This window comes from Lygodium microphyllum, chromosome 28, assembly GCF_053477565.2.
Source record: "Lygodium microphyllum isolate KBCC chromosome 28, Lygodium_microphyllum_v1.1.10, whole genome shotgun sequence".
NCBI classification, from domain to species: domain Eukaryota; kingdom Viridiplantae; phylum Streptophyta; class Polypodiopsida; order Schizaeales; family Lygodiaceae; genus Lygodium; species Lygodium microphyllum.
The window spans coordinates 57,811,742-57,883,830 of NC_141162.1; the positions used below are offsets into that span (position 1 = coordinate 57,811,742).

The window sequence follows — 72,089 nt, forward strand, 5'->3', positions numbered from 1 at the left end:
CCAGCTACTCATCTCATCAAAAACAACATCTCTGCTCACTGTAAAATTACGAGTAGAAGGGTTATAGCATCTATACCCTTTTGCTCTGCAGAGAGTAATCAATAAAGATGCACTTCTCAGCTTTTGGATCCAACTTGGATCTCAACTCATCTGGCACATGAACATATGCAATGCAACCAAAATTTTTCAAATGAAAAATATCTGGTTTTCTACTAGTATACCTCTCCTCTGGAGTCATGCCATGTATTGCTGCAGTGGGAGCCCTGTTCATTATGTAGACAGCTGTAGCAACTGCCTCAGCCCAGTAAAAATCTGGCATGTCTTTTTCATTGAGCATGGCACGAGATACCTCTCCAATATGCCTGTTTTTCCTTTCTGCAATTCCATTTTGTTGTGGGGTATGACTACATGAATATTGCTGCTTTATGCCATGCTCCTGCAAGAACCTTGCAAACTTATTTGAAAGGTACTCTCCCTCTCCATCTGACCTTAGTCATTTTATTTGCAGGCCTGTTTCTTTTTCAATCATAGCTTTAAGAGTTTTGAAATGCCCAAAAACTTCACTTTTCTTTTTCATAAAATACACCCAAAATTTTCTGCTATAGTCATCAATAAAAGTGACAAAATAGTGACAGCCTCCAAGAGATGGAGCTTTAGTAGTCCACACATCAGAGTGGATTAATTCCAATGGCTTCTTACTCTCTTGAACATGTCTAGGAAATGGTTTTCTTGCCTGTTTTCCAAACTGACAGGCTTCACATACCTTATGCATTTCTGTAACCTTGAATTTAGGCAATCCTGCAACATTATTTTGGGCTTGCATTGATTTAAGTCGTTGTACATTAACATGACCAATGCGTTTATGCCAGATATCAATATCTGCAACTACACATGTCCCATGTGCAAACATTGCTGCACTCAATTCAGGCATGTCTGCATCCAACATAAGCATTCTGCCCTTCTTCTTTCCTTTTGCTATCAAGTGACCTTTATTTTTCATATCCTCAACAAAGCATCCATGAGAATTAAATCTGACCTGCAAGCCCTGCTCAACCATTTGACCAACAGAAACTAGGTTCTTGGTGATATTCGGGACATGAAATACATCCGACAGGTATTTCTTTTTCCCATTCTGCATAGACAAAGGAATTTTTCCAATCTACACAATAGGATGTGCAGTATCATCACCACTCTCCACAAATCCTGGTTTTTTCATTTTCCTTGCATTCTGCATCCATTCTGCATGACCTATCATGTGGTTTGATGCACCTGAGTCAACATACCACACATCATTGCTTTCTTCTGCACTTGTCACAGAATTGGTCATGTGCTGCACCATAAACAAATGCTCATTTCTGTCATCATCCTGTCTACTAGAAGATGCATAATTCCCTTGTTGCAATTTTCCATTCAGGATGTCATTTTGCTTTTTATAGCAGTCTTTAGCCATATGACCCATTTTACCACAGTAGTAGCATTCAACATTGATGTTTGCATTTTGGCCTCTTTGCCATCCACCACGACCTCTTTGGCTCCCCCTGCCTCTAGAGTTACCACGTCCTCCTCCATAGGACTGGTTTTCTTGAGTTTGCTGCATATTCTGATTTCTACCACCGCCTCCAGATCGGCCTCCTCTACCTCTGCCTCTACCTCTTCCAGTGTTTGAGTAGAAGACAGCTTCTTTTGAAGTTCCTCCTGAAGAAGATGCACCACCATTTCTTTGCTCCTCAGAAATTAGAAGAGCAATCAACTCCTCAAAATCAGAAAATCTTTCACGGACGGAAATGGATGTTCAGAACTGTGCATAATCCTTTCCTAGACCATTCAAGGTCACAGAAACTAAATCATCATCTTCCACTGGCGACCCAATAGAAGCAAGTGCATCTGCAATCTTCTTCACCTTCATGTAGTAGCCATTGATGCTCATACTTTCTCTTTGCACATTGTGCAAATCTTGCTTGAGCTGCATTTTCCTGGCTTGCGTATTTGTGCTTTACATTTTTGGCAAAGTATCTCATGCCTCCTTTGGCGTACTTGCATCTTGAATATGCACAATCATAGAGTCTGAAATGTCGATAGACAGCCAGTACATAACTTTCCTGGCTCTCTCATGCCATGCTTTAAATGCCTGCATTTTCTGTTGATTGGAAACATCAGGAAGAACTGGTTCTTCTTCATTTCCTGCAATGAATTCCCAATATCCTTTTCCCATAAGGAAATTCGTCATTCTGAACTTCCATGCTTGGAAGTTGTTCTTGTCAAGCTTTTCAGTGACAATCTGTGAAAGAGAATCAGACGCCATTACAGAACACTGCAAAAAATTCTGTCACTGCAAAGAACACAGCTTCAGCCTCACAAGGGCAAATCTGCAAAACTGACGAAAGTGGTATTTGACCACACAGTCACTTTCTAGTGACGATTTTGCATCAACAAGCAACAGGGATGATTCTGTAACTCCCAATGTCTCTGTGCATAGGCATACGATGCAATTTCTACATTAACTTTTCACCGACCTGTAGAACAGTGGTCGCACAGCATAAAACAGGGCCTTTTCCTGAGTGCATGCAGAAAACTTCCGCCTCCAAAACAGGCCCTGAAATGGCCTCAAATAAAAAAAACACAGCAACCAAGGGCTAAAGCCCCATCCCGCAGCATATACTACCCTCTTGCTACACCGCAAAGGGCATCTCAATCTGAGACAATGCACTCTTGCACTTTCCGGATGTGCTACCTGCTGCAGAGACTTGCTCCCAAGACAGAAAAATGAAAGCAACACTGGTCCTCTTACCAGAACACCGCGAACTTGGCTTGCTTTCTTGAGCTCCTTACCACGAACAAGGCTCTGATACCATGTCAAGATTGTGGGAGAGAAGGAAGGAGTCTCACTTGTAGCTTTCTTCTTGCACAATGGGGGAATACACACACAGGTGGAGGCTGAAAAACAGTTTTCCTCTTCTTAGTTGTGTAAGCCAAAAAGAACTCAGGTACATAGAAATAGAAGAACCCTATATATGGGTCTCAAACCAAACTCGACTAACTAAGGTGGCATACTAACTAAGCCACGAACTAAAGTAGATAAGGATAGCTATCATCTAGCTATTATTCATGGGCGGTGTACCAACCGCATCTGCAACAACTGACAAGTCGGTGACATAAATGCACAACGGTCACCCTGGCATATCACGAGTGGAGCTCGATATCTCAACAGGAGTAACACCAGAGAGTACAAAATGACAAAAGTGGGACACTCAATCAAGATTCATCCTCATTTCTTAGTTACTTTATTCTTAGTTTAATATAGCATAGCAAGTTTTAAAGAGCCACAATAGGAGAGCACTTAATTAGATATATTATGTATTTTAGTATTATAGACCAGGGAAGTTTGCCTAAAAGTAATACATCCAAACAATATAGACATGAACATGAGGGTGGTACAATGGCCAAAAACACATTTGTGTAATCTAAGAAATAATGATAGAAAAAGAAGAATGTGCGAGGGTAACACGATGCAACCATTCCTAGTATTTGAAGGTAGGCAAGAGTTCAGAATTTCAACTTGCCAAAAGAATAGAGACGGCTAAGCTAGACAAGCACAAGGTAGTAGCAAATAGCCATCATTGTCTATGAAGTAAAGTAGAGATAATGTTGCAATAAAGCAAAAAGAAATTGTTAGTAGTAATAGTAATTGATAGAGACTTCAATTAGGCATTAAAAATCATGAAAGAGCAGGTAACATAAAGTCAAACATTAACAACAACTACAAATAGCAGTGTACATCTAGGTGAAGGAAAAAACACAACAACCTATAGATAATAAGTTGTGTGAGGAAGCATTCGTGAAAGAGGGTGAGAGGGAACTTATTGAAAAGTAAGGTAAAACCCTATCAAGCATCATTACATAGTTGAGATTGCATAACTGGGAGGCTATGCTTATAGGTGCGAAAAAAAAGGGGGGGAGAGAAAGGGGTATCCCAAAAAGGGCCCAAAGCTCAATCCTCACCTATTTTTTGCTTTTAAAGGGTCAGAGCTCATTCCATTCCAACAACTTTTCTAAAATGGAGGAAAAATGCTAGCATTCAAGAATGATTCAAGGCAAGGGATTTAGAATGTATCAGCCACTTCACCAAGAGAGTGTGTTTTTGCCTAGAGAAAATGAACAAGAGGGCGTGTTGCATTAGTTCTAGATGATTGTAATGCCTCTGTGTTTATACAATGGACACTCTAGTTTTCTTTTTACAATATCTCATATGGCTATGTGTGAACTAATATGTGTGAAAAGCAATGATCTTTTGAAGCATCCAGTTTGCTAAGTGTATTCATTTATCATTGCATAAGACAAGCTACACACCTATTTGTGACACCGTTCAAGCCATATGACCCTTTCCAAACTTCATTCCATGTAGAGAATGACATGTAGTATACAAGGATAATGGAGCAAATTTCCACATGTCAACAACTAGAAACCATCAATAGATTCTATCTCTTCTCAAAAGATACTATTGCAAACTTCCAATTCAAGATATTTTCCCATCATGCAAGTCTACATTGTCTAGAATTACTATCGTCTAAAGAAAGTGGAGCACCATTGATGATAAATATATTCTTGCAGTTGTTTCTATTTCCTCCCTAAAGTTCAACCTTGTTCAAGTACATCTCAATGACCCTCTTTGTCCTTTTTAATTTAGCTATGTTTCCCATAGAATCGTTAGTGAGTGATTGGTGTCCATGAGCGTTCTAGCTCATAAAGTGGGCCCAAAAGTAGGAGACTAACAAAAAAAGATCAATCGAGACAAAACTAACAAAAGTGACCAACTATGGACAAAGCTCCTAATGCTAATGACGATTCCAACTTCTACATGGAAACAAAGGTGCTTGCATGTGCACAAGGCTACGAGGCTATGATCATTTTAGGTCAAATATTCAATGGATTGAAATGATGTAAAAATGGTTTGCTTGAAACATTAGTAACATTAAATCTAATGGAATTTTACTTACTCGTTCGCAACACATGCAACACAACCTATTCTTATTTTACACAACTTGCCTAACCAAGCATTTTAGCCATCCAGTTATTGTGATAAAAATTAACATTATTTCATAATCTTCCCATATGGATTTATATTGTGTATATCATCAAAATACTATTTTGCATGTTGGAAATCCTCACAATAGACATAGCTTGCAATTATTGCACTCCAATTGATCACATTTGTTCTACACACCCCTACCAAACACATCTATTCTAACAAACCACTGAATATTCAGCTACTTCCTCAAAGATACCACATTTAGAATACATATCAACAATTCATTGATCTCATGGACTGCGCTAAATAATGCTCATCATTCCACAGGTCCAATATAATTTTCCTAAAAGCTTTGCACAATGAGTTCTCCCAAAGCCAATAATAGCACAATCATATGAAGAGCCATCTTCCTCAACAAGGTGCATATGTCATTTTACTTCTGTAAAGAATAAGTGTACACATCGCAGCATAGAGCATGTATAAAGAAAAAGGTTATTCTTTGCACACATCGCAGCATAGAGCATGTATAAAGAAAAAAGTTTTAACATTGGCTAGAACATAGACCTATTGACACCCATCTATATGATCTACCTGCGAACCAGTTTGCCTTGCTTTATAGCTCCTACTATGGTATTGTAGGACCATCAATTTTCTTACACTAGATTACTTTGTTTGGATTCTGAAAATACTCTAAAGCTAGAAGGTCACCTCCATCTTGTGCATTCCCCTTCAAACTACCATATGATTTTATATCCCATATAATATTGATTACAACAATATTTGATTATATCTCAATCTTCATGATATTATTATGGACGAGTATTCATTGTTCAATGTTTAATGTCATGCTTTTGATGGAGCAACATAGTGATTGTTACTAAATATCAAACCCTATAAATGCATTCTATTTGAAGAGCCATCTCCCAACACTACAAAGTACTTCAAAAAAGCAACAATGATCTCCAAAAAAACCTCCCCCCTCATCCTTCATATTAAGCAAAAAGGAGAAGGGGCTAGGTATGATGCACGAAAAAAATGACAAGAGCAGCAAGGAAGCAAAGAAAAGGGATATCGAGATATGGGAGAGATGGGAAGGAAGCAATCCAGTGCACGTCACCTTGTTTGAAAGAGAGTGAGTAAGTGAGAGTGACTCTTGGAGAGTTTTGCCTCACCTTAGCACTATTCTATCTCATGGTCTTGAGGCCTAAGCTATGCAAACACAAACACAAAGAAAGCCACAAAGGGAAGAAGAAGAAGAAACACTTGTTCAATTATTTTCTTTTAGAGTGGAAAAGGTACAAATGTCGTTATCCCCAAGAACTAAACAACTGCAAATGTTACATTTGTTTTGCCATTAAAAATTTGAAATATTATTTTTCCTATTTTAGGTGTTAAGGAAATTTGTCTATCAAATTTATTAATATGGGCATGGGCCAAGCCCAAAAATATATGGACTCATGTTTATAAGTCCATTTTTGAACATCAATACTAATGGATATTACCAAATCAAGGTGTGTACAACTTTTGTGAGTTTTTTTTTTTTAAAGTTGTTCTATTGCTCGTGTTCAAGGGATTAATATGAACCGATGATTATATTTGATAATCCCATGACAAAGCTACATATAGGGTTCATCCTCATTAATCCAATAGGCAATTGTGATTACACATCGATACATTTTTATTTCTTATGAGGATCCTTTTAAGGAGAAACGAGGATTATGATAGCCTTTGCTCTTGGCAAGCCATAAATGGATGACTTGCATATTGATTTTAAAATATTGTGGTAAGTGTGGTAAGTGCCAAAAGGTAAAATATTGTGTTTATTTACACCAATATATCAATTTTGGGGGAAAGAGGATCATGTTGTAACATCACATATTTTCTACTTCATCAAAGACAATTTTGTTAGATAACTCTGGCATTCCAAAACAAAAACTAAGAAATGTCAAATTAGTTACATAATTACTTTGAAGGCTGATGACATACAAAAATGGTGTTGCATATTTTGATTTTAAAGACTAGTAGATACATATGTATATGTCAATTGTTTAGAGATGACTTTGGAAGTTGGGAGGTGAAAACTTACATGTCATTCATAATGTGGAACTTGAGAGCCAAGGATCATTCAATAACATCAAAGTAATCATTCATCATAGACATTCTAGCTAATTGTAATCATTGAATCACTCGATACACAACCTTAAGAGTTAGAAGATAAGCCTTAGTAAAATCAAATGCTCTCATAGTAGGTTGAGAATGTAAATGACATTGAATCCAAAAAATCTTAATATGTAATCAACTCAAAGATCTCCAAAAATAACAATCGCAATAATACAGCATGTTCCGCTCATCAACTTTTGCAAGTCAACCTCTTCAATCTTCTCTCATAGCTCACAATGAATTGCATAAGATGATTCAATGACTTCAAAATATATGACCACTTGGTCTCTCTCTCCAATAATCACACAAACGTGGAGTGGAAAAGTATTGGACAAGGTTTGCACAACATTCTCCTCGTCTAAAAAGACTTGAAATGTTTCACCATTTTCACCCATCTAAGATCCCCAATGAAACTCAGATGTTGCTATGACATATAAGTGATCTATTATATTGATATTCTTCTACAACCAAGTTCCAATAATCCAAAGTCTTGTGTACATATGAAGCATCACACATTGAGAGTAACTCCCACTAACCATATTTCTGAGGAATTTTTCAACAAGTTCACTGAACTCTCTATAACCTACAAAAGTCCACCCAAGTAGATAGTTACTAGTTGTTGTACCCAAACTATCAAGGGTAGTTATTGTAAACATCAAACAGCCCCAAGATATGAAATAATTAGCTTTATTTGCTCAAAGAATTCATATCTCATCTATATCCCAAAGCCAAAATGTAGAAAGAGAATCTCGTTTGACTTACGAGCATGAGTAAAACCAACAGTTCAACAAGCCAACAAAAAATATCAATATCAAATTGTTGTGCCCAATTACCTAAGAGTGCTACATATGCAATGAGAACTTTACCATTGACTAAAATGTTCAAAGATAACACATAAACTAAGTAGATATATATACATATGAACAACGTGATGTAATTACAATGACATGCCAATATCATAGTAAGTTCAAGACTTGATGATCTAGACATATAAAAATAGTAAGACACCAATGTTAAAACATTGCTAGAATGTTTCTATTGCATACTCTAGGTGCTACTAGCGTATACATGCCTTGATCTATTTTGAGCATAATGTGTACTTTAAACAACAAATACTACCTTGGCACAAAGCGTCCAAATAAGGCCAACCAAATTAAACACTTAGTGCTAAAACCTAAGTCCCAACAATTGCTCCGCTGACTTATAGCTAGTTAGGCCAAGCAAATAAACATGCATATATCAAGCCCTCACTCTCCCTTATATATTGAGTGTTTTTATAAGCTAGAAAGGAGGAGAGTTTGATCTTCCTCACTGTGAACATTATTTGAATGTAAAAAATGTCACGTATGATAAATGTCTGTGCATGTAAAAGAGGCAAACGATTTTGTCAAAGTGCTTGTACATATAGTCATTTTTGAGACATTCATAAAACTCTTATGCAACTGCTTTCATCTTTATGATAATATATGTAGGGTAAGGGCACCAATAATGTGCCATCAAAAATGATGTGCTATGTGCAGCATTGTTTCTTGAACATTCCATGTGATTTATAGCTTGTTGAATTCAGCATGTGATTTGTAGCTTGTTGGTTTCAGTGGGCAAAGGCGAAGTTCTGGCTATTAAGAAATCCATCAATTGCCACCCACATGATCTCAAACACAAGCTCTGAAGCCTGCCACATTACATGTTTATGGGAGCCTAAATAGGGATGCACAGGAACAAAGCTACAAAATCACTTAACACCCAATGGAGTGGCATTCAAAGTCATGCCAGCATGTTCTTGAATATTGACACGTTAGCTCTTTCAACCACTTCAGCCACACAAATCAGTTGATAAGGGAGTGCAGATAACACTCAGTTTAGACTCACTGTAACACAAAAAGATGGCACTCGTTTGGGTCCTTCACTTTATCAGCCCCCATACCCTAGGATGAAGAAAACAAACATTATGATGTTCAAAATGTGTACACTTATTAAGAGCAGATGTGCCAGTAAGAAGGCACTTGCCACTAAAGATAGCAGTTGGAGGATCTTCATGCTGCCACCAGTTAATTAAATTTCCCTCTCTTGGAATTTGGCAGAGTAAAATGGATGACTGTACCCTATTTGTGGAAGACTAATCTTGGAAGGGAATGCTGCATAATTGTGACCATACAAAAGACAACACATGACATTATTTTGGCAAATGCAAGAAGACAAAATTCCTGAACACAAGAACCTTTTCAGTCCAGTCTGTCCTTTCGTAGATCAAGTTACAGATTCTCTTTTTTGGAAAGGAAGACACGGAAGCCCCTTCACCATGAGGATTCCAGGCACATATTGCCAGGCATAATTAGATAGGTGACAGCAATATTATTGTTTCACCACCTAGACTATGTTATTTGAGCTTTGAGGACCCAACCGTACTTTTCTAATCTCTCCTGCTAAGTTAAGCTCCAAAAAAATGCCTGCACATTGCTCATCTTCGAGGAACCCAAAATTTGTCCAGCATCCAATTTTTAGTATACAAACTGGAGAAGCATGGTATAGCATGATCATAGCAAAGCTCTTCTTGGGTCCTTCAAGATACCAGCCAACATATCCAGAAACCGACCTGCAATTTATTTGATGTGACTTGGATTAAAATTGATTCTCTCTTGTATCAGTATGAAACAGAACAAAGGGTCCTCTTACCTCCAATCTCAGCATCTATAACTCTATTGTCAGCAGATAAGGTAAAAGTTAACTTCGTAGCAGCTCGAGGCTTTCCATGTCCTGGATTAAAGTTTTCGTAGAACATATGTAAAGATACTTCAGATTAATCAGGACCTTATGGGAACAGAAATAAGATGGGTGTTTTCTGTTTCTTTTCATGCAAGTTACTCACCACTTGCATCTTCTTCCCATAAGACTACTGGTTCACCCCGGCCAACAGCAAGAATACATGCCTGATCAAAATTATGCCATAAGCAAACATCTACATGGGACATTTAGTTATAAAAAACTTGGCTAAGAACTATGAAAGAGAGAACCTGTGGAGGGTTGATGATGGCACAAAACCAATCTACAGGGAACATCCCCAGATTCGAAATGCTACATGACAGGTCTATTTATCAATAAGAGAAACAACTAAAACTTCCATGCTATTAAAATAAAAGGTTGTTGCTGCAGCAAATCACAGACACATGCTGCATGTTGCTGCATGTGTACCTGAAAGTGCCTCCTTGAAACTCATGAGGTAAAAGCTTCCCATCCCGTGCTCGTCCTGCTAGTTGCTTCACCTGCATGCACAAAAGTTATTGCAAACAAACAATTGCATGCATCTAAAGACTACCCCACTGTCCTCCCAACTCTTGCAACATTTTGTCCTAGAAACATAATTAACAACAGACAGGATCTTCTTCCAGGAAGAATCAGAGTATTGGGTAGCCATCCAGATGTGTCCTATTATCTGCTGACCAGTGAACTCAGTCGTTCCATGCCTTCATCCTGAAGCTTCAGCTTGAGTCATGGTGAAAAAGCCCATTTCTGATAATCCACCTGACAAGCTCCTGGCTATACCAGTGCAAGCTACTAGCCTGGCCTTGCCTGCTATTGCAGATGTCTCATCAAGCTTCATATGTTTGCTTCTAACGAGCATAGGTCTCTTCACTCAGACTAAGCTTGACTTCACCAGTCGATCATCCTCAAGTGTTTCATATTTCACTGCTAAACAGTTCATTTTTTAATGAAACATTTCAGTATGTCAAAAGGGTAGAAGTAAATGAGGGAAAAGATTGTTCATACATGTTTTGAGAAGATACTCATCGACTCTCCAGGTGTTCAATATCACCTCATATTTACATACAGGATTGTATAGACATACTACAGAACAGGAAATATATCACAGATACGGCAAACAATTAGGCTTTACAGCCTGTGGCTTTTCTTTTTCTTTTTCTTTTTTTTTAAAAACTCCAGGACCCAAACTCAGAAGAAACCTTTTAACTGGCTAAGGGGACAGATCAGTATCATTTCACATTGCCTATTCCAGTCTCACTGAAACCACCTCTAGATACAGTGTGATTGGTGACCAAACATGAATATGAAAGCTTGTTATCTTACTGGTCTTAAATGCAGACATCACGGTTCAGCACATGAAGCACTTGTTTCAGATTATGAATAGACCATTATTTGAGAAGTTTGACTGGTCATCTTTCATGTGCAAGGCACTTTCCGGAGTGCCAATAACTTGCTTTTTGGGATCTAGTTACCTTAGGTGTGGAATATCATAACTTCCTCAAGCACAACATAAGGTGCATTTTGATTTCTTTCCAAAGTTATACATGTTAGAAAACTGAGACCAACAAAAATTCTTGTCAAACGGCTTTGACTTCAGCTCTTAAGCACCCAAATAAGAATTAACCTCTGAGGAGATGTCTAGAAGTGACTTCTGATCTGCATTGCGTAGAATTGGAGTCATCAGTCCCTGCAATTTTATCCAACATGAGGTTTAGGCAAACATCTTTCCTTAACAGAAAACCTAGATAGCCACCACCCTAAAAAACAGAAGGGTTTTTGGGAGGTGCTTTGTCAGGCAGTGGCAAGCCAAGGGAGGACCTTGTCAGTTGCCACAGCAATTGAAATGTCAATAGAAGTGCCTAGCACAATCTCCCCGATCTTCTCATCCCAATGACCTGCCATCACTGAAAGACTAAGCCATACAACTGTGATTTCCAGCCAAGAGCAAGACTTTTACAGGTCATTGCATTACCATTGGCTTCTGGTACGGATTTCAATGCCGAAGCAACTGCTTTGATAACAAAATCATTCACCGAGACATGCATCCCGTATTTCTCTGAGAAAGCACAAACTAATTAGAGATCCACAGAAAGTATCCAGCAATGTATGAAAAGATCATACTAAGCTGGTAATAGAACATCTATCTCAAGAAGTCAAAATAACCTTATTGAGAACCTAAGCTCATGAGAAAAATTTATACAGGAAACAGTGTTACTTTCAGCATACCTTTCAGCTCTTTCCGTAGAGCTAACGTAACATCTAGTGTGGTATCTGAAACATAGTGCACACTCAGCAATTAAGAATCTTGTTTTCCCAAACGTATTTAAGCTCATCTTGAAATTACTTGGTGAGAAGATTAAACTAACCCACGGATAAATATAGGTGTGGAATTCCAGTTTTTGATTCCAATAATCGTTTAGCAATCACCTGAGATAAATCAACATTTGTGAGAGCATTTGTAGAGATACTTTGGAAAACTATTCCTGAACAGAAGCATATGAAAATGTCATATAAACATCCAACCTTCTCTACAAACACTAGTGAAAACTATTCCTAAATAGAAACATTACTGCAGTGATGTATAAACATCCAACCTTGCGTATCTGGCTTGTAGGTAAATCAAGATAACTAACTGCAGACAAAGGAGGTCCTGCTTGCGACTTCAGTGGTACAGGAGCCAGAGATCCCATAGAATTTTGCCCATTGTGTGTGTCTGTAGCCTTTGCTTCTGGTTCAGACTTTGACTTCATAGCAGCCAGAACATCACCTTTTACAATAGCACCTCTTGGCCCTGTTCCCTTGATTGATGCTATGTTCAGACCACTTTCCACCAATAACTTTCTTACAGATGGGCCTAATCTTTGCCATGACGGATGGGAATCTTGAAAGCTTGAACTTACAACTGGTTTCTCTGCCTTTTCATGACTCTTGCCTGTAGCTGACACTGAAAAGCATTTAACATCTTCCTCAATTTCAACCTGCCTTTACATCAAGAAAAAGATAGATCACACAACTATGACTTCAAGCATTCTCCTCCTCAGCAAAAAGAGAATCCACTGCAGTGTAAAATAGTTGCAGATATAGCATCTCAATACAGATAAATAAACCTAAAAACTTGCAGCTCCTTCACACACATGTAAGCACACCTTCAGCATCTGCACTCTGTGTTGTTGATTGGTCATAATAGAGCTCATAAGTGAGCAGGGCCTGTAAACCAAAAAGTTGAATCGTGTGTCAGACTTCCAACATTCCAACACTGAATCCAAATCTCTGCTAAAGATGCCATAGTTTCATTGTTTATCAAATATCTCAAACCAAAGCAGAAAACATTTGCTTTTAGAAGCAAGAGATGTGCCATGCTTTACTTGGAGAATGATCTGACATGGTAAACACCGTAGCTACACCAGATAACCATTCCTACCATAAAAAAGATTGAATGGCCAAATAACACCCATAGAAAAACCAAAAACATAGGGGGGCATACATGTAGACAAAAATAATAGCAAAACCTGTCACAAGTGTCCTCTAGGACTTTGGCAACAATGACATAATTGTATCTCATATTTCAGCTTTTTTCTTCTTTTAGATAAAAAAGGCTGAGTATATTACTCAAACTCAAACAAAGAAGTACAGTACTCATCATTAAAGCTAGAGCAGAAAATGTCCATATCACATCTATACAAGGCCTCAACGGGAGGTCTAGGAGGAATTGGTGAAAGAAGCCAAGGGCAAAAGAAGGGTGCTGCCAGGGGGTAGGTAGTAGCGTCAACGAGCTAGCATGCTTCTATTTAGGAATAGTGTTTTGCAAACTGCAGTAATGTTTCTATTTAGGAATAGTTTTCAATAGAAACCTTCTCCTTGGAGCTGCAGCAAAGCAAATGAATAATAGAATCCCAAAGCTTTGCAAGATTGGTGTATATTGAAGGGTGTTGAGAAACCCTTCACCCGCAGTTTGCATTTTTGCATTTCTGCATTTTGCGTTTAGGGTTTGCAGCCCCAAAATGGGGCACCATCCTAGACTAACTATGCCTATTTATAAGCCACTCTCTCATTCATTCATCACGGCTGATTCATTCAGTCCGTCACCTCTTCTCCCCAACCTCTCCACTACCCTCACACCCCTTCAGGAGGACATTGCGGTTCGTGGTTCGTAACTGTCTTCATCATCTTCCTTGTGCTACAGCACCCTTGTTCCCTTGTATCACATTCACTCCATGATTCAGAACTTCATCATTATATTCATCAGAGTTTCTTCTCTCTTCTCTTCTCTTCTCCATGTTTGCCGAGTTCACTCCGCGTTCCTCCCCGCAAACCCTACTGCCTCATTGGTATGTCATCTTCTGACATGGTATCAAAGCTAGATTTGCTCAAACAATGGCAAAGATCCTCCACTCCAGTGAAGGCAAAGACAGGTGGCGGGTTCGGCATCCACTTCTCTTCTTCTTCCGCTACATCAAAATCTCGTTCTTGCAGATTTCAGGTATTTCAGCTTGCTGCCCACACCCTGGACGCGGAGGACATCGCGGTCCAAGCTAGCCATTGCTGTCTACAATAGTCTAGCACTTGTTTCCAACCTATCACACACTGTTCAAAGCTGATTTCAGTATATTGACTGTTGCTGCTGTTTTTTCCTACGTTTTTAGTCTCTCTCTCTCCTCATCTACATTTTTCTACTTGTTGCAACCTCTTACTGCTGTTGTCGCATCCTCCTCCCACTGGCAGCTCACTTCCAACCCCTTCACTGCCCTCCCACCCCTTGAGGTGGACATTGCGGTTCAAGCTTCACACTGCCCTCACACCCCTTGAGGCGGACATTGTGGTTCGTGGTTCATGGTGGCTGAACTCTTCCTTCTTCAACAAGGCACACCAGTATCCATGGCTTCTTTACCAACAGATGACCAGACTACTGGGTGCTCCTGCTATGGCATCACTAGACACACCACTAATGCTTGCTGACTTCAACCTTTGCTCCCCACCCCCCCAGAATATATGCGTCTTCCACCAAACACTCCTTGTGCCACCCCTCCTTTCTGGGCCACAAAGAATGTTCTACACCAGCTATCAGAGTACTATGCTCAAGGCAATAAGCCGCATCCGATGCGCACTAAGTCCTTTCGATTTTTTGTTTTGTTTTGTTTTGTGAGTCGGGTGTGCACCTTCATGCCATGCTCACCAAGTGAGTATAGTACGTTGGTACACGCGCTATCACAGGGCCAAACCCTTTCGCCTCCGGCTTCGACAAACGCATCCGCTTTCCTCCGCTCCCTTCGGTTGATAGCTCCGGGGAGACTAGCCCCTTGGCTAGTGAGGATAGGCACCAAGACCCCCATATGGAAGCCCAGGTAGTCCGGGACTTGAGAAAGGATTGCCCTAACTCTCACCCGGTAAAACGCCCCATCCCAACGGGTTCCCGCAGAGGGAGTGCCATGCCCAGCTTGGACGTCGGCTCGTAGGAGGAGTCCGTTCCCGCAGGTTACCTTAAGACCCCATTGCTACAGGTAACCAGTTTTGGTGAAACCAACCGTTTGGTGATATCGCAAGAGTACAGCTCAGTGACACATGTATTTCATGTCTTCGGGGTATCATCGTCATTTCCCAAGGGATCGGAATTTATGAGCTATATAGTTCTCGCAGGTATCGCGGTATAGCTTCACCAAGGAATGCAACGACTGAAACATGTCCAGCCACTACACCCCTCGAGTGCGGTTTCGGGGCCACCCAGTTGGGTAACCTCTTCCCACAAGCCTCCCCTCCAAGGAGGATCACGACAACTTCCTCATCGATGTCGTCGAGGCCTAGAATCTCTCGACTCTCTCGAATGAGGTTGCCAAGAGTACGGTCCCGGAGGTCCGTAAATGCGTCACACTGGAGCATTATGTGACAAAGTGAAGACCTGGCCTCTGGCTGACTGCAGCAAGGGCACTGTTGTGATCTTCTTAGGTGAATCTTGTCCCGAAGGACCAATCCTCCAACGCATGCCAAGAGTAGATAGTGTTCTGCTCCATGTTTCACCCCTCTCCTGAGATTACTTCGGAATAAGTACCCTGTGGAGTCTACAAACTTGTGTTGTAGATACGGCTTGAGGGACGAGCAGTCGTGTTGTTTGTCCCACTTGGCCCACACGTGTGGGCGTACCGCGTTCAGCGGGGCGTCAGGCACGTATCGTTTCTTCCAATGTCGTGTTTGCATTTTCCACGTCCACTTACCTCTCGCACCTTTGGGGGCTAGATTCCGAGTCATCTCTCGCGCCCAGGTCTTGAGGTGTGGGTACTTGGCAAGAGCTCGGGTTCTTTGGCCTCCGCAGTATGCGGCCACAGGGGGAATGTGTAGTTCGTGGTGCAAAGTGGCGCCCCCCACCGTAGTCGAGTTGCTACTCTTTCCCACAATCCATCGCATTCCAGTTGCCACCATCCTCTCCAGCGAGCGCAACTTCCCCTGGTTTTGGGCACCCATAAGCTCCGCCCCGTAAGTTAATACGGATACGCAAGATTTGAAGGAGGACAGACGGGTCCAAATTGGCACAGATCGTGAGGTGAGGAAGTGTTGGTGGGCATATAGTGCCTTCCTTCTCGACCCCAACCTCTCTTTCGTGATCTTTTCAATGGAGAGATGTTCATCCAGAGTCACGCCAAGATACTTGTACTCAGCACAGTGCTCAACATCCTCTCCGCCAATATGGAATTGTCTCGCCTTGAAGGCTGTCCTCTCCGCATCGCTACCAAAGAACATGGTAACTTTGCACTTGCTAATTCCGAATCTCATTTCCCATTTCTTCGCCCATTCAGCAATCCTATCTAAACTCCTCTGCAAGTCTTTTGGGTTGTTCGCTAGGAGAATCACGTCATCTGCAAATAACAGAGCTTGTAGTTTCTCCTTCAACCCAGGGATACTACAGCCTAGGTTGTCACCCTCCCGTATGATGTCATTAATGAAGATGTTGAATAGGGTGGGTGACATGGGGCACCCTTGTCTCACGCCCCTCTCTACGGGGATGGGGTCGGATAACGAATCTCCCACCGTGACCCGAACTGTGGACCGGTGATATAGTGCTTTGATAAATCTCAAAGTCTTGCCCTCCACGCCTGCCGCTTGCAATTTCATGAAGAGTGCTTCATGAGGTACTGTGTCGTATGCTTTCTGAAAATCAATGTACGCCGCGTAGATTGGCTTACCCACGTTATGACGGCGTCGGATCCCTTCATCCAGCGTCACGACTTGGGCAATGCATTCCTCCATTGGCCTAAATCCTGCTTGTCCTCGGAGGAAGAACTTTCTCTTCTCGAGGTTGTCTGACAAGCGTTGCGCCACAATGGAGGAGAGGACCTTGAGTACCACTGCGATGAGGGAGATACCCAAATAGTTGTCCATTGACGTCGGGTCCCCCTTCTTGGGTATGGGGACAACTGCTGAAGTATCAATGTGTTCGGGAATCTCTCCCGAGTCGAAGATAGCTTTCAACAAGTGGAGAGTTGCTTCCCCCATCTCAGTGCGTGGTATCCCAGGGTTATCTTTACCTCCCTTGTCTCTCGCCAATAGCTTGAAGACTTCGGGAGGAATCCCGTCAATTTCGGGAGCCTTGTGTCGCTTGAGTTTTCGACACACGAAGAGGACTTCCTGCCACTCGATGGGGTTCTCCACCTCCCGCATTCGAGGCCATAGTCTTAGGTCGTCGCCCCTATCTTTCCAGAAGTCCGCGTCCTTACTGTGTCCTTCTCCTGCCTCAAAAATCTTCTGGTAATGTCTAAACCAGAGGTTCCTCAGGACCTCCGGATCAGTTTGCAAGTTCCCAGACGGGTCCTTGATGGATTGCGACTCAATGCCGCTACTCCTACACTCGCCTGTCAACTTCTTATGGTGAGTCCAGAACTTCTTGAGGTTCCTTTCTCGCAGAAGCTCCGCGCCCTTCTCTATGAATTTGTCAAATGAGTCTTTGGAGTTTTTCCGGCACTCTCCGATGGCTATCATCTTTAGGTTCCGATACCGGGACCAAGCCTTTCGTCCTTCTTGCGAGTTGGGTATCAACTTCCTAGCCACTCGCCAGGCCTTACGTCTTTGGTTGATCGCCCTCCTCGCCTTTGGGGAGAGGCGGAAGCTGCACCTCGGTTGAGGTGGGGGTTTGACGGTCATCACGCCGGATTCTTGCGCGATCGACTTCACCGTGCGCTCATACTCCTCGCACAGAACACACACGTTGTCGCCTCCCTCCCCTGGGAGGTCTCTCAAGATATTCCACCTGTTATTTGATAGGAATGAGTGAGCCACCAGCTCCACTCTAGAAGCATCAATGCGCGGAGGTTGTGGGCACTCCTCTTGCACCCTCGTATCCGCCATGGCCCTCACTGAGCATGAGATAGGCCAGTGATCTGACATATCCACATTGCGTTCAACCTTCGCATGCGCTAGCAAGGATGCCGCTTGTTGATTGACTATGAAGTAGTCAATATCTGATTTCCCTTTCCCTCTCGGAGAGTGGTATGTTAGTGCCGAGCCTCGAATCGTAAGGATTGAGAACTCGGGGCACTCCTTCCTTAACCACCTCATGCAGGCTTTCCGCTTGTAGTTCCAATCACCTCCAACGATGATCGGAAGGCCCTTGCGTATGAGTATGTTGAGGGCCGCTGCCAGCTTGTTGAGTGCGCTTTTCCTTGCCTCCTTGAGTTGTTTCTGTGGGATATATATGTTCCCGTGGATCCATGGCTCCTTCCCTACGGGTAGGAGTTGAATGAATAACATGATAGGGGAGGTTCGGCCAAGCTCGAAAGCCCGATATTTCGTTGCTGCAAGTGTAACCAGGCCTCTCTCTCCGGGTTCCGAGCAACCCAAGGCCTGGAAGGCGGTGTAGCCTGGGAGTCGCATAAGCCAACTGCCTTGGAAGATTCGGGTCTCCTGCGGGCCAATCACTCCCCATGCCAGTCTATGAGCGAGGTAGTCAACCTCACCCCGCTTGCTGCGCAAGCCGTTTATGTTGAGAGATACAATCTTGGGTCTCACGTTACGCTTTCGCTCACGAGTCTCGTTGCGTAACGCATGGCGTGAGTGATAAGGCACGGACAATCTAATGTGCCACCGACTAAACCTGCTTTCCGACTTCAATCTTTCCAATAGTGCATTAGCCTCGTTTCGATGTACTAGGATGTCGAAACTGTGAGAGTGCGCAGCGAAAGAAGAACACGAACACAGAGGAGAGGAGAGATGAAGCAGAGAATGAAGAAAGAAAATCTGCACTGACTGAGATGAATGCTGAATACACTGGAATGGACAGAACAGTCCCTGCACGCAGCCCGGAGCGTCAGTGAGGGAACCAGGACAGACTGGAAGCAAAGGCAGCACCAATGCCGGAGACGGAGACGGAGGGAGCAGTGCTGAACCTGCAGAGCATGAAAGAGATGAATACTGGACTGACTGGGGGGGCAGCTATAAATAGCCCCCAGCCAGAAAACTGGCCGACCAGCTAAACTGGCCGACCTGGCCAGATCTGGTCCGACTGGCCAGATCTGGTCCGACTGGCCAGTTCTGGTCCGACTGACCAGAACTGGTCCGACTGCCCAAAATAATGGGCAGTCACCCCAAAAACAGCCCAGAACTGGGCTGTAAAATGCCCAGGGCTGCATACATACTAAGGCAGCCTGAAAACACACTGACAGAGCTCCTCTGTCTCCTGTCAGACTCTGACAGGAGCTCACAACCAGGAGATGACAGACTGAGACTAAATAAGAGCAGGCTAACACCCCCTCTCAACTCCTGGGAGAGACTGAAGACCCAAGAACCACATGTGATGAAGCAAAGAAGCCTGAGGCAAAGGCTTCGTAAAGAGATCAGCTGCATTGGCCGCCGTAGGACAATAGACCACCACCAGCTCCGAATCCACGATCCGCTCTCGAACATAGTGATACTGAACCTCAATGTGCTTCGTACGAGCATGAAACACCGGGTTCTTGGCCAGAGCAAGAGCACTCTGGTTATCCACGCGCAGCTCCGTAGGTCCGGTCTGGGAAAAGCCAATCTCCGCGAGTAAGCGACGGAGCCAAACTGCCTCCATAGCGGTCGAACATAGGGCCCGATACTCAGCCTCTGTAGAAGAAAGTGCCACAGTAGGCTGCTTCTTGCTGCTCCAAGAGACAGCACCAGATCCAAGGGTGAAAGCATAACCTGTAGTGGATCGTCGCGAATCCACATCACCTGCCCAATCAGAATCACTCCATCCAGAAAGGGTAATCCCATCTCCATACATGATCCCAAAGGATCGAGTCCCCTGCAAATAGCGAAGAACCCGCAGGGCCGCCTGCCAGTGATCCTGGGTAGGAGTCTGCATAAAGGAAGACAATAAAGCCACCACAAAGGAGATATCCGGCCGAGTGTGAAGCAGCCAGATAAGAGAGCCGACAAGGCACCTGTAACGGGTGGGATCGGTAAGAGGAACTCCAGCTGTCAAAAGCTTGGACTCAGGGTCCATAGGGCATGAGATAGGCCGACAATCAGCCATATCAAACTCCGAAAGAAGCTCGGAGATGTACCTGTGCTGCGAAATAAAAATGCCCTGTGCCATCTGATAGATCTCCAGACCTAGAAAGAAGTGAAGGATCCCTAGATCCGTCATGTCAAACTCCTGCTGTAGAATGGACCGTGTATGCTCCACCTGCTGAGTGTCGCTCCCTGTAATAATAAGATCATCCACATACAAGATGAGAAACACCGAAAGAGAATCCACAACCCGTAAGTAGAGGTTGGGATCATAAGCGGAGCGTGCAAAGCCACTCTGTAGAAAGAAGCGGTCAATCCGCTGGTACCAAGCACGAGGGGCCTGCTTTAGGCCATAAAGAGCCTTCCGCAGCCTGTAGACATGATCCTCCTTCCCCTGCACAAGAAAACCAGGAGGCTGTGAAACATAAATCTCCTCCTCAAGAACGCCATTCAGAAAAGCAGACTTGACGTCCATCTGATAGACAGGCCAACGGTGATGTGCAGCAAGAGCCAAAAGCACTCGGATGGTGGACATCCTAGCTGTAGGAGCAAAAGTCTCAAAGTAATCCAACCCTGCACGCTGGGCAAAACCCTTGGCAACAAGCCTAGCTTTATGCTTGTCCAAGGAGCCATCTGCAAGATATTTGGTCTTAAAGACCCATTTCACACCAATCACCTTCCGTTTCACGGGACGCGGTACAAGCTCCCACGTATGGTTTCGCTCGATGGAGTCGAGCTCGGCCTGCATAGCCTGTCTCCAAATATCCTGTGCAAGAGCCTCCTCCACTGTGGAAGGCTCAGAATCCTGAAGAATCTGTGACATAAGAGCATAGTTCACACATAGTGAACTGTCCCGCTGGGCCTGTAAACGGGCTGATCGACGAGGACCTGTAGAAGAAGCAGGAAAGTGAGTAACACTTGAATCCTGCATGAGCCGGCGATACCATAAAGGAATCCTGAGAGACTCCTTCTGTGAGGGAGACCGGGGGGTCTCCGGAACCTGTAAAGCACCCGAATCGGAGAGGGACTCCCCCTCACCGAGTGAAGGTAAATCCTCCGCATCTGAAGAAGGCTGTGTATCCCGTGAAGATCCCGAAGAGGCGGTAGAAGAGCTCGTAGAAGACGAAGGCACATCCACCAAAGGGGTAAGGGAAGCCGAAGGAGGAGGAGGAATAGGGGGGGTGCTAAGGATGATCCTGGAAGGAAGTGAAGGGAGAGACGGTGGGGGGGGGTCCGTCGATGACGAAGTAACATCGGAAATAGAACCATCAATTGGATCCTCAGAGACCGAAGCCTCATCAAAGATCACATCCCTGCTCACCTCAACCTGCCGCGTCGTCGGGTCGTAGAGCCGATATCCCTTCGTGGTCATACTATAACCAACGAAGATAAGCTTTCTCGACTTAGAGTCGAACTTCGTCTTCCTCTTCTTCTTGTCCACATGGACAAAAGCATCGCACCCAAAGATGCGAAAATGGGACACGGAAGGCTTCTTTCCAAAGAAAGCCTCATATGGAGTCATGTCCTGTAACGCCGAAGTCGGAGAGCGGTTGCGTATATGCACCGCTGTAGCCACCGCCTCACCCCAAAGGAAATGAGGAAGACTCCTATGCTCCAGCATAGATCGGGCCATCTCAATCATGGTCCGATTTGCACGCTCCACCACACCATTCTCTGATGGTGTGTTCGGATGGGAATACTCCACCCGAATACCATGATCCCTGCAAAACTGAGAGAAAAGGTGAGAAGTGAACTCTCCACCATGATCAGCTCGAACACCACGGACTTTGGAAGTTGTTTGGGTCTCCACAAACACCTGCCACTCACAGAAACGGGAGTACGCCTCGCTCTTGTACTCCAAGAAATAAGGCCACACATAACGACTAAAGTCGTCCACAATCAGCATCAAATACTTGGCCTTCCCAAGGGAGGCCGTGCCCATAGGTCCGCAAAGGTCGGTATGAACCAACTCAAGCGGTGAAGTAGCCCTCCTAGAAGCAACCTGCGGGTGAGGCTGCCTGTGCTGCTTGCCCCTCAAGCAGCTAGGGCACACAGTGTGAAGAGGAGGGAAATCAGGAAGTCCCTCCACCATCTTCCTCCTAGAAGCCCGGCGAAGAGAATCAAGGTTCAAATGACCATACCGAGCATGCCAGAGTAGCCCAAGCTCATGGGAAGTCCGCGCAGCCAAGGCTGTGAGCGTATAAAGCCCACCCTCCTGTGTACCTGTCCAAAGGGCATCACCTGTAGAAGCATCCTCCACTGTGACTGCATCCTGAGTAAAAATAACGCGGGTACCTAACTGAGTAAGACCATGCACAGATAATAGGTTAAAACCCAAATCAGGCACATAGAGCACTTTGGCGGAGGAAGACCGCCTGTCGGAAAACATAGGTAAAGTCCCCACTCCATGAACAGGAACTGTAGAATTGTCACCAATGGTGACTGTACCCCCTCTGGAACGAAGATCCTGAAGCCAATCCTGACGGAAGGTCATATGTGAAGATGCGCCACTGTCGACGAGCCAAGGCTTCTCCGGAGTGGTAGAAGCTAGGGCAGTGTCTTCCTCAACAAAGAGATGCACAAACGCAGATTCTGTTGTGGCTGGGGCCGCCTTCGAGTCCTTCTCCTTAGGCTTCAAATGGGGATACTTCTGCCAACACTTCTCCTCGGGATGAGTGCCCTTCCCACAATGGGGACACTTGGGCTTCTTCTCCTTCGCATCCTTCTTATCTTCCTCCTTCTTGTCCTTGGACTTCTCCTTCTTTTGTTTCTTCTTCTTGCCACCACCTGTGGCAGCCGTAAATGCCTTGGTGGAGCCACTGGCTCCCACCTCTTTGAGTCGCTCGTCATGCTCCAAGACAAGCGGGGAAAGCTCCTCCCATAGGAGAGTCTCACGGGTTCTCGTAGTGATGAGGCTGGTGTAGAAGACATCATAGCAGGGTGATGGCAGCTGAGTCAACAGAATCATCGCCATATCCTCAGACGATATCAGACGACCAAGAGAGGCAAGCTCGCCTCGCATATCCTCCATCTTCGTGATGTGCTCCTTCATGGAAGAAGAACCATCAAGACTGAGCATCCGCAACTTCTTCTCCAGGGAAATCTTGTGGGCAAAGGTCTTGTGCTGATACAAAGACGCAAGCTTTGTCCAGACTTCCGCCACGGTCTTTAACCTGTGAACATGTACAAGAACAGAATCATGGAGACTCATAAAAAGAAAGGAACGGGCTCGAGAGTTGAGCCGATCCCATAAGGCTGCACGGTCCATAGAGGTGCCATCGGACGAATCCACGGGGGGTCGGTCGATGGGCGAAGAAACAAGATCCCACAGATCAAAGGTATCAAGGATGCAAGCCACCTTGCATGACCATAGGGAATAGTTGGAACCATCCAACTTGTCTTCCTTCGGAAAGGAAGGGAGAATCGGCACCTGGATAGAGGGAATCAAGGAAGGCATCCGCACAGTAGATGCAGTCTTCACTGAAGAAACCTTCGCAGTAGATGGAACCCTCTGAGATGCATGGACTGAAGAAGGACGAGTGCGAGGAGGGTCATCCCGTTGTCGAACTTCACGATAGTCCCGCCTCCGCTCAGAGGAATGATGAGAAAGAAGCTCATCCTCTGAGTCTTCAAAGCCTGAAAACTGGTAAGACATCTTCCAATCTGCAAAATACCAAAGAAAATTGTGCCGCTGACGAAATAGGACCAACAGTGTGGTCACCAACCACCAAGATGCAGGCAGAAAATGCCTACAGCCACCTGGATCTGCAAAACGCAAATAGATCTGATGGCGAACACCAGAATCGAGACCACCAGCACCGGGAACTTGCCCAGACAGAGGTCGCCTACAGGATAGGAGCAGCCAGGGTAGAAGCGACCTGCAAAACAGCAAAACGCAGGCTGTAGGAGGGTCGCCCTGCAGCAGAGGAGGTCGCCTGGCAGCAAACGCAAGGTTGCTGCGTCACTGAATGACGTGGCAGCCCCTGTGTACAGCAAACGCAGGCTGTACAGCCTTCTGATGCAGTCGCCTGGCTGGTGTAGACCTGTTGGCAGCCTCCTGAAGGAATCGCCTGGCTGTTGTGGGACTGTGAACAGCAGCAGTAAGGTATTTCTCGCGTCCTCCGTGCTCTCAATCAGGCGATGATACCATGTGAGAGTGCGCAGCGAAAGAAGAACACGAACACAGAGGAGAGGAGAGATGAAGCAGAGAATGAAGAAAGAAAATCTGCACTGACTGAGATGAATGCTGAATACACTGGAATGGACAGAACAGTCCCTGCACGCAGCCCGGAGCGTCAGTGAGGGAACCAGGACAGACTGGAAGCAAAGGCAGCACCAATGCCGGAGACGGAGACGGAGGGAGCAGTGCTGAACCTGCAGAGCATGAAAGAGATGAATACTGGACTGACTGGGGGGGCAGCTATAAATAGCCCCCAGCCAGAAAACTGGCCGACCAGCTAAACTGGCCGACCTGGCCAGATCTGGTCCGACTGGCCAGATCTGGTCCGACTGGCCAGTTCTGGTCCGACTGACCAGAACTGGTCCGACTGCCCAAAATAATGGGCAGTCACCCCAAAAACAGCCCAGAACTGGGCTGTAAAATGCCCAGGGCTGCATACATACTAAGGCAGCCTGAAAACACACTGACAGAGCTCCTCTGTCTCCTGTCAGACTCTGACAGGAGCTCACAACCAGGAGATGACAGACTGAGACTAAATAAGAGCAGGCTAACAGAAACGGCTGCACCCAGACCTGAGGCTCTGGACTCTGTCCCACTTCAAAATGTGGCGCCATAAGTCCCCTGAGGCTCGTCTGAGGAGCTGCCCAAAGGGGCGCTCCGACAAGTTCTCAGCGCCCCAAACGCATAACTTCTCAATTTCCCCGCTTGCCGTCGCTTGTCTAAGCGAAGTGTTGGTTACCGCCGCTCTTTCTATGTTCGATCCTACCGAAGCTAACCCTGCTGTTGTGGGGTGGCTTGGCTCCACCCTCTCTACACTGGCAGTGATACGGTCCCTCGTTGGAGTAGGAAGATTGCCTTCCCCACTCCCGCTCCTCGTGCTGGAGCGAGTGACCACTTCGGCAAATGATGCTTACGCCTGTCTTCTCCCACAATAGAAACTATTCGAATGGGCTGCACGGCGGGATCCGACAACATCACTGACGGGAATATATTCGGGACCGAGCTAGCTCCCTTGAGAAGTCTCGTTGCTTTGCCCCGCACTCGGAGGGTGTGCGACCTCAATGGGGTGGATCCCATTGTCTTGCCTTGGCGATACCACCCTTGATGAGTTATGTGTGCCTCCATTCCCGGCACTGGTCGAGCATTGCCCCACTAAAAGAGATACTATCCCCCCATGAGGCCGTGGGAGGATAGGAGCACTGGTAACTCCCCTCGGGCCCCGGCTTAAGCCCGGTGATACACTCACTAGTCCCCCAGGTCCCCATGCATCACCAAAGGGTCTGACGATCGGCCCGCTTACATTACCCAGACGCTGCCACGGTACCGGAATAACAGCGCTGGGGTGGCCCCTAGCGTCGCGGAGCTCCCGAGGCCACCCAGAGGAAGGCCCCATGAAGAGCGTATATCATTATGTGAACAATCCATTTTTAGTAAAAAAAAAGGGACCACCCAGATCTTGGTCGTTTATCCGGACAAGGAGTCTCTTACGGCCGGTGACCTTGACATACTGAAGGATCAAGTTGAGGTGCATGCTCAACGTCCATCTCTTGGGAGGTCAGGGCCTGGTGGGAGCGCCTACGCTTCATCCTCCCAGTTCTGCCCCTACTCTTCGAAGACAAACGGTGCTACGCAGGTCCTGCTATCCTGCCTTTGGCCTTCCATCTTCTGTGGCGTTCCACTCACTTGAGTAACATAGTCTCTTGTGGGAGACCCAACGGCATCGAAGAGGTTAGCCACCTCAAGGGGACAGTCTTTCCCCTTAGGGTCCCATAGGGGTGCAGGGTGAGGACTGAAGTGGTCTTGCCTGTTACATTCCCGCGGGCATTCCAAATCCGCTGCGTGGTCCCTTCCAGGACCTTCCCGAACTGTCCACATGCTGCGTTCCTTCCGTATCGATACAAGCCGCACTTCGTTCCCAGTCGCGAGCTGGTCTCATTGGGAGAGTGAGGATCCTACAACCACTTGGCGTACCAAGTTTGTTGCACAACTCCTTCACTTGTTGTCACTCATCTCCCCTTAGGGCCTTGGACTCCTCACGACGAGATGCTTCCGCAGAAGGGTCCGAAGTCATTTGTAGTCCCACTAAGGGGGGGAAGAAAGTCCTTTCGATCATATGGAGGATCGATTGGCACTACGACCTCCTGGAGATCGTCGCAATGCCAACAACAGTCTTCTCCCACCTATTTTCAGGTACAGTGGCTACCAAGGCCCGCGGTTCTACAATCCGCTCCATCAAGAGACAATGATTGTTTGATACCGTCTCCTAGTCAATCCGCTCCTTCGAGAGACAGTGGCTGCTCGACTCCTTCCTCTTCTTCGGCTACCCAGTCTGCTCCATTGAGAGACAGTGACTATTGCCCACCTCTTGCTCATTCTGAGTCCCACCCTTCCCCACCCTCGACTACTCAGGTTCGAGAGACTACCTCTGGAAGCTCTTCAGCATCCCAGATACCTTCTTCGGCACATCCGACGACACTTCCTTCATCATCAGACATTTTGGAGTCCATGATCCATGAGTTTTTGGATTCCCTATGTACTTCAAAGGGGGATGTTATTTCTTTGCCCTCAGATCATCCGAAAAGATCAGCTAAGCATCGGCATCTACTTCTTCTTCGACTTCAACAGGGGGCCCTTTACCTCCAACCTCAATGGGGAAACCTACTCTCCATGACGTTCCTCACCCATCCTCTACTTTCTTGGGGTGGCTATCTTCGACCAGTCATCTCTTCTATCGATACCCACGATCTTCAGGTACCACCTAGATCAGGACCTCGGAGGTTCAACCGCAACTTGGTGATGAGACCTTCGTATTCCTTCCAACATGGATGCACGGAGCTAGTAGCTTCTCTTCCAAGGTTGAGTTTCGGATTCTCCAGTTCACTCTATCTACTGTTCTTTACTACAGGTTCCCTTTGCGGTGGAAATCTTGGATCTTAAGGATCCTCTACATCTTCTTACCTTGGTCACTTGGTCAGTATGGAGCCACCTCCCCAGCTTAAGTACGGACATATCCTTATGGTTCTCGGCACCACACAAAGTCTGACATTCCTCCTATGCATTGCATGTTTTCATCATCTTTGTACTAGGGCACTTGGGTAAGTGAACAATTTCCCCATGAGAGACACTGTCCAAGTGGTACTTGCTGCATGAACATTCTTCAACATGTAGCATTGCATCTCCACCTCACTATTCTCTTGTTCCTCTTTTTGGGCCTGAGAGGGGATGTTGAGAAACCCTTCACCCACAGTTTGCGTTTCTTCGTTTTGCTTTTAAAGTAGACAGCCCCAAAAAGGGGCACCATCCTGGACTAACTATGTTTATTTATAGGCCACTCTCTCATTCATTCTCCACGGCTGATTCATTCAGTCTATCACCTCTTCTCCCCAACCTCTCCACTACTCTCACACCCCTTCAGAAGAACATTGTGGTTCGTGGTTTGTGGTTCGTGGTTGTCTTCATCATCTTCCTTGTGCTACGATACCCTTGTTCCCTTGTATCACATTCACTCCATGATTCAAAACTTCATCATTCCATTCATCAGAGTTTCTTCTCTCTTCTCTTCCCTTCTCCATGTTTGCCAAGTTCACTCCGTGTTCCTCCCTGCAAACCCTACTATCTCGCCGGTACGTCATCTTTTGACAAAGGACTCTCCTGTTGAAGATCCAATGACATCAGGCCTTCCACATATGCCATCATGCAAGGCAGATATCACATCTCCAATCTCCCCGCCAGAGACTTTTAACAAGTCCCAATAATGGAGAAACATAAACTAAAGTGTACAACAACACAAACTCAAAAGAACACAGCTAGGGTTAGGGTAACTCAGAGACAATGAACACAATGAATCTGAATGAATGATAGAATACTCAATATACAATGCTCATACAGCAAACAAGCAGTGCAAGGCTGAAAAACTATACCCCAAACTCTTGTGTCTCAAGGACTAAGGGAGAGGTGCTAAGCAAGAGAGTGTGTCATACTCTTGACAGATCCCGAAACACAGCAAAGGCAGCCTCTGACAGTCAAACACCAAAAAACAGTCAAAAAGGCCAGATTTGATGTAGACTAGTAGGAGAGAGAATATGCAGCAAATGGAAATACCTATGAAGTGTAGGCAGCCTAGGCAACAACAACACGGGCCAAATGCAGCAATATGGGGTGTGAAAAGTGCTCAACAACATCTGGAAGATCCAAATGGAAGTGTAGGAGTAGTCCCTAGGCAGTTTACTGTAATAAACGCATAAAAACAAGCTGCCAACCTTATGCGCAACCACCAAGAGGGTAGGAAACAGCAGGTGACAACTGATAGGGGTGTAAACTACAAAGAGAAGATTGGAAACAGAAACCAATCTGATGTGGACAGAAAAGGGCAACTTCAACTAAGATGTCCTCCACGAACGGGGTGTGGGCAGCCAAGCTAGAGGGCCTAAAACCTGCAAAAATCAGATTGAGGCTGAATGGAGGGCAATCGGCCTACTTATAGAAAGTTTCAGGACCTGGTACCACACACTGTTGTGGGGATGAAGGCCTGGTTTAACCCCCCGTATATAATATACGCACATTGTACATGTGAATGCACCCTTACGTGCCCTAAGTATAAATATATTTTACTCTTTGTGTACAAACACATTGTCGGTACACTCTTATCGAATCGTACTTGACTCTGCTCTCTCTCTCTCTCCAGCTGACACACTCATGCTCACTCCTCGAACTTCCATCTCTCTCAGCTGAGCTCCCCAACAATCGGTATCAAAGCGTCAGGTTTCGCACGCTTCCCAAGATCTAACTGGATCAACTGACATGCTGACGAACAGCAACAGACAGTTCGAGCCCCTGGCGTCTGGTGTGTCGGACAACTGATGCACTGACGAACAACAACAAACAATTCGAGCCCCTGGCATCCAATGTGTCGAACAACTGATGTGGCAGGTAGACAGTGTTCACATGACAGGCGACAAGGCAGGCACAGTGGTCGCATGTCGAGCGACAAGGTAGCAACGGGCATAGATCAAGACCAGAGGTGGCGACGGTTGCACGTGCAGACCAGGACCAGAGGTGGCAACCAGCGTGACGCATGCAACGGGAGGCGAGGCACCGACAGTCAACCAAACGCGATGTGGACTGTCAGTTTGTCAAACTCTGCTTATGCCCGTCAGTGATTTTGAAGTCAGGAATTGCAGACATTGCGTGTGGTGACCTCAATTAATTTGGGGATTTTGCCAAATTAGTCAAAATTTTGCTTCTTTGAGCAAAATTTCTTATAGCATTGAATCCCAAAAATTTGGGGCTTTTCATGTATTGGCAAAGTTTTGCTCAACTAGGTCAAATTGGCTTACATTTATGCAATTTTGGACTTGAAATTTTAGGGATTTGCACACAATTTGGTAAATTTCGACATTTTTACCCATGTGGTGGCTAGTTCTTGTACAAACAGCAAAGATTTATTTCTAGACTAAGAAAGAATGGCAGTGTACTTTGCTCGTTCAGCTTGTGCTTCTACAGTTTAGTGCATTTACTCTTGTGTTCGTGATAAAATGGCTACAACTTCTTCCAGTTAAGACATCAAGAGTTTGATGGAGATGAAACGGTTTGATGGTCATGGCTTTGACCTTTGGAAATACCATATGCAAGGCATTTTGTTTCTAAAGGATTGTGAGGATGCTTTGCAAGAAGATAAACCTGCACTAATGTTTGATGCAGATTGGGCCAGAGTAAATAAAAAGGTTGTGCCTAACATAAAGATGGGTGTCACCGATAACATCTTGACAGACATTAAAGATTTAGATACAAGTTATGCAATATGGGAGAAGCTGAAAACTACATATGAGATCACCACACCTATTAATCGGGTGCATTTATTGAAGTTGGTGAATATGCGACTGGATGAGTCAAAGCCTGCAACTGAGCACTTAGTGCATTCACGGGGATTCTAAATCAACTCAAAGATGCAAATTTGGACTTTGATGATAAGTTGAGGGTGATCTTTTTTATCATGACATTGTCTGATTCTTGGGGGACCTTGGTGGTTTCACTTAGCAATAACCCCAATCTCTCATATGATGGGGTGAGGGGTTCTATCTTGAATGAAGAAATTAGACATATGTCTAGTGGAGAAGGCAACAACTCAGCTTATAATGTAAGAGGCAGGGCTGAAAAGAAAAATGCAAATGCAGGACAGAGAAACAGGAGCAAGAGCAAAAAAAGGAAAAGAGTGACTTTACTTGCTATCACTATGGTCGAAAGGGCCACAAGAAACCTAATTGCAGGTATTACAAGAAGGAACAAGAGAGAAATAAAAATGTAGGAGATAAAAAAAAGATAAGACAGATGCATCTGAGGCAACCAAAGGCAAAGAAAAGGCCAATGTGGCCTCTAGTGTGGTCATAGAGGAGCTTTCAGATATAGAGGCTGATGTATTATGTGTAGTTGATTATGATGCCCTTGTATGTCACATACAAGATATGCAAATTACCAAGGCTGATGTGATTGATGCACTCTTGTCAGCTGATGATGGTGTCACTCAGACTTGGATTGTAGACTCTGGTGCCTCTTTCCTTGCTTGGAGTGTTTTGCTATGTTCAATGCAAGTAGTTATGGAAAGGTGTATCTTGGAAATAACCATGCTTGCAGCATTGATGGGATTGGCACTCTACACTTGTCTTTAGACAATGTTCAAGAGCTTGTGTTGAAAGATGTCAAATATGTGTCTAGCATTAAAAAGAGTTTACTATCTCTTGGTCAGCTTGACTTGCATGGCTACACCACACTGTTTAGTGGTGGTTTGTGGAAAGTGAAAAATGGTTCCCTGCTGATTGCAAAAGAAACCAAGAAGGGCACTTTATATTGTTTGCACTGTAAAGCCTTGAATGGCAAGTTTCTTACAGTTGCTGAAATTTGTAGCCACTTGGAGTTATGACATAAGAGATTAAGCCATATGAGCCAAAAAGGACTTGATGTCCTTACCTCTCTGAAGAGGGTTGATGGAAAAGGCTTTAAACTTGACTTTTGTAATGAGTGACGGTTTGGAAAGCAAATAAAAAATTCATTTTACTCAAGTGTCTCTCGTAAGTCCAATGTCTTGGACTTAGTGCATTCTGATGTATGTAGTATGCCCGTGAAATCATTGGGTGGTGCTGCATATTTTGTCTCCTTTATTGATGACTGTTCCAAGAAGATTTGGATATACTTGCTATAAAAAAAAAGCGAAGTATTTGCTGTTTTTAAAACTTTTCATGCATTTGTGACCATTCAGACAGGTAGAAAGCTGAAATGCTTGAGAATTGATAATGGGAGTGAGTTCACATCGACTGAATTCAAGTCCTTTTGTGACTAGCATGGTATTGTTCCTCCTGGTCCAAGACCATAGGAACCAACTCTTCCCACCAAAGAGTCGACTCCCGCCCTGAAGCAATAAGAGCGGAATAAAAAGTATCGAATCGCGGCGGCAAGTAGGATAGTAAAGTGATCGCCATGTCTTCGAAGAAAATAGGCTTCCCCCCATTTTCAACCTCCATTTGAAGCTGCTGAAGCTTGTTGATGTGTTCCCGAAGCGAAGAAGATTTATTCACGAACAAAGTCCGCATCTACACCTCGAAAGAAACCCTCTTCATCAGGCTCATCCGGTTGTACATCTGATCAAGCTCCAGCCATATCTCACAAGCCACCGTCAAGTGCTCAATGTAAGCTATCACGGCTGTGGTGTAAGACAGAAACAGAAAAAATCAAATCCTGGCATTCAGTTTATCCCAATGAGACTGGGCCTTGGTCAACTCCGCACGAGCATTGGAAGAGAGTTTGGACTCATCCCTCACTGAGGGCCTGTTAATCTCCTCCATCACCAGTTCCGTCAAATTATAGAACTCCAAAATGGCCAACATCATCACCCGCCAGATGCGATAATTGTCGCCATCAAGCTTTTGATCCGATGGAAGAGCTAGTAGGACAGGCACTTTCTTGTCCATGATCGCTTGGAACTCCAAATCAGTCTCTGTAGACATGTTAACCTGCAATACCTGCACAAACACAAAATCAGCCCCCTCTGACTGTGAAAACGCAGCCTTCTAGGGCTGGTTTCTCCGCTGCCCAAACCATCTTCACCCGCCGGAGGCGATGAAAATGTAAAATCTGCAATGGAAGTCCTCAAACGCAACCTTCCTCCCCATCGAACAACAATAACCTGCAGCAAATTCACCGATTAGACTCCTTTCCTGCACGCCCATGCTCGCTTTAGCCTTGATCCGATGCGCAGCCCTCTCGCTTGCCCTTAAATCCTGGAAACACAGCCTTGTGTCGCGCTGAAATCTCCTCTTCATATAGGTTCAATCCTCAATCAGTCCATCTTTACTGCTCTGATACCATGTCAGAGTGCAACGATGCGGAAGCATAGGACAAAGACTGAGAGAGAGTGAACATAGAGAGAAGAGAGAGAGAGAAAAGGAGACAGTGTAAACACAGAAAATCTGCGGTGTAGTATGCTATATAAGAGTGAAGAAATACACAAGGAGGAGGCAGAGGAAATATCTGCATATGTATCCGACTTAATGACCTCGATCTCTGTCGGCTCGAGCCTGTCTCAACCAACAGATCTCAAGATCAGAATCTGAAATAATGAATGCTTGAGTGTGCCACAAAACCGGCTATAAATAGCCGAAAAATAGGAAATAACTGCAGCATGTGCAGTAAAAACTATTCGATTGCAAGTACTAACGTGGCACTGCAGTCCTCTCTATCCAGGAAATGACCTCCTAACAAAATCCATAGACTCTGCCTCAAAGAGGATGTCCAAGATAGGGTGCTAGGCTAGCCAACTATGCCTTGGGCAATGCCTACTAGCCTACGACATTGGTAGTTGCCTAGACACATACAAGGATAGCCTTGTATACTATACCCTCGTACTATTTTAGTACCATGGGAGCCATGAACAACAGAGAATGGCAAAGCTTTATGGCCAATGCTCTTTATGGCACCCGACTTCCATCGAATCAAACAACACAAAACACCTAACATAGTTTAGGTCTAAAGTCCTACATCCTCCATTATTAGGTGTTCAAAAGGAGCAACCACCACAAGTCATTAATACTCCAAAGTCATCCTTTAAAAGGAATTTGTCATGGGTTCTCAATAGCTTGTAATTGCGAATGAATCCATGTTTTTCATTTCACTAGTGACATGTACATTTCATTTTGCTATGACTAGCAGCTCAGAACTGTTGGGTAAATCTAATCTCATTGCCTACTTTGGATAAGGTCAATATGGTGTTGTTTGAGTAATGTCTGCCATTTACATACAATATTGTTGAAAAAGAGCAGCAAATCTATTTGCTCGTGATGTTCCCCGTTACCTCAAAGCTGCACTTCTGCTCATTACAGCTAGACTGAGGTCACAGTTGACCCCGGCTATGTTTTGTCTAAAAGGTCGGCATTCTGGCACATCCGACCAAGTCCACCAAACAAGTCCACATATTGTCTTCTCACATAATGTATTTAATAGCTGTAAGTCCTGAGCAGCATTTGACCAGCATTAAGCATTCGTTCCATCGGTGGCGTGAGGTCAGAGGAGTTTGCCTTCTCGCCTCCAACCTTGTCACATAGCCTGGTTTCCCAATCATAATAAAGCAAATAATCTTCTCCGGGCCTTCAGTGCTAGCACTCCTGATTTCAGTATGTATGATGTGCTAAGCCATAGTTACACACAAATGGCTAGTTGACACATTGTTCCACTTTACTTGCTGTCAAGAACCTTGTTATCTACGAAATTTTGAACCATGATAGTGACTGAAATAAGACAAATATGCGTTACTAAAATAAGACAAATATGCGTTACTATACTTTTGTCATACCTTGGTCTTGTCAGAAGAGAGGAGCCTTCCCGCCGTCCATTTCCAAATCTGGAAAAGGAAAAAAAGGAAAAACAAGATCAACGATGATGATGAATCAGCCACTCCGGAAAATTCAAAAACCATCTAGAACAGCCAGAGAAGCAAAATCTTGTAGGCACTGCAGAGATCAAATGCGATTGTTGCAAAAGAATTTGGTGACCCGAGAACGAATACTGACAAAGAAAGATGCCTAGACGTCAAATACTGGACTTGCCGGCGCAGGTGCGGTGCGGCGCACGGCCCGCGCAAAAGGAAGGCCATGATCGGTTTTAAACCGCTGGAAAATCAAGTGCAGTTCTGAATCGCGGGATTTGTTAGGCGCTATGGCAGAAACGTGGTGAGAGCAGAGAGAAAGCTAGATCATAGGGTCAACAACTGTAACCCTTGCTGCTTCTCTTGCATGGCCGATCAGTAGGACGATGTTATGCACGACACAGAAGAAGGGTCTTTCATGGTAAGACGACGTCGTAGACCATAGAGAGGGAACGTTCAAGGGTCTTTCATTCATTCGTATTTTCTTTGTTTTCAGAAGTGCGACCGGGCCACACGTCTTCCTTGTGTGAAGACTCATATGAAATGGCACGCCAACTTTTTGGCCTCCCCTTAGGGTCCGGGGACGAGGTACAATTTCCACTATTTTTCAAATCCTTTCATATGTAGTGCCCAACAATATACCTTAGGTTTATGCTAGAAGTTTGTTTTGATTAAGGTTTTCAAGTGGCTCGGGCTCCTAGCTTATCACAGTTTGATTCTGATTCCATGGTGATATCTAAAGCAATACATCATGCAATGCAAGATAGATGTGCTAAAGTTTCATATGAAGCACTCCCTTGGATCAAATATTTCCATCACATTAAACAAATATGTATCACATTAGATTGGAATGTCTCAGTCATCATCAGCAAGATGAAAAGGCTTATTTTGTCACAACATTTCCCACTGAAGTAGTGCTTAAAAATTAGTTCTTTTGTTAGTTTTCACAATTGTACCTAACCCATGAACATTTAGCTTGTCCATTTAGGAAATGCCCATTTCTAAACTTTGGCTTGCGGGGCTTTTCTTTTTTGTCCTACCTTGTGCCATAGTAAAAAGTTTGAGGAACGTTTTTGGTCTACCTCTCCCATCAGAGGCCTTAGCGTTCCTATCAATCGAGGTTGAAGATTGCCCAATTAGAAAATTAATATTGAAAAACTCAATAAAATAGTAATATATCTTGGCAGCATATCTTGAGACTCATGCATTGTTTGTTTTTACACCTCATGACTCTCTCTCTCTCTCTCTCTCTCTCTCTCTCTCTCTCTCTCTCTCTCTCTCTCTCTCTCTCTCTCTCTCTCTCTCTCTCTCTCTCTCTCTCTCTCTCTCTCTCTCTCTCTCTCTCTCTCTCTCTCTCTCTCTCTCTCTCTCTCTCTCTCTCTCTCTCTCTCTCTCTCTCTCTCTCTCTCTCTCTCTCATTAAAGAAACGTCCTAATTACAATGAAAATTGGGTGAAGACTATGGACAACATGCTGTCTACTATAAGCTTGCTGAGGTAAAAATGCCATAACTTTTGATCGACTACTACAAATGAGGCATGCCACATGTCTAAACAAAGCTTATGACGAGCACTTTCAGCCCATGTAAGAAGCACGTGGTTGTAATTGAGGTAGGTACAAAATTATTCTAAAACAGTGTGCAATTAGCAAACAATGTGGGTCAAAAAAGGCCACATCCAACTAGTATTCAATCTATTGGGCCGCTTGGAGATGAGGAAACTCATTCACAATGGGAGCTAGGCACCACGAGACTTCTTCAAGAGGTAGGCCTTGCCATTTGATGAGGTATTCATTGATGGATCAAGATCTCAAGTGATTATATTGCTGCCTAATGATTGCCTTAGGGATATATAGAATTATATCTTCTTCGTATATGGGAGGTAGCCTCTCCCACATAGTCCACTGAGGTGCGAATGAAAGGCTTCAACTAGCTAACAAGAAACACATTGAGAATCTTGGTGGGGGGAAGGGGGGGCTCTAATTAGTAAGCTAAGTCACCAACTCTCTTGAAGATTCAATAGGGGTCATAGAAATGGTGGGCTAGCTTGTTACTCTTGCCCTCCTTGAGAGTGGAGTAACGGAACTTAGGCGCTTTCAAGAGGACAAGCTCTTTCTCTCGGAATTCCAAATGCCTTCTTTTCTCATCAGTGTAAAGCTTCATGTGGTCTTGTGCCTTCTAAAGGACCTTGAATTTGTATAATGTCTCAAAAGGAGAAACCCCAATGCTAGACCATAGGGAGGGGAACCTTATACCTGTACATCATGGAGAAAGTGTAGTTGGTAGGTCTCAAGCCATTTATTTACCTTTTCAGTTTGACCATCAGTCTATTTGTGGTATGTAGTGGATGGAGCAAGCTTGGTGCCCATAGATGTGAAAACCGTTTGCCAAAAGTTGCTCATAAACTTGGCATCCCGATCATGCACTATGCCTTGCGGTAGCCAACCAACTTAAATACATACTTCATAAACTGAGTGGCCACCTGAGACACACAGTATTGGGTCTTAGTTGGGATAAAGTGGATAGCCTTAGTGAGGTAGTCGACTACCATATTAATACTATTCCATCCTTTCTTGACAACGGGAAGGCTAATAATGAAATCCATAGTGATATGTGTCCATTTCCCATTGGGAATAAACAAAGGCTACAAGAGACCAGTGGGTCTAAGCATGTTGTCCTTGTTCTATTAGCATGGAACACAACTAGCCACAAAATCCTTGACATCCCTCCGTAGGTCCTTCCAATTAAAGCTCTTAGCAATTCTATTATATGTTTTGAAAACACCCAAATGACCAGTAGTGGGGCAAGAATGCATATTTTCCATGATCTTCCATGTGAAGGGAGAAGTGTGGGGGATGATAATCTTGCCATGGGACCTTAAAAGACCATGTTTAAGCTAATATTGGGAGTTTTCATCCATTTCCCCATGTTGTAACTTCTAAGATACGTGGTTGAAGTCCTCATCCAACAAATAGGATTCTTGAAGTTCCTTAATCCAATCACTATGCAACTCTAAAATTGAAGCCACTTCACCTGCCGCCCACATTAGTGCACTATGTTATCTTTGCCCCTACTGTGAGAGATGTCAAAATCATAATTCGTAAAGTTGCTACCCACCTCTTTTTCTTAAAATGAGAGAAACTACTGTTTGACTCAATGGTCGCTCGTCATTCTAAATTGGCTGCCACATAGATAATGGTGCCATTTCTTAATAGCATGGAGGATGGCCAACATCTCTTGCTCATAAACATTCATTTGCATCTCCTTTTCATCAAGTGTACAACTCTCAAAAGCAATCATACCATGCTCTTGCAATAATGTAGCACCTGATACCTTGACTATTAGCATCGCACTAAATGGTAAACTCATTTGAGAAATCAGGGTACACGAGGATGGGGGCTGAAGTAAGCATCTCCTTCAACTATGTAAAGTTGCGATCGACAATAGCATCCCAAAATAATGATTCCTTCTTTAACCGATAAGTCAAAGGTGTTGCAATGGTGGCATAATGTTGGATGAAGCATCTATAAAATGAAGAGAGACCAAGAAACCACGTAATGAAGTAGTGGTGGATGGTGTGGGCCAATCCTTCACACATTGCACCTTTTTAGAGTTAGCCTATACGCCATTTTTGCTAACAATGTGCCCCAAGTACTCCACTAATGTCTACATGAAGATACACTTACTTTCCTTAGCACAAATAGCCCATGCTCTCTCAAGACATCAAACACCCTTCTAACATGTGCCAAGTGCTCCTCTTGTGATTTACTGTAAATAAGAATGTCATCTAAGAAAATGAGCATAAACTTGAACAAGAAGGGGTATAATATTTTATTCATGAGACTCTGAAATGTAACGGAGGCATTAATCAATCCAAAAGGTATCACTAGAAAATGTGTCAATCTTGGAAGCGGTTTTGATCTCATCACCCTTCCTCATGTGTATTTGATGATAGCTAGAGTGCAGATCAATCTTGGTGAAGAACCGTGCCCCTTTCAAAAGAGCCATCTTTCTTCTGGACTAGTACGACTAGAGATGCATAAGGTGAGAAACTTGGTCCAATAAACCCCATCTCAACTAACTCTTTGACTTACTTTACAACTTCTTCACATTCACACTTGAAGTGTCCATAAGGTGACTTTTTCAATGGCTTGGAATGGGGCTCTAGACCAAGTGGGTGATCCACTTGCCTCTTAGGGGAAAGGGCTATAGGCGTCTGAAATAAACCATTACACTCCTCAAGTAAGGTCTCCAAGCTTGAACTCTTAGATACTTTGGAGGGCTCATTTGAGTTTCCTGTATCCAAGTGCAAGACGAAGATATGTGAGTATTTCTTAAAATCCATTTTGAGCTGCTTGGCTATAATTAGCCAAGAATCAGCATTATCATGAACTCCCTCCAAGCGGATGAGCTGTCCATGCATCATAAACTCTATGTAGAGCTGAGAGAAATCCATAGTGATTTCGCCCAAATGTTTTAGCTAGTCGAGAGCTAGTCACAACCCAAGACAACATCAATGGGGCCCATATTTAATGCAATTAGGTTAACTTATGCCATATAATTTTCAGCCAAGCAAAGGGAAACTTTGGGGCATATATGTGTGCTGATTTCTTCTTCATCATTTGCTACCTAAACTTTCAGGGGGTATTGTAAATCCATAGAAGTGCATTTTAACCAATCAATGGTTATAAAACTGTGTATACTATCACTATCCACAAGGATAAAAACATGCTTTCCATTAATATTGCCTTGAATGCGTAGAGTGTTGGGGCTCTTAGAGCCAGTCCATGTAACCATAGAGATGGAGCAAGTGAAGTGGTAATTAGGTGGGTGTAGTGGGGGCAATTAACTCAAGAGCGTGAGATAGGCAACTGCCTAGGTCAAGGGGAAACCCATCCTCGGGATCACAGGACTCCTTCTGCTCCAAATCCTCAGCATACTCCTCATTTTCAGCATGTAAATCCTCATCATCATTGTTCACATCTTCCATTATATACATGCTATGAACTTTGACCTTGGCTGTCTTGTAAGGGTATTTTGAGGCACGATCAGCCGTGTGCCGACAATAGGTGTTGCCTAAGTACATTATGGCCTAAGTACATTGGTTTTGACCAAGTGATGTTATTAAGCCTATTAAGGCATTTTTTAGTTGAGTGCAATTTATAAACCTCTTAAGGTTTTTTATCATTGTTTTTTGCCAAGCATCAACCAAAGAGGTCATCCATTAGGCCTAATAAGGCCTTTTAGAAAAAACAACCACCTTTTGCAAGGCCAATATTTATTTTTTATTTTTTATTTTTTTGACACACATTTCTTAGGCCATATAAGGCTTTAAAGAGCAAATTAGTCTCACGGTTTTTTCAAAATAAAAAAGAATGGCCTATTGAACTACCAAATGAGTTGTATAGAGGACTTGTTTCTACCCATAATTCCAATAGCCTCACAAACAATCAAATTGGCCTCAAAAAAGTCATCTTAAGAAAATTTTTCTTATTTTTGATCATCAAATGGCCGATTAAGCCATTAACAAGGCCTACTTAGGCCATATCACTCTTTTCTTTTTCCTTTTAGTTGTTTGAATGGTCGAATAGGTCTCTAATAAGGCCTTCTTAATTTAAAATTTATTTATTTAAAATTTTGAAAAGTAAAGAGCCCTTAGGGCCATAGTCCATTTGGATGACCATTTCAACTTTAACCAAGATCATTAGGCCATAACTCCACTCGGATAGTTGCTCTTTTGGCTACAATATTCCTCTTGGGATGGTCCAAAGTAGGCATGTAATCATTGTGCTTTGGTTCTAAGGACTTAAATTTTTTGATTCATCATGATAGGCTTTCAACTCCTTCAATTTGGCTTGAATGGATTTCCATAATTGCCATTTGGCCCTTGGGGCTTGGGCTTGACCCTATTAGGCTTGGTCTTATCGGGTTTGGCCTCTTAGACCACCTAGGTCCTACACACACCCAGTCATTTAGGCACTACACACTCAACCACTTAGTCACTATAGATCACATGAATTCTTGGGGCATCTTAAGGCACAAATAGGCACTTAGCTCACTCAAATGCACATCCCCTCTAAGTCCACACATCTTTACACCTAAGTTAAGCTCCACATATTGATGCCTTGTTTTTGGGTGGTATAACTCATCTCACCTCCTAAGAACATGGAGTCATGCACAAAATTAAAAAGTACACTTGCAATCTTGCACATAGACTTTAGCAATCTTGCTTGTACTTAGAAGCACTCCACTTAGAAGGCACATAGTCACACATTACACCCTATGCACATAGAAAAGCATGCACTAGACTTCATGCACTTGGAAAGCACAACACATAGTGATAAAAAATTCTAGGCACGCCTTAATATGCTAGGATTGACCCTTGGGTTGAGGGTGTTAGAACATTCAACATACTAAAGCACATTGGCACATATAGGAGAACTAACACCCACATGTACATGTGGAATAGGGTTCATTCACATGGATCCATGAGTATTCACTTTCGCACATATTGAAGGGTACCACTAGTGCACACATAGGGTAGTGATATATACAAACACCTTAGAATTAGACGCTAATCTCACATCATTCTCCATGCACAAAACTCCTTAGAATACCTTCATGTTAGGCACCCAAGTGCACCTTGCATTCCCTACCTCACAATAATCATATAGCACACTTATTAAACATAAGAAGCAACACAAAAGGCAATAGGTTGCAAGACACCTAGCATGAAGTTGGATGAAAATGACATGCATAATGGCCTAGGTATCTCTTAGGGACCACGAGACCCTAAGCTACTCCCATAGCTCTAACTCTACACTTTATTAGTTGCATCATCTTTGCAAAGCATTAGGTAAGTTGTTACCTAGTGACACACTTAATTGCACACCTACTTAGCAAGAGGATGTGGTCACTTCGGGAGAAGTAGACTTGGAGCACAAGTACAATTGAGAGATGCATAATAAGGAAAAGTGCATTAGCAAGAAACAACGAGGGAAACAAAAACTTATCATCTATCGTAACATAGACGAAATGGATAACGATGATAGTCATGTCCTATTTGGAACCCATCGATGTACGATAAAAGGGAAAGGCCAAAGATCGCTAGATAAAGTTTGGAATAGATGCAACACTTAACCAACCAAACCCTGTGAGAATTGTTAGACCATTTTTGAGGTGAGGAAGTGAAATTAAAAGTAGCAATGAACAATCCTTGTGACAATCACCTAACCTACAAATTTGACACCTAATTTTCAAGGGGTTGAGACCTTGAGTCAAAAAAAAATTTCAAGTGCTTAAAATCATTAAAGCTTGAGATTAACTAATGTTACTTGTTTTTGAGCTTTGATGTTTGTATTTGAATTGCATGAAAATAAAAAAGTGTAAATACTCTACTATTGCAAAAAGTGCATTGTATTCACTCACATTGCTTGGAAAAGGATCAAAAGCATGTTTGTGTATCATGCATTGTCAATTGCAAAAGGCACAAAATATTATTCATCACTAAAATGAATAGATATCCTACCAAATTAATTCGAAAGAAAGGTAAATTGGACCAAATATCGGGGATCAAATGAGGAAACAAAAACCCAAAATTATGTAATTGAGCCCAACAATCCTATCATAGAGAAAGAATGATACACCAAAAAATGAAGCTGACTATTGAAATGAACCAAGCAATAAAGGATTGTTGTTGAAAAGAATCCTAGAAGCAAAGAAAGTTGTCTCCAACAAGAGCAGTTACCACTCTATCTGATCTCATTGGCATCATTGAGACCTTAGTTGCACAAGAAGAAAAAGCAACCATGTCAACCTTGAGCTCAAATGTTGATAACTTAGGGTTTGATCTTAGAGAATTTCTAGCTAAAATCTAGCAATTGCCAGCATAATATGAGCAAAAAGCATGAATTATGTATGTAGATAGATTAGCACATGAGATCATAACCAAATTAGAAGAAGAAGAAGGTTAAGAAAAGACCTTAACTACAATATGTTGCTAGCTTTACACAAGTGCAAAGGGTCACAAGTCTAGCTACTAGTGAGGGCTATAGATGTAAAATATTTTCTGAGATACAACGAGCATTAAAACCTAGTATCTCAAGTAGGCTAAGCAAAGTTACTTTGATCATGCCTATTAATACATTTGTTGACTTCTTTTCTAATGCTGAGATAAGAAAATCAAAGGCTATGCTTTTAGTGAAGAGACTAACATATGATCATGTTATACAATTTGCTGATGAGGGATGGGACACTAGGGCAGAAGGGAAAATTATATGTAAGATAGATCAAGACTCTATAGCTTGTAAATATATGATTGCTACTCAAAATTTCATCCTTAGCTTTTGTTATAGTAGATGGCATTATGTTGGCGGTAGTCTAGTTGCTTTCGACCAAAATCTTGATAAATTTAGCAAAGATCCTACAGTGGATCTTGATGTTTGGTACAATGAGGACATTATTGCAATCCTAAAGGTTAGATCATCATGTATGCTACATCAAATGAGAATGAATTTACAAAATGAAGATATTGAACTACCATACTCATTTGTGTTCCAACTTAATAACAAACGAGTAAGTTTTTATTTCATATTATATCCACTTAGGTATATATTTGATTTCACTTTTTCTGATTAATAAACATTTGTAACGTATATATTTTTACAGATATCAACGAGGAGAGAGAAGAATATACAATGCAAGGATATTAAAGAAAAGATCTCTTTACTATCAATATAAAATACATGTACAAATTTTTGTCTGCTATCTCCATGAATTATACAAAAGGGCTTACAATCTGAGGCAAAGCTACTTTTTTTGAGAAATTTTCTTAGGAGAAGGGACATCCTTTCTAGGAGTCCTTTTGCCTATCTTTGATGCTTTGGTTGCCTTGGGTGTTGGAGGCATAGCTTCACCTACTGTAGTTACATGCACCTCCTCTCTTTCAATGTCCAAGCTCCCACTATTGTCCATTCTTGTCAGTTGTATACAATTGGCCATTATGTACTTCATGAGCTTTGCTCTAATGTACCAAACGTGCTCACTTGTATAGCAATCCCTTGTAATCTGTCATACATTTGAAAGAAAATATTTTTAGTTCATTGTTATTTTTTACAATGGACTATTTTGCAATAAAACTCTATGTTAAAGTTTAGCATGTTTCACATTACCTTTATAAGTTTATCATCATTGAGATAAATAAATCGAACCAATCTTCTGGCATTTACAATTACTCTCCAACCATAAGAGTAACTATTATCCTGATGAGGACATTGCAATCAACAATATAAAGTAAAACTATGAAACTTGTTTATGGTAGTTTTTAGAATAAATTTTCTTAGTATGTTCCAACCATATTAATCAATCCTTACCGCAACTTGTCTATATTACATTCTTGCAAGTAAGTTAGAAGGCATGGGAAGCCTTTTCTCTAGCACTTCAATCAAAATTTTTACAACTTTGTATCAAAAAGGCAATAAAATTTAGAGTTATTACAAAAGAAAGATCAAAATATTTAGAGTACCTGCAACAAAAAGATCAAAATATCAAGGAGACCCTAGATTATATAACTTACAACTTGGCATTTCCATAGCTTCCTTTTATAAAATTGATGAGGAAACATTGCCTCTCCACACAGTCTATTCCAATTAGGCTCCAATGAAAACTACAAACAAAAATATTTCAATAATATAGTAAAACAAGATCTCATAAAATCTAACAAAATATCAAATTACTTACTTTTCATTGTATGGAATTAGAAGAAGCTCCAAAGATGCAAAGTCAATTGAATTGAACCAATGGTCAAAAGCACTTGCATCAAGCTCACTCCTCATATAGTATGAGATAGATGGATCAAGAACCTCAATCTTTTGTTGTATATCAAAGGGGACCTCATGCATTACATACCTAGCAAAGGAATGGAGATAGTAAGAGTCAACATGAAAGTTTATTGCTGGAAAAATATGGTGAGTAAAAACAAATTTGGTGTACTATACCTCATCCCAGCAAGAAGAATTGAGTCATTTACTTCTCTCACTTGATTCTTGAGAATTTGAACACAATCAAAGTCCAAAAATACCATATCAGATCTTTTGTTAATATCACCATGTAAAAAGCAACAAACATTGAAGCCCTTAGGGTCAACCCTTTCAAGAAGGGTAGATAACTCCTCTTCAAAAGATAGGAGTTGTTATGATTCCTTGTTTTCTTCCTTCATTCTTTTATACTTCCTCCATTTATTTTCCTGCTCTACTATGGTCTTTTCCTCTTTCTCATGTTGTCTCGTGTCCTTTACATGCGTAACATCTTCAACCTTCAGACCAAGATCATTTTTCTTCTTTCTATATGGAGTCACATTTAAAATATTGAAAGCCTTCACATCAGAAAGAGAGATTGGCTCAAGGACTTTTGAAAACCTGTATCTTAATCTCCTAAGAATTATCATGTCTTTATCCATAAGCGTAAGCCTATGTACATGAGTAGCACAGATATAAGTATCTTGGAAAAACTCAATAAAAAAATCCTCTATAGCCTCCTGAATATAGTTGAGACCTGCCCTAGTCCATCTAAAACTATGTAGACTATACTTGCCACAAATTTCTTTGACAAGCCTATAAAAAGACAGCTTTGGAATTGCATTATTTAGAGCCTTCATTGCACTTCTAATATCCTTAAGGCATCTCACATGCTGTGAGAATCTTTTTCTTGGCTTTGATTTCGTTGTAAATTTGGAAGGCTTGGAGGGCTAATGGATCTTTGAATCAAGACCTCTAGGTTCAACTTTCTTCTTCTTTGTAGTAGCCTTAGTTCTGGCCATCTAAAACATCCAAAAAAACAAATAATACAAATAAATTAGGAAAGATCTCCAAATCTCTTTTATCAATTTATCTACAATCACTAAGTAACAAGTGAACACTAATCACAGTCTAAATCCAATTTCAATAAAACAATGCACAAGACGTATGAAACACGAGGAGGCCTTTTTGACCATGGAACTTAATACCATATCGCGTTTCATACGACACAAGGGAACATAACACCAACGCACAATTCATATGAAACGTGAGGAGGCCTCACATGGAAAAGAGAACATAACACCGATCACGTTTTATATGTCACAACAGAAACAATGCAGGCCTTAGTTGTATGAAACACGAGGAGGCCTCACATGGACAAGAGAAACCTAACACCTATCACATTTCATACATGCATGTTCGTGCTATACCATTCAAAGAACAATATGTGGTATCCAATTACTTAAAAGCTCCATGATTAGATATTAATACTTCTCTCTTGTAAAGGTCCTCAAAAGCTATAAGATTCGAAAATGACATACAAACATTCAACACCTCTATTCTACAAGGGATCTTCACCTAGTACCTTCTAGCAACATTTTTAATCGCACTATATTAACCGTCAGATAAACAAGGTGGAAGATCTGGAAAAGCTAAAGCAAAAGACAAAGGCCAAGGCAAAGAGAAACGGAAGACGAATGCGTGCCAAGAAAAATCTAGAAACACAAGAAGTGCAGAAAAGTCTTAAATAAGGGAAAAAGGCACACAAGGAAAAGCGCAAGTTAATACTTTTGTAAAAGAGCGCAAGCGCATCATGATTTAATTTAAGGAGTACCAGGCTCTCACCCGTGCAATTTGTAAAGGTAGATGGACGGTAGGAATGAAGCTAGGAAGATAGGAGGACAATGGGAAAAAGGGCCTAGGCCACATCCGGCCATGTAAAAAAGGGGATAAGGGGATGACCGCCCAAAAGGGATTTAGGGTTTTGTATATAAAGTTGAAAAGTGAATGAGAAGCTCATTCTTGTGTGTGGCCAAAAGTGAGTCTCCTCTTCTTATTCTTCTTCTTCCTACTTGCTTGAGCTTGTGCTTGAGAGAGGGAGTGTGAGAGTGTGAGGGAGTGAGTATGTGAGGGTGAGGGACCGGGGAGGAGAAGCTCTCCATCTTCTCCTCTCTTCTTCTCTTCTCTTCTCTTGTCTTATCTTGCTCGCGGCGATGGAGCTTGGAGTGTGGAGCTTGAGGATGGAGCTTGCTTGAAGCTTGCACTTGGATTGTGGAGCTACCGGAGTGCGTGGGAGAGGAGGTAACTCGATCGGCATGGAGGTAAGCTCACTACACCCGTAGATATGGATGGCGTGTTGGCTATGTGAGAGGTAGCCATTAGTGCTCGGCTTGGAACACTTGAAATAATAAACGGTCCGTGGGTCTTGGCGGTTGAGCGAAAGCTTCCACATTTTGGTTCCTGATCCGAGAAAATCACAAAAAAATATTTGTCCAACACTTTGTTGATTTTTTGTACATTTGGAGCTTTGAAATAAAGAAGAGGGTGGGAACAACCTCTTGGGAAATCCAAGAAATCACTGGATGGAAATATTTCATGGACTGGTTTACCAAGGGGGGGTGAAGAGTAAAGATCAATGGAGGAAGGTGAAGGAAAAATGTATAATGTGAAAAGAAAAGATATGAAATGGATTTGGAGCCATCCAAAGGGCATGTGAGGCTCATAATGTCATGACTTTGAAGCCTTGTGATAATTCAACCAAATGGGACCTATCTTGGAAGCATTAGTGGAAGAAAAATCAGGCACATGATTTTGTAAGATTTTTAAAAAATACTTCCACTCCGATCCAAAAAAACTTTTCAACATGAAAATTGTAGTGTGTGAGTTGAAGTTTTGGTTGGTATTTTTTAATAATTTTTTGAAGCTATGTGTTAGGAGATATGGCCAAAATGGTGGATGCCAACTTTTCCAACTGCGGTGGAGACCACCTCCCAATTTTATACACACCCATACTTTCTTCCCCACACTTAACACTTCCATAAAACATCATTCATTAGACTCCCAACCCTTTCCCCTCTCTTCTCCTCTCTCTCAAGCTAATAAACCATTAGAATTCCCCTCCTAAATCAACCTCAAATCATCCTTAATTGTAATAGTAATGTATGAATTATCACTACTCTCTCTCCATTATTGCTAGATATGATCTTATTTTATGAAGATTCTCTATATTTTTTTATAGGAGAGCTCTTGGACTCAAGCTATGGGGGGGAGAATGGAGACAACTCACCTATGATGGAGCTTGATTAAGTACAAATTGGTCAACAAAACATATAGATGGAGCTTCCACATTGGTGGAACCGCCTTAATGCAACTTTGGTCGTGTTAAGTCCTATTCTATCTTAACCTCCTCCCTAAACACCCTCAAGGCCTATATAAAGAGACCTTCTCCTTTGTAATTTGCAAGAAGAGAGAGAGAGCCAAGAGGCCTTCTTCAGCCCTATCGAGCCTCCCCTATTCTCTCTCATGAGCTTATGCAATTCATTCCCCTACTATAGTTAATGCATGCTCTATAATGTAATAAGCCCATACTATTAGTGTCTATATTGTGTATATTGGTTATGTCCTGAGGGTTCTCCATCTCTTAAGTTTATTGATTCATCTATTTTTTTGTAGTTCTCTCTCTCTCTCTCTCTCTCTCTCTCTCTCTCTCTCTCTCCCTCTCTTAGTTTTCTTCTCTTCTTCCTCACAATCTCCTCTCCCTCTTGCATAGCGTCCTAGTCCGCTCTTCCATTACTAGGTGGTGCCCTTACCTCGTTCACTTTGTGGTAGAAGGGAGAGTTTAGCATAGTATAGAGGCTGCCATACCGAATTTCCTTCATTAGTTCTGTTGCCGGGACCAACGGATTCAAGCCTTGAGTGCTTGCGCGCTTCGAATCGAGCATGGAAGTAGGGTTTTCCCCAAACTGGTGCTTGAGATAGATAGGTAGGAAGCAAGGGAGTTTGAAGAGGTATTCAATCTCCTTACAAAGTAGGTTTTTGGTTTTTTAGATTTGGAAAAGCATGTTGGAGTAGTGTAGGTATTTGCTTTGTGATTTGGATGGATTAGGGTAGGAAAAAACAAAGAAAGAGAAGAAAAACAAGCATCAAGGTTTCTGCTATCATAACAGGGCATGAGGGTTTGATTCAGTTGCCGATTTGCATTTTGGAGTTTATTGGCTATTCCAGGTGTATACAACTCTTCCCCTCCATCCAAAGCTTTGATTTGGAGGTGTATGTGATAGGTCGTGACCTGAATCGTGTGATTCTAGCGATTTATCATTGTGTCGGCCAAAGTCGCGTCGCGTTCGGCTAGCCCGAGTGACGATGATTTTGGGCCAAGCCCTAGAATCGGCCCTTGGCCCACTACCGCTCGGACCACTCGACTCGGACAAGTTGACATTTGGCCCGATCGAAACCACCTGACTCGACCCTCGGACAACCAGACTCAGACTGGCCGAATTTGACATTCGGACCAATTACATTCGGCCCTTTCTACTCGGCCCTCGAACGGGTCGAATTGGGGATTCCGCCCCTGTAACTCGGACTTGTTGGGCCGAATTTGGATTTTTTCAAATTTTTACCCGTAGATCTGAAACTGACCGAGAGACTATATAGAGCTGAAACCACATCATAGATCTATCACTGGGCTGAAATTTAGAGCAAGTAGTTCAAAACTTAGTCAAAAACGGTCCTTCAAATCGCGCATGGTGTTTACTGTAACGGCCATGCAAGTCGAAGGGGACTGCCCCCCCCAGATCCTCGTAGAGGGGGGCTTTGCCCCCTCTGCACCTCCCCCAAGTAGGTTGGAGAGAGCGCGCGCCATGATAGGTCCTCCAAATTGGACCGTAGTGTAGTAATGGCTCTACATGAGCATGGATTCTCACTTGCAAAAGAGTAACCAAAAGCCCATACCTGAACAGAGACAAACAGAGACCCTAGAACCTCAATGGGCTAATCTAGCCAGAAGGGCAAAAAGGCCACACTACAAAAACACGTACGTGTTGCATTCGAACTACATTTGGCGGAAAGCAACAACATCAAGCTACAACAACGAGGGTGACTAGATATGACAGTCCTAACGATAGATGCACCTTGAATAGCACTGCACAAACGATGCAAGACATCAGTGGAGAATCCACATCTGGTCGTGCAGTTGGGGACTCAAGGGCATTTTTTAGAAGGCTTAAATTTATAAGCCAAGACCCGAAAGATGAAGACATGGTACTGCCTGCTTATCTTAGGGTCAAACTCACCGCAAAAAGAGAGCACACTATTGATGCTCTGATTGATGAAGGAGAAAATTTTAATATCTTGACCTGTGAAGCATGGACCCTACTAGGTCAACCAGAGCTCACATCAACTAATGCAACTCTTAGCTCTTACGGGGGACATCCACAAGCACTCATAGGGAAGTGTAAAATCCTTGTGACAATTGAAACTGAAAGCTTGCCTATCCTATTTCATGTTCCTCCAAATAGTGCTAATTGCGAGAAGGAAACCCTCCTAAGAAGACCCTTCAAAAGGGCATGTGGAAGCTTTCACTCAACCGCCAAGACCCACGGACCGCTTATTATTTCAAGTGTTCCAAGCCGAGCACTAATGGCTACCTCTCACATAGCCGACGCGCCATCCATATCTACGGGTGTAGTGAGCTTACCTCCATGCCGATCGAGTTACCTCCTCTCCTGCGCACTCCGGTAGCTCCACAATCCAAGCCGAGCACTAATGACTACCTCTTACATAGCCGACGCGCCATCCATATCTATGGGTGTAGTGAGATTACCTCTATGCCGATCGAGTTACCTCCTCTCTTGCGCACTCCGGTAGCTCCACAATTCAAGTGCAAGCTTCAAGCAAGCTCCATCCTCAAGCTCCACGCTCCAAGCTCCATCGCCGCGAGCAAGATAAGAGAAGAGAAGAGAAGAGAAGAAGAGAGGAGAAGATGGTGATCTTCTCCTCCCCGGTCCCTCACCCTCACACATTCACTCTCTCACACTCTCACACTCCCTCTCTCAAGCACAAGCTCAAGCAAGCAAGAAGAAGAAGAAGAAGAAGAAGAAGAAGCAGAAGAAGAGGAGACCCACTTTTGGCCACACACAAGAATGAGCTTCTCATTCACTTTTCAACTTTATATACAAAACCCTAAATCCCTTTTGGATGGTCATCCCCTTATCCCCTTTTTTACCTAGGCCCTTTTTCCCATTGTCCTTCTATCTTCCTAGTTTCCTTTCCACCGCCCGTCTACATTTACAAATTGCACGGGTGAGAGCCCGACGCTCCTTAAATTAAATCATGATGTGCTTGGACTCTTTTACAAAAGTATTGACTTGCGCTTTTCCTTGTGTGCATTTTTCCCTTATTCAGGACTTTTCTGCTCTTCTTGTGTTTCTAGATTTTTCTTGGTGCGTCTTCATTTTCCGTTTCACTTTGCCTTGGCCTTTGTCTTATGCTTTAGCTTTTTCAGATTTTCCACCTTGTTCGTTTGACGGTTAACATTACCCTCCTCCAAGACACTCACTGTCGTAGGTAGTAGGCTTTGGCATGCACCGAAGATGTGGGTGGAAGGGACATCCGTGGTTGTCATGGAGGAGTATTGATGGTGGTGTAGAGGAAGGTCATTAGGGGGCACGTTGTTGGCTTGGGTGGCTGGTGGTAGGGTTGTTGGAGTTGGTGGTAGGGTTGTTCTTTGTTGGGGATTGCACTGATGATTCTTGGCAGGTTTGCAGGATGATAAAGGATAAGAATTCAGAGTTGAGTGTCGATGAAGAGCGAATGACACTTTCGTTGGAGTCTTCAATACCTGCAATTGAAAACCTCTCATAGGTGGTCTCTCCCTAGGGGTAGTGCCAGTCTTCTTTATCGTGCACAAGACATAGTTCAATTAGTTTGGGAGACAGGTCGAACTCCAAGCAAGCTGAGAGTATTTTCCTGCACTTGAGGACCCAAACTATGTATATATTTCGGTGCAGATATTATGTGAGTGCTCATGCATACTTAGATATTATGTAGTTAGAAGATCGCGGGCTGGTTTCTCAAACAACGTGTGGGTGAAGCAAAGTTGTCCATATTGAGAAGAAGTACATGTGAAGGTGTATGAGACATTCTTTGCGTTGTGACTACACGATGTAGCATAATTGAACACAGGGACACTGCACTTTTGGTAGCTGATAGCTATTGGACTTGCGTGATGAGGACAATGTACCTTTCATGGCCATTCGTGCGGTACTTACCACGATTGATTGCAATGGTATTAAGGCAGAGTGCAAGAGGGAATCGTGCGAATGGGTCAGGGTGACAAGTCTAAACATAGGCGAGACAAGCTCCCTAGGTATGTCCTGCCCTTGATGCACCCTGAACAATTGTGGGTGATGCTAAAGGGCTAGGGGACTAGGGATGGAGCTAGTCGACCAAGGTCACTGGACATACCTAATTTGAGGACCCTTAGGTGCTGTGCTGTGATCGTGGGTGCTTCGTATCTTTTCATTCTTTTTTTTTCTTTTTTTTTGTTTTTCATTTTCTTTTTCGTTTCTTTTTCTTGTGCTTTTTTCTTTCTTTCTTTCTTTCTCTTCTCTTTTTTTTTTTTTTTTGTGGACTTGCTTGAGTACAACCATTGCAGTACGTTGAGGCTGTCAGCCTTTCAATGGGTTGGGAAATATCAAGCTTCGAAGGCTCAGGAAATGGATATTATAGTGATGATTGTGTCCTAGCCTCGTTGTTAGAGAAGCAGTTGTTGAGATGGGGAGATACACTTGATATATTGCAACCCTCTTTGGAACGTGCGATATTGGTACAACTGGGGTAACAACTGATGTGAGTGCCTGACGTAGAGTGTAACCCAAAAAGAGGAAGTGGTTAAGATCATGCTTTGGGCCATGCGACGTGGGCACTCGCGGGGGTGATTTTCCCTTTCGGCATCATGGCTTTGTTGCGGCTCTTTGTGAGGTGGGTGGTCTTGCAGTGACTTGGGCATTGAACATGTTTGCACGAAGACATGCATCGTCCTACATCTACTTGTCACTTAATATGCAAGTCATATGCCTCAAGTACAACGAATAGATGAATCATGTCAAGATATTACTTTATCAAAATCCTATGATATTGATTGCGATGCATATTCCGGTGCTTGTTAAAGACGTGGCATATATTAGCAATAGGTAAGGAAAGTGTATATAGGTGGGGAGCCTGCCCCTTCAACCATTTAAAGACAAAAAGTTATGGTAGGATGGCCTTTGTTAAGCTGCTTATATATCATAGGGGCTACTCTATTTGCACGAGGTGGGGCGAGTCCGGGTGGTTGGGTGACTGAGGCTCTACTGGTGAGGGGCTCCTGTGAGGTTGGGCAGGGAAGATGTTGGTTGGGACCTGAATGGTGTAGTCCCTGGCCGCAACTGTTTCTAGAATGCTTTTAATCAATGCATCAAATTTCTGCATGTCTCGAGTTGCCCTCTCCTCTTTCGAGCATCTGGTGCCCGAGAGTCTGTTGGGGGCCCGCACAACCAGTGTTGCCACACCCTGTGTGATCCCTTGAGCTTCTATTCCCCTGACCTAGGGATTTTTTGGCCTACGTTTGGGGCGGTGTCGCTTGGGGCCTCGTTTCTTTGCATACCTTTTAAGGCTAGGTACGTAGCATTCTGCCAGAGGAGCTTGTGCTGCATGCTCCCTTCGACGACAGATAGCATCTTTGCAAGCCAGCTGCACTGGGTGCTCCATGTCGGCTACCGTAGGGGGACCTGCAAAATGCAAACCAAGGATTAGGCCTTGAGGCAGGATAAAACTATTCGTATGGAAGGGATTATACAGTGGGTTATCAGGCGCATATGATGAGGAGGGGAGAGGTGAGGCATGCAGTGTTTGTTGTTGAGGGACAGCCACCCGCCGCTGATGTTCGTTTTGCTTCCATCCATTAGTAGATCTTGGCTTATGCTAAGTTACGTGGACTGGTTGTCATGGAGTGGGACAGGGCTCATCCTCGGAAGGATAGACCGGAAAGGGAAAAGGTGCATAGAAAGGGACGGTGCCTTGTCTACACCATCGGAGATGTTGGTCAGGGCTTCCTATGGCGGCAATGAGGGTTGCATGCCCTCCACCTGTAGGCAAGAATGGTCACACAACTTTTAAATGTGTGGTGAGAGGAGGACCTGAGGAGCTAAGCTTGTCAAACCCAACTCTTCTCCCTGCACTTGACTATCATTGCTTGTGAGTGTTGATATTATCTATACAGGGTCACAAAATTCATTGTTTATTTATGTACATATTTATGAATCCAAGTCACTTTGTGAGGATAAAAACCAATTGTAGAACTCAGGATTGTACTGGAGTGTGGCACACGCATCCTAGTACCCGCTGCAGCCTTCTTAATAACATCAAGTATTTTGCAACGTCAAGTATCATGGTACCTTGTCCGAGTCTACTTGCAAAATGTAGCTCCTCTTCAGTGAGAACCTTATCATCCAGAGAGTTCTCTTGGCTAGTTCCGGCTAAGTCCATACCCCGAATGGTAGTCAGTACTCGAAAGGAAGTCGGTGCTACATAAATTGGGTCTTCTCCATTTGGCCAATCGCTTCTCTGAGACTGTCATAATCTGGGCTCCTAGTTCGGCCATTGCAACGCAGTTTTCAAACCAACGTTTTTCAAATTGACTTCAACCCTCTGATTGTCGCTTTAGTTGCTCTATCTCTAAGAGATTTGGTTTTGAAAGCACATCATTGAATGTTACAGTTAAGCGTAGTTCGTCGGCTTCCTCGTTAGAGGTGAGTCGCATGCGTTTATGCAGGAGCTTGTCATAGTGCTCGTCAAGATGTTCTTGCTCTTCCCAGGATAGGGGAAATGGCAAGTATTCTTCAAGCTGCTCCTTAGGGAATGCTCCCATATCTACAAGGACATAGACACGTGTGAATACTTTGAGCTTAGCATCCAACTCAGTTAAGCATTTGCGACACTTCTATGTTCAACGAGGGCTTGCTCCGTTGCTATCTCATGCAAGGTTCTAGGAGTTTGCCTAGGCTTTAGCATAGCTAGGGGGTCATGCCTAGATGAGCAAGATTGGTCAACGCAAGGATTGCTTATGCTCTCGGGGTTTCCATGTTTCTCCTGAGGCATTGTTATTGCATCATGGTTCTCCTTGGATGTGAATGGTATAAATTTGTCACCCTGTTGTGACTGCGTTGTATCCACTCTTGATTGGTCAATGTGAGTTCTATTGTTGGTGGATTGAGTGTTGCAAGCAACCGTTGATGGTAATGGTTGCTTTGATTTTTCAGAGCACACAGATGTGTCTGAGGTTTCACTGCTATTAGGAGAGACATCAATGGGTTCATTGGTGGATGGATTCGATGCTTTATTCCTCAGCTCTCCAGCGCTCTTGGTCTCAATGTTCTTGGGGTCCACAACCACCTGTAACTGCTGTTGTTTTCGTTGTTTTCTCCTCTTTTTCTTGGTCAGTGAAGGTGTATCTCTTAACAACTCAGGACCCTGGACTAGGTCAACTGTTGATGTGCTTGGTTGGGCCTCAACATTCTCTTTCTATAGTGTGTCCTCATGGGACATAGCCGTGGCCTGCTGAATAGCCTCGCTAGGTTGTGAGGGTACAACTGTCTCCCTTTTTGGAGAGTTTAGCTCTTCAGCCAATTCCCTTCTGTTTAACTCCTCCATCCTAGGCTTTAGGTGCTTTGAAAGTGCTGGAGTTGTCAAGGAAGTTGGTTGCAACACCTCCTCCATAGGTAAACTACTAAGGACATGTTCCGCAAGGGGCATTGTCACAGCCAAGGGCTACGACTGTTGTGATCCCTAATTGGAAGTGGTAGTGGCTAGTCCAATGGGCTGGCTAATCTTGGTGGATTGTGATGTCAAGTCCCTAGGGCAATTGGAAGCGGTCGTGTCTTTTGTTGCCCTTTGAGCATTCACCTGTGTAGATCGAGCATGAGTCGATCTAGTCACATTAGGTTGCACAGGCATATCCTTAGGCCGAGAGCTATGGACGGTGTCATGTCCCACCTCCTGGACATTTGGAAGCTTAGATGGAAATAGAGATTGGGATTGAGCAACCGCCCTTGACAACTGATGTTGTGCTTCTTGTGTCCGTTCGGGAAAAGAGGGTGTAGGAGATCTGAGACTCTTAAGTGGACTTGGCACTGGTTGAACGATTTGCTCGAGGCTGTCAGACGATTGTGCCATATGCTTTGTTGAGCATTTAACCTTGCCATGAGCAATGTTGTGCCTATGATGCATGTTATCCTCTTGGGAAATCAAAGGATTTTTGGGCGCTAATGGCTTTTGCATATCCTCAAGGATTACATCTGATATCTACTTGTCAAGCATGCTAGGTTGAGGATCTACCCTTTGAGTGGTCTCGTTTGGCTTCTTGATTTCGATCGTGAGGGGCTTGGTCACTCCACTGTTTTTGACTCGAGACTTGGTTTTTTGTTTAGATCTCCTCCTACGCCTCTTTGCTCTTGATATGATCTGGCCTTCAATCGATAGAGGAGGTTTAGCAAGGGGTTTTGGCACCCAAATCCATCGGTTACCTGCGTAATATTCTTGAGCACGTAGCAACGCTCTAGATATCCATCGCGGCGTTGTGCTGACCCTCCATCGATACCTTCGTCTATAAGACTTGGGATTCTTTTGGGATCTTCTACGATATTTGTAAGTCCAAAGCCCGTCCTTGGTATTGTCTCCTAATCTTCTTATTTCAGGCATGGCCTCACTCACTGGTTCTCGTTGTTCAACTTGTGCTTATATCAATTCTTCCAACAAGTCCTTGCTCTCGTTAGTAGGCTTGACTGTTATGTCAGCACCTTTCTTGCCTTTTCCTTGAGGTTCGATGAGGTCACCCTTGCTAAAGGTTGTGATTATCCTCACACCCCATAGTGTCAGGTGTATCCTTTGTGCTACATAGTCGGCCTCACACTTGGTCACCCTTTTGAAGGGCCTTCTTAGGAGGGTTTCCTTCCCATAATTAGCACTATTTGGAGGAACATGAAATAGGATAGGCAAGCTTTCAGTTTCAATTGTCGCAAGGATTTTGCACTTCCCTATGAGTGCTTGTGGGTGTCCCTCATAAGGGCTAAGAGTTGCATTAGTCGGTGCGAGTTCTAGTTGGCCTAGTAGGGTCCATGATTCATAGGTCAAGATATTAAAATCCGCTCCTTCATCAATCAGAGCATCGATAGTATGCTCTCTTTTCACGTGAGTTTGACCCTAAGATAAGGAGGTGGTACTATGTCTTTGTCTTTCGGGTCTTGGCTTGTAAATTTAACCCTTCTGACAAATACCCTTGAGTCCCTAACTGCACGACTAGATGTGGATTCTCCACTGATGTCTTGGATTGTCAGTGCAATGCTATTCAAGGAGCATCTATCGTCGGGACTATCATATCTAGTCATTCTTGCTATTGTAGCTTGATATTGTTGCTTTCCGCTTTGACTAGATGCAGTCTGAATGAAACACATATGTGTTTTTGCAGTGAGGCCTTTTTGCCATTGTTGGCTAGATTGGCCCATTGAGGTTTTAGGGTCTTTGTTCGGGTACAGGCTTTTAGATGCTCTTTTGCAAGTGAGAATCCATGCTTGTGTAGAGCCATTACTACACTAGGGTCTATTTTGGAGGACTTGTCACGTCGCACGTTTTCTCTCCAACCTACTCGGGGGAGGTGCAGAGGGGATAGAGCCCCCTCTGCGGGGGTCCCGGGGGCGGGGGAGGCAGTCCCCCCCGGCCCATAGGGCCATTACGGTAAACACCATGCGCAATTTGGAGGACCGTTTATAGCCAAATTTTAAACTACTTGCTCTAAGTTTCGGCCCAATGATCGATCTATGCTATGGTTTCGGCTCTATATGGTCTCTCGGTCAGTTTCAGGGTCTATAGGTTAAAATTTGAAAAAATCCACATTCGGCCCAACAGGTCCGAATTGTAGGGGCCGAATGCCCGATTCGGCCCATTTGAGGGCTGAGTAGAAAGGGGCGAATGTAATTGGTCCGAATGCCAAATTCAGCCAGTCCGAGTCTGGTTGTTTAAGGGCCGAGTGGCTGAGTGGGCCGAGGGCCGATGGTGAATTCGGCCGGGCTGAATGTCAACTTGTCCGAGTGGGGTTGGGCCGAGTCAGCAGGGTGTCTGAGTTGAGTGGGCTGAGGGCCGAATTTCGACGTGATCCGAGTCGAGTGGTCGGAGTCAGGTGGTCCAAGCGGTAGTGGGCCGAGAGCCGATTCTGGGACTCGGCTCAGAATCACTGTTACTCGAACAGGCCGAGCACGGCGCAATGATAAATCGCTCGAATCACACGATTCAGGTCACGGCCCATCACACACACCTCCAGATCAAAGCTATGGATGGAGGGGGAGAGTTGTATATACCTGGAATAGCCAATAAACTCCAAAATACAAATCGGCAACCGAATCAAACCCTCATGCCTTGTTATAATAGCAGAAACCCTAATGCTTGTTTTTCTTCTTTTTCTTTGTTTTTTCCTATCCTGATGTATCCAAATCACAAGAAAAATACCTACACTACTCCAACATGCTTTTCCAAATCCAAAAAACCAAAAACCTACTTGCTAAGGAGATCAAATACCTCTTCAAACTCCCTCACTTCCTACCTATCTACCTCAAACACTGGTTCAGGGAAAACCCTTACTTCGATGCTCGATTCGAAGCACGCAAGTGCTCAAGGCTTGAATCAGTTGGTCTCGGCAATGGAACCAAAATGTGGGAGCTTTCACTCAACTGCCAAGACCCACGGACCGTTTATTGTTTCAAGCGTTCCAAGCTGAGCACTAATGGATATCTCTCACCTAGCCAACGCACCATCCATATCTACGGGTGTAGTGAGCTTACCTCCATGCCAATCGAGTTATCTCCTCTCCCATGCACTTTGGTAGCTCCACGATCCAAGTGCAAGCTTCAAGCAAGCTCCATCATCAAGCTCCACGCCCCAAGTTCCATAACTGCGAGCAAGACAAGAGAAGAGAAGAGAAGAGAAGAAGAGAGGGGAAGATGGAGAGCTTCTCCTCCCTAGTCCCTCACCCTCACACACTCACTCCCTCACACTCTCACACTCCCTCTCTCAAGCACAAGCTTAAGTAAGCAAGAAGAAGAAGAAGAAGAAGAAGAAGAAGAAGAGGAGGAGGAGACCCACTTTTGGTACACACAAGAATGAGCTTCTCATTCACTTTTCAACTTTATATACAAAACCCTAAATCCCTTTTGGGCGGTCATCCCCTTATCCCCTTTTTTACATGGCCGATCGTGGCCTAGGCCCTTTTTCCCATTGTCCTTCTATCTTCCTAGCTTCCTTTCTACCACCCGTCTACATTTACAAATTGCACGGGTGAGAGCCCGACGCTCCTTAAATTAAATCATGATGCGCTTGCGCTCTTTTACAAAAGTATTGCCTTGCACTTTTCCTTGTGTGCCTTTTTCCCTTATTTAGGAATTTTCTGCGCTTCTTGTGTTTCTAGATTTTTCTTGGCGTGCCTTCGTCTTTCGTTTCTCTTTGCCATGGCCTTTGTCTTCTGCTTTAGCTTTTCCAGATTTTCCACCTTGTTCGTCTGACGATTAACAGGGGGACCAAGTGTGAGGCCGACTATGTAGCACAGAGGATACACCTGACACTACCAGGTGTGAGGATAGTCACAACCTTTAGCAAGGGTGACCTCATCGAACCTCGAGGGAAAGACAAGGAAGGTGCTGACATAATAGTCAAGCCTGCTAACGAGAGCAAGGACTTGTTGGAAGAGTTGATAGAAGCATAGGTCGAACAACGATAACCAGTGAATGAGGCCATGCCTGAAACAAGAAGGTTAGAAGCCAATGCCAAGGACAAGCGTTGGACTTATAAATATTGTAGAAGACCCCAAAAGAAGCCCAAGCCTTATAGACAAAGGTATCGATGGAGAGCCAATACAACGCCGAGATGGATATCCAAAGCGTTGCTATGTGCTCAAGGGTATTATGTAGGTAACCAATGGATTTGGGTATCAAAACCCCCTACTAAACTACCTTTATCAACTGAAGACCAGATTGCATCAAAAGCAACAAAGCACAGGAGGAAATCTAAGAGAAACTCTAGGTCACGTGGCAAGAAACCAAACATGAGTGTTCAAAAGAAAGAGCCTCAGTCTAGCATGCTTAATAAGCAGATGTCATATGTAACGATGGAGCGTGCACAAAGACCACTAGTGTTCAAGGAGCTTTTGACTTTCCAAGAGGATAATGAGCACCAGAGGCACAACGCTGCTCGTGAGAAGGCTGATTGCTCAACAAAGAAAATGGCACAATCGTCTAATAGCCTCAAGCAAGTCATTCAACCAGTGCTAAGTCCACTTAAGAGTCCCAAGTCTCCCACACCCTCTTTCCCTAAACGGACACAGGAAGCACAACAGCAGTCATCAAGTGCAGCTGCTCAATCCCAATCTCTGTCTTCATCTAAGCTTCCAAATGTCCAAGAGGTGGGACATGACACCATCAGTAGCTCTCGGCCCAAGGATATGCCAAACCTAATGTGACTAGATCATGCTCGATCTACACAAGTGAATGCTCAAAGGGCAACAAAAGACATGACCACTTCTGATCGCCCTAGGGACTCATGCTCGATCTACACAAGTGAATGCTCAAAGGGCAACAAAAGACACGACCACTTCTGATCGCCCTAGGGACTTGACACCACAATCCACCAAGAGTAGCTAGCCTAGTGGACTAGCCGCTATTACTTCCAATCAGGGATCACAACAGTCATAGCCCTTGGCCGTGACAATGACCCTTGCGGAACGTGTCCTTAGCAGTTCACCTGTGGAGGAGATGCCGCAACCAGCATCCTTGACAACTCCAGTACTTCCAAAGCACCTAAAGCCTAGGCTTGAGGAGAAACCTCTCAAAGATGTGGCCAAGGAGATGGCGCATTTGACCAATCAACCTAGCAAGGCTGCCCAGCAGGGTGCAGCTACGTCCCATGAGGACACACCAAAGAAGGGGAAAGTTGAGGCCCAACCAAGCATATCAATGGTTGACCTAGTTCAAGGTCCTGAGTCGTTAAGTTATGCACCTTCACTGACCAAGAAAAAGAGGAGAAAACAACGAAAACAATAGTAGTTACATGTGGTTGTAGACCCTAAGAACATTGAGACCAAGAGCGCTGGAGAGCTGAGGAATAAAGCATCGAGTCCATCCACCAATGAACCCATTGATGTCTCTCCTAGTAGCAGTGAAACCTGAGACACATCCATGTGTTCTGAAAAATCCAAGCAGCCGTTACCATCAACGGTTGCTTGCAACACTCAATCCACCGACAATAGAACTCACATTGACTAATCAAGAGTGGATACAACGCTGTCACAATAGGGTGACAAATCTATACCAGTCAGATCCGAGGAGAACCATGACAAAATAGCAGCAAAACCTCAAGAAAAAAGCACAAACCCCGAGAGCGTAAGCAATCCTAGCATTGACCAATCTTGCTCATCTAGGCCTGACCCCCCAGCTATGCTAAAGCCTAAGGAAACTCCTAGAACCTTGCATGAGATGGCAACCGAGCAAGCCCTCGTTGAACATAGAAGTGTCGCAGAATGCTTAACCGAGTTGGATGCTAAACTCAAAGCATTCGCATGTGTCTACGTCCTTGCAGACATGGGTGCATTCCCCAAGAATCAGCTCGGGGAATACTTGCCATTTTCCCTATCTTGGGAAGAGCAAGAACATCTTGACGAGCACTATGACAGGCTCTTGCATGAATGCATGCGACTCACCTGACGAGGAAGCCGACGAACTACGCTTAACTGTAACATTCAATGATGTGCTTTGCCAATCAAATCTCTTAGAGATAGAGCAACTAAAGCGACAATCAGAGGGTCGAAGTCAATTTGAAAAACGTTGGTTTGAAAATTGCATTGCAATGGCCGAACTAGGAGCCCAAATTATGACAGTCTCAGAGGAGTGATTGGCCAAATGGCGATCTCAAAGAGACCCAACCTATGTGGCACCAACTTCCTTTCGAGTGCTAACTGCCATTTGGGGTAACGGACTTAGCTGAAACTAGCCAAGAGAACTCTGTGTCTGATAAGCTTCTCACTGAGGAGGAGTTATATGGCCAATAGACTCGGACAAGGTTCCATGCTACTTGATGCTGCAAAATATCTATCGTTATTGAGTAAGCTGCCACGAGTACTAGATGCGTGTGCCACACTCCAGTACAATCCTCCGAAGTTCTACAATTGGCTTTTATCCTCATGAAGTGACATGGATTCGTAAATATGTATATAAATAAACAATGAGTTTTGTGACCCTGTATAGACAATATCAACACACATAAGCAATGATAGTCAAGCGCAGGGAGAAGAGTTGGGTTTGACAGACTAAGCTCCTTAGGTCCTCCTCTCACCACACATTTAGAAGTTGTGTGACCATTCCCATCTCTAGGTGGAGGGCATGCAACCCTCATTACCGCCATAAGAAGCCCTAACCAACATCTCTGATGGTGTAGGCAGGGTACCATCCCTTTCTATACACCTTCCCCCTTTCTGGTCTATCCTTCTGAGGATGAGCCCTGCCCCACTCCATGACAACCAGTGAAGAGTTGAGCGATGATGTGTGTGTAGAAGACTCCTTGAGATAGGAGGATAAAAGAATGACCATGTATATTGAAGAGATGAGTGGTGATGTGTGAGAGATGTGTATGTAGATGACTCCTTATGCCAAGAGGATAAAGGAATGGCCAGCCTTGTTGATGAGACTCATGGTGTCATGAGTATAAATGAAAGTGTTGTGAATGATGAGTTAAGTGGAGAAGAAAATGTGGAAGACTTCTTGAGCCAAGAGGATAAAAGAATGGCAGTGCATATTGAAGAGTTGAGTGGAGAGGGGTGTGTGGATGACTCCTTGCACCGGGAGGATAAAGGAACATGCAAATGTTTAGATGAGGAGTATATTACAACAGACGAGGATGAAAGTGACTATGTGTCAGCAGAAGAGAGCGACGAAAAAGACTCGTCTAGTCACGAGTATAAATGAACAGTCAAGTGTGTCGAAGAAGAGCGTGTTGGAGAGGAAGGTAGAGGTGAGAAGATGGGAGCCACGAAGGGCTACCCAAAGAGAATGAAAATTTGGAAACTTGAGAATCTATTGTCTATCATTAGGATAGAGGATGAGACAAAGGAGTCAATTTTGATGCCACCAAGATCCGAGTCAGTGAGTAGGCAACATCAGGTTAGCTTTTGTAAAGAAGTGAGATCCTATTGCTATGAGCTTGATGAGGAGTCAACCACTTGTGCTTCAATGGTTGATTGTGAGGGTGAAAGGCCCTCGTGCAATGAGTAAATTTGTCCAAATCATGCCAACTGAAGTCAGCCTAATCCAAGCTCAAAAGCATTCCGAAACCAAAAGGAAGCATTTGACAATGTCCAAATACATCGGTATGATCATTCAAATCTCCAGTAAGCACCCCATATCCAAGAACCAATGCATACACCAAGTAAATGAGCTTCAATCCACTATATTACATCAGCATATTTACTATTAAATGAAGCTCAAACGGTGCCCAAATCTGCTCCAAATCAGTCCCAAAGCATAGACATATCATCCCATAACATCCGGGCATCATCGGGCATTAGGCATCAAACGGGCAATGCCAAGAAGCATCAAACAATAAATGTCGAGTGCTGCCCTGTTTTGACAATCCTCTGTGTTTGTGTATGTGTGTGTGTGTGTGTGTGTGTGTGTGTGTTCTCTTTTCTATTATTTTTAAAATAGAGCTTCATGTCAATTCTAATTATTGTTATTGTTTTTTTATAAATATCATTATGGGCAGAACATAGGCACTCATATCTCTATTTCTCTATTTTCCATTTTTGGCTATTTTTATAGTAGGGTTTGATATTAGTTTTACCTCTTGCTTTTATCTTCTTGTTGCAAAGACAAAGTTTGAGTGAATCATGTGCATTCTCTCCTACATGTCTTTTCATACATAAGTTTTCACACTTCATAATGCTATAACTTTACGGTTTTGTCATCACATTTGGGTTAATACTAATGTCTTTGACTTCTCAATATGTAGGCACAATAAAATGTTGCAAGGAAGGTCTTATCTAGCTTAAAGAGGATTTGTTCTTTATTGAGTTTTATTGTTATTTATAATAAGAGTAAACTTCTCTCCCTCATATCACAATTGGGCCGATTCTGTAATTGATTAGATCCATGCGCTAAGAAGGATCGATATTTTGGATACTTCAACCTTTGTTTTCTCATATCTATCATTTTTAGTAACTTTAATGATTATGACTTTACAGTTGATTGTTGTTGTGACAATCACCACATGGTAGAGTAGAGATTTCATTTTCTCTTCTAAATACAAGCTTATAGGTAAATATTCCCTCTTTTATGTTGCCAAAATTCATATGACTAATTAGTTATTGTTGTTAAGAGGGATTGATATTTTGAATGATTTTTTCTTTCTTTTCTCATATCTATAAAGTTTAATAGTTTTTAATAACCACAACTTTAGAATTGATTATTCTTACAATAATAAACATAGGGTAGAGTAAGGATTCCATCTTCTCTTGTGCAAATCATCTTATAAGTAAGTTTACCCTCATTTGTGATGATGCGAAATTCCTATGATTGATTATGCACAACATGCATGTATAGTGCAAGGTTTAGGTAAAGCACAAAACTCCCAATCTACTTTATTTTGGTGAGTACTTTCTGTATGTTGATAGACTAGGTCTATAGGAAATTGAGTTTCAAAAATCCTCTAAAGTGTCAGTTGTATGTGCCAATTCAAATCTACATGCCAATTGATTGCCATCCATGTAACTCATATGTATCTATTCAGATCTGGATGCCATTTGGCTCCCACCTTTGTAACTACTATGATATATTACCCATGTATTTATGCAATATATTGAGTAAGATTAGACTCTATTCAATCTAATGAATTTTCTTTCTCTAAATTATCTTTTAAAGTATTTATCTACCATTCTTTCCATTTTCTTTTGTGTAAAGATGATGATCAATGTGGCACTTCCAAATTCAATCTGCACTTTGTGTTGGTGTATGTATCTATATATGTGTTTTGATTTCGATGTTTGCGTTTGATTAAAAAAGTATTAATGTTTTTTTACGCCATAGTTTATTTGTACAATATACTTGTGATTATTGGTCTATATTGAAATGCATATCATTTAGGATTTAACATATAATTCTTCACATCTATGGCCTACATCATAATGCCAAAGAGAAGAATGAGCATTATCCCAATAATAGTGTGTAATAGGAAAGATCAGAAAGGGAAATGGATCATTGATAGATATCATTGTTCATCTTGGATATACATGTGTCCAAGTATGAAGGGAGCATTCAAGGTGAAATTAGAACTCTAAGTCATGGAGGAGTTTGTGAGTATCTTCGCCACTCATATTTCACAGAGGGTTCAACAGGTGAAGGGCAAGAAGTGAGTTTTTTGAGTGAGCTTTTTTGGCAACCCCTCTATTCTTCTTCCAGGTAGTTCACTTATTCCATCCTTAGATGTAACCACCTCCACTTCCCCTTCCACCACCACTGCCACCGCCGCTAGCTCTACCACCACCACCACCATTATTGCCTTCACCACCACCTTCATTCTCTCTCTCTCTCTCTCTCTCTCTCTCTCTCTACATATAAGTAGCTAATTCTCTCTATCTTTCCCTCTCTTTCTCTCCTCTCACACAACACAATCTCTCTCTCTCTCTCTCTCAACCCAAAAATAATTTGTGTTAGCACTTTGGATTGATAGAATATGTATTATATTATATTATGTTAGGTGTTTTAACAAATAGCTCTCTCTCTCTCTCTCTCTCTCTCTCTCTCTCTCTCTCATGTTTGCAATATGGAAACATTTGTACAAGCACTCCCAAAAATCGATAGAACTTATATTACATTGAATTTTGATATGTGTTGCATTGAACAGTTCTCTCTTTACTAATATATAGCTCTCTCTCTCTCTCTCTCTCATTTACAATACACAATACTTTCTGCAAGCAATCCAGATCTAGATTTGTACTACATTGACCTCTGTCAAGTGTACTATTATTCCACAAATTGATAAACAATGATAATAAAATATTATCATAAATTTGATCATAGCTAACCAAGTGAGGTATGTATATATTTTCTTAACAAAATAAAATACATTTGCTCTAAGAATTGGCAGAGTCTTTACTTTGCTGGTCACATTATAGGCGATATTGGAAAAGTTCTCTTTTCAAATATGAGATATAAGTTCTGTATAGTAAGCATGGGTTGGTGTATAAAGATGTCTGCATTTGCATCCATTCCACATACTCAATAAACATTCTTCTTTATACATGGCTCTAACAACCTCATTAAAAATTGATTTAAAAAACTCATTATTAAAGCTTACACATTTGTGGATTTTTTATTATGGTAGCAAGAAGAGATATTGATTGGTGAAAATAAGTACAAATTCGATACTCAATCAATATGCTTAGTTAGAGAGAGAGAGAGAGAGAGAGAGAGAGAGAGAGAGAGAGAGAGAGAGAGAGAGAGAGAGAGAGCATCATCTTGATATCTCATTGTGCATGTCTTTGCTAACTTGACATCATGTTGTTGTAATATTAATATTCCTAGGCTATAAAATATAGTCATACTTCTTTGAACTAATCATATGTGTGTGTGTGCATGTTGGGACTTCCAATATACACACATAAATACATGCACACATACATATGCATATATAGTTATACTTCTTTGAACTAATCATATGTGTGTAGATGTGTGTATGCATGTTTAGGACTTCCAATATACACACATAAATACATATACACATACATATGTATATATATTAATGAGAGAGAGGGAGAGAAAAAGAGTTTTTTAATGACAATAGTTTTTTAATAAGAGAGAGATATAGAAACAACTTCTTAATGAGACATATACATGCATGTGCATGCTTACACACATGCATGCACAAATAGAAATAAATCAAGGTAGGTTTATCTAGTGTATATGATAGAACTAAAGACATAGTCTTAAAGATTATTGCTCATACAAACTCTAATCTACCTTGACTAAGTAATTTATCAATGGTTTGCCTAGTCTTTAAAATAAAAAATATATTCTAGATACTTTGGATGTAAGGAATTCCAATTGAAAGGGTATTAGGAATTTCAATTGGAAGGGTATTAGGATTCAATGGAGAAGAGAGGGAGGAGAAAGATAAAGATAACTTTTGGATGAGAGAGAGAGAGAGAGAGAGAGAGAGAGAGAGAGAGAGAGAGAGAGAGAGAGAGAGAGAGAGAATTATTAATGATGAGAGACAAGAAAGAAGTGTTTTTTTAAAATCATTGATAAGAGAGAAGAGAAAGAAATGTGAAAAGTACTTTGGATAGAGAGGTACATTTTTCAAATTAATGTAGGAGAGGTCCAAGAGTAGTATTGTTGTATTATAGGAGAGAGTGCTAGAAAATTTTGAAGCCAAAGAAGGGGAGTTGGCCCCCCCTCGAGTGCCCTCTTCTTTGGCTTCAAAATTTTCTAGCAGTCTCTCATATAATACTACCTTAGACCCCCTCCTACATTAATAGCCTTGTATCTTTACACATACTCTCTCTCTCTCTCTCTCTCTCTCTCTCTTTTAATACTACAATATTAGCTTTGGGCCTTTCTTACACATTAATAGCTTTCAATTTTTATCAAAATACACACACACACACACACACACACACACACTCTCTCTCTCTCTCTCTCTCTCTCTCTCTCTCTCTCTCCCCTTGTGTCTTTAAGAAATTCTAGCAACTCTCTCCTATAATACCACAATACTGCCTTTGGGCTTCTCCTCTATATTAATAGCTTTGGACCTTTATAAAAAAACACACACACACACACACACACACACATGCATGTTCTCTCTCTCTCTCTCTCTCTCTCTCTCTCTCTCTCTTTTTATGTGTGTGTGTGTGCATGGCTTTAAAAAATTATTTTAACTTTCTCTTACAATACTTCATTTTGGCCTTTCCTACACATTAATAACTTTGGGTCTTTATCAACACACACACACACACACACACACACACACACACACACATGGCTTAAAACAATTATAGTAACTCTCTTCTATAATACTACAATACTACCTTTGGGTTTCTCTTACATTAACAACTTTGGATCTTTAATCAAAATACACATACACACACATTCTCTCTCTCTCTCTCTCTCTCTCTCTCTCTCCTACTTGAGATCAACTTTCTCTATTTAAAAGTTTTTGGCCCAAGTACAATTAGGCTAAAAAGTCACATTTTGATTATAGTTTCAATAGTATATATTTTTTTCAAATATTTGATAAGCCTTTATTTTTCCACATATACAATGTATAAGACAATAGCCATTATATATTACGTTAATTATTAGTTTTCTACGCTGGGAAAAAAGTCCCAAAAGAAAGAACTGCTTTTTGTTCATAAGGTCCAAATATTTCAATATAGTTCATTCAAAAAGTCTCAATCTACTATGTTTCATATTAAAACATATCATAAATATACACATAATTTGATCTTTCTAACTAGTAATTATTTTTTATCTCTTCTCTCTCATCGAATATACTTTTAAAACTTTCCTCTTGTCTTCTCTCTCATAAAAAAACTATTTAGATATATATATATATATCTCTTCTCTCTTTCTCTAATGACTCTATTGAGTCCTAATGACTCTAGAGAGAGAGTGTGTGTGTGTGAGTGAAAAATGAAGATAAGGACCATGCACAAATACATACATATACACATATAAAGAGAGAGGTGCATACACATGTGCACTAATTAATTTATTTTTAATTAGTAATTTAATTATAAATTATTTTTAATTAATTACTAAATAAAAATATAAAAGGAGAGAGAGAGAGAGAGAGAGAGAGAGAGAGAGAGAGAGAGAGAGAGAGAGAGAGTGTGTGTGTGTGTGTGTGTTTTTGTGACTTGCTTTAACTTTTTTCGGTCAAAAGGGGGGTTGCTAGCAACTCATCGAGAAGAGGGTTGCTTGCAACTTCTTCTCGAGATGAATTTTTTTTCACAAGTTTCCTTCATCATTTCTTTGAGGGGACTTGTGAAATTTTTTTCGCCAAACAAGGGGTTGTCGGCAATCCCTTCTTAGCAAAAGTTTTTTTCACAAGCCCTCTCTAATTTTTTTTCACTAAATATGGAGTTGTTAGTAATCCCTTCTTAACTTTTTTTTTTTCATAAGTCCCCTTAGAGAGATGGAGGCAAATTGTCAAATTTTTTCGCCAAGAAGGGGTGGCCAACAACCCTTGTCTAGCAATAAAAAATTTCACGTCCCCTTAGAGAGATGATGGAGGGGAGTTGTGATTCAAAGTTCTCTCTCTCTCTCTCTCTCTCTCTCTCTCTCTCTCTCTCTCAGAAGAGTTTGTCGAAAACCCATGTTTGGAAAAATAAATTTCATGTCCCCTTAGAGAGATGATTATAAATTCACATACTCTCTCTCTCTCTCTCTCTCTCTCTCTCTCTATTGCCAAGAAGAAGGGGTTGCCGGCAACCCCTGTTTGGCAAAAAAAAATTCATGTCTCCTTAGAGAGATGATTATAAAGTTACATAATCTCTCTCTCTCAATGAGGAAACTACTATAACATTCAAGTGAACAAAGATTTGTTCTTCTAGTTTGCATAGGAGATAAAGATAATTTCAAACTAGATGATGATATTGAGTCTCAAAAGTCATGCAAGTTAGTAGCATGGATACTTCTCTATAGGCATAACTTGGTGTCCTTCTATAAAAGTATATTTGCAGTGCTATCTTGCTGATGTGTCCTCTATATGTGTAACAGAACTATGAATTATAGGTTCATGTGTGGGCAATTGTAGAAGGGAATGCAACAAACTTTTCCAAGGAAATGCATAGATTAGGTACACTTGAAGGAGGAGAAGCTCATATATAAGGATCACTAAATTGAGCATCAGTGGAATGCGGAGGTGTACTAGAGATATTCTATCTTCCTTGACTACTTAAATGTGAATTTTCCTCCAACAAGAATGCATTACACAAAAAATATGCGAAGAAAAAAAGGTGCAAGAGACATAAGGATCTAGATTCCTTGTAAGTAATTCCACATATATTCTTTAGAATATGTCACACTTTTATGTCTTCTTCTAAAGAGAATATGGCTAATTGTAGGAAAGTGATACCTCCAATGCATTTGTTCTCGTAACTCATTCTTCGATAAGGAGTCAAGGTGAAGCCATAATTTCTAAAATGTTTTGATGATATTGATTGGCCACCCTTTAGCCCTAGAATGATACTATTTGTGGATGATAGCATAAAGAAGATGCAATGTAACCCACCTAACTCCTTTACATATCCATTTACATTTCAAGAAAATCCCATGGATACCATCCTCTTCAAACAATGTCACATGCTTCCCTATTTGATTGAGAAAAATCCCTTCAATACTATCTTCTTGGAATACATGCTTCCATGTTTGACTGAGCTAGCAGGTTCTCATGGGGGAGTCTAGGAGTTTGTTAGAGAACACCCATTTCACCCTCTAGTAATGGACAACTGGATTGATATTCAATGTTTGCAATAAATATATTCATTTGCTTTTCACATAGTAGTTCACTAACTTGCAAATGAATTTGTGGATTTAGTATATTTTTTAATAGTTTTTGTAGTAAGTTCATGCAGTACAATATGAAATATATCAGTATATTAAAATATTTGATTGTTGAAGTTTGGAGTTTAAAATGAAAAATTCTAGAAAAGAATAACATCTACAAGTAATAAAGCAATATGGAGCTATATTTTATGGAGATTGCGAAGTAATTGCTTGCAAGAGTCTATTGTAAATGATTGCATAACATCAATCCATGTGTAGGCCTAATCAAAAGACTAAGAGAGAACAATGTGCAAGTATAAGTGGATGTGTTTGTAGTTTGCTTATGTGTGCATAATTAAAAATTCTAACACATCAAGATGATGTCATTATAAAATACTTGCAAAAAAGAGAGAGGGGTGATGTGAATATATATGTAGTGTGATATCTCATATGTATGCTAATTGAACCATTAACATTGTGATAACATTATTATTTAGTGGTGTAAATAAGTTAAGGAGATAGAACTACTAATGCATCGTTTAGAGAGAGAGAGAGAGAGATGATAAATCACAGAACTGCGGGTGAAAAAGACACATAGAGAGAGAGGGTGTTATTGAGGGGGAGGAGAGGGAGATGTATGTTATGGGTCTCCAAGATATGAGTATGAGAGAGAGAGAGAGAGAGAGAGAGAGAGAGAGGGGAGAATTGGTTGTGGTTCTAATGAGGATGGGGAGAGTAAGATGTCGTGTGGATGGTGGCGGTGCTAGTAGTGGTGGTGGTGGTAGGGGTGGTATTGGTGGTGGCAATGGAGGAGTAGCATTGGTGCTTGATATATGCCCAAAAGAAAAAGAGGACCAAGTGGACTATGTGGAATAAAACTCGAGGTTGCTAAAAAAGCTTGCCCAAAATCTCGCTTCTCGAACGCACTCGGTTCAACATGTCTTGGGTATCTTTGGAGAAGCTAATGTATTCTCAAGATTGCAAGAACCACAAAAAATTGGTAAATAGATACTTGGTCTATGTGGCTCCATGCATTGTTTCCCTGGGTATTATACTATAGATACAACATCTTTTGAGCTTGTGGAGCATGACTTTGCATTAGCCATCTAACTCTTTGTGTTGGATATACCCATAGAGGAGGAGAGTGATGAAGATACAAGTCCAATGGATTCTACTATCACCTATTGAGAAGAAGAGGCAATCAATGTTAAAGAGGAATACCGAATGGTGGTAGAGTAAGGGTTGGTTCTTATAACACTATCTTCTTGATAAAAGCCAATCCTTGATCCAACCTTACTTCCTTAATACCTATTGAGATAGATGGGAATACAATACCTTCTTCTATTCAATGTGTTGTGTAGTACTTGGAGATGAAGAAATAAGAGTTGTTCTTAGTTATCATCATGGATTCAATGGATGACCTTTTCGACTATGATTGCATGGATGTGGATCTAGCAATGGTAGAACTCAAAAGGTATGATAGCACAAGCTTAGATATAGTGAATGCCATTTTAGCTACCTAGATGCACGTTGCCATGGCCAAGGTGGATTACAACATTGACCAATGAGGAGACAAAGCTATAAGATGAGTTGAAAAAAGTAAATTCTCTAACTTTCACACATTTTCATATAATAAAACTTGATTGTGGGGTGTAGAAATTACATGGCATAATGGACAAAATCTGAGCAAGGAGTAGAGAACCCACAAAAAATATGAGAAGAATAGAGATTGCTTTAATTTCAAACAAGCTGATAAAAGATGGTTCTGTCCACCTCTGTGTGCTTCCACTATGAAGCAATCTAGATAGATGATAAGCGAAAAGCTTAGGGTAGGTGGAAGGACTTTGACTAGGTGAAAGATCGATGATGGCTTTAGAGGGGTCTTCCTTTTATAGCCCAGTATTTTGGTGGTTGGCAAGTTTGATCATATTATGAATCTTCCCTAGTTAGCCTTAGGGAATATTTCCTTTATCATCGGCTGGGGGCATTGTCTCTTCGGACCCCCACCATCAGAGAGGCCACTGGTCCCATTGAGACCCCCCAGCTAGGGGCCGCTTTTATAGCCCCCCTTAGACTCCAAAATAGGGATCCTTGATAACTCCCACACCCCACAACTCGATGCATTGTGCCTTTAGTTGCTACCATAATAACTATTCTATCTAACTCAAAGGCTAGATTCACAAAGATCACC

General features: G+C 42.6%; 1 protein-coding gene across 6 annotated transcripts; it reads right to left on the bottom strand.

Moving 5' to 3' along the window:
• Positions 1-9,329: 9,329 nt before the first annotated feature.
• On the bottom strand, positions 9,330-35,018 carry LTA3 (Dihydrolipoamide acetyltransferase, long form protein). Of its 6 annotated transcripts, none has more exons than XM_087670621.1 (14): positions 34,679-35,018; positions 34,426-34,473; positions 13,093-13,153; positions 12,541-12,924; positions 12,313-12,373; positions 12,173-12,217; positions 11,919-12,002; positions 11,765-11,841; positions 11,571-11,633; positions 10,376-10,446; positions 10,198-10,258; positions 10,053-10,113; positions 9,860-9,940; positions 9,330-9,779 (listed from the first exon to the last, which is right to left on the bottom strand). In XM_087670621.1, exons 1-14 carry the CDS (start codon positions 34,723-34,725, stop codon positions 9,721-9,723), a joined length of 1,203 nt encoding a protein of 400 aa, XP_087526747.1. In that variant the 5' UTR covers positions 34,726-35,018; the 3' UTR covers positions 9,330-9,720. The 6 variants fall into 6 exon arrangements, with proteins under 6 accessions (XP_087526747.1, XP_087526746.1, XP_087526744.1 ...); XM_087670620.1 differs by having other exon boundaries at positions 13,081-13,153; XM_087670618.1 differs by having other exon boundaries at positions 34,643-35,018.
• Positions 35,019-72,089: the final 37,071 nt, after the last annotated feature.

What these genes read in the sequence shown, in the direction of transcription:
- LTA3 (XM_087670617.1), bottom strand. Translation starts at nt 34,725, where the DNA reads ATGGCCTTCCTTTTGCGCGGGCCGTGCGCCGCACCGCACCTGCGCCGG. An exon ending in TCTACGGAAAGAGCTGAAAG is followed by an intron (nt 12,003 to 12,172) that starts GTATGCTGAAAG and finishes GTGCTTTCTCAG; the next exon opens with AGAAATACGGGATGCATGTC. An exon ending in TTCTAGACATCTCCTCAGAG is followed by an intron (nt 10,447 to 11,570) that starts GTTAATTCTTAT and finishes TTGTGCATGCAG; the next exon opens with GTGAAGCAACTAGCAGGACG.